Here is a 72,089-nt window from a genome sequence, read left to right as displayed (position 1 = left end):
TCCAGGGACCGGTTGGAATAGGGTCTCCTACTCCTCCGCCATCTTTTCTCTCTATATATTTTTATTTTAATTCCAGGTAGTTAAGATACAGTGTTATACGAGTTTCAGGTGTAAAATATAGTGATTTAACAATTCCATAGATCATCTTGTGCTCATCACGGCAAGTGCACTACTTAATCCCCATCACCTATTTCACCCAACCCCCATGCACCTCCCTTCTGGTTTCCATAAGTTTGTTCTCAGTGGTTAAGAGTCTCTTTCTCTCTCTTTCTCTCTCTCTCTCTCTCTCTCTCTCTCTCTCTCTCTCCCTTTTTCCCCTTTGCTCATTTATTTTGTTTCAGACTTATTTCACTTGGCATAATAGTCTCTAGATCCATCTATGTTGTCACAAACGGTAAGACCTCATTCTTTTTAATGGCTGAATAATACTCCATTGTATATATGCCACATCTTCTTTATCCATTCATCTATCGATGGACATTTGGGCTGCTTCAATAATTTGGCTAGTGTAAATAATACTGCAATAAACATAGTATTACATATATTTTTGAATTAGTATTTTCATTTCTTTCAATAAATACCCAGTAGTGGAATTACTGGATCATATGGTATTTGTATTTTTTAATTTTTTGAGGAACCTCCATACTGTTTTCCACAGTGGCTGCACCAATTTACATTCTTACCAACAGTGCACACATGTTTCCTTTTCTCCACATACTGGACAATACCTGTTATTTCTTGTCTTTTGAGAATAGCCATTTTGACAGTTGTAAGGCGATATCTTTTTGTGGTTTTGATTTGTGGTTGTTGAAATATCTTTAAATTCTTGGCACAAAACCCATTTGGTCATAATGCATGATTATTTCAATGTGTTGGTGATATCATTTTGGTAATATTTTGTTTGAAAGTTTGCATCTCTGTTCATTAGGGATTTTTTTTAAACATTTTATTTATTTATTTGACAGAGAAAGAGAGAGAGAACACAAGTAGGCAGGCAGGCAAGCAGAGGCAGAGGGAGAAGCAGGCTCCCTGCTGAGCAAGGAGTGCGATGTGGGGCTCGATCCCAGGACCCTGGGATCATGACCTGAGCCGAAGGCAGATGCTTAACTGACTGAGCCACCCAGGCGCCCCCATTAGGGATATTTTATTTGTGTTTGTGTGGTTTCCTTGTTTGATTTTGGTATTAGGGTAATGTTGGCTTCATAGAATGAGTTTGGAAAAGTTTTCTGCTTCTTTATTTTTGTAAGGGTTTGAGAAGTATTGGTATTAATCCTTCTTTAAATGTGCAGTAGACTTCACCAGTGAAGCCTGGACTTTCGTTTGTTGGGAATGTATTAATTATCTATACTATCTCTTTGCTAGTACTAGTTGATTTTTTTGTACAGTGGAAGGGTCCAATTTCATTCTTTTGCATATGGATATCCAATTTTCCCAAAACCATTTGTTGGAGAGACTTTCCAATCCCCATTTTGTATTCTTGGCACTTTCGTGGAAGATTAGTTGACCATATCCTTGGATATATTTCTGGGCTCTCTATTCTATTCCATCAGTCTGTATATTTGTCTTTGTCAGTACTATTCAATTTTATTTAATGTGGTTTTGTAATATATCTTGAAATCAAGAAGTGAAATGTCTCCAGCTTTGTTCTTTTGTTCCAAATTGTATTTGTGGTACCATATGAATTTTACGGCTTAATGTTTTTAAGTGTACAATTCAGTGGCATTAAGTATGCTCAGAGTGTTTTGCAACTATTGTCACTGTTTCCAAAACTCTTTCATCATCCCAAACAAGAACTTGTAACCATTAAGCAAGAACTCCCCAATCCAGCCTCATCTCCTGGTAACTGCTAAGCCACTTTCTGTCTCTGTTAATTTGCATGTTCTAGATATTTCACATTTATTTACTAAGTAAGATGTTGCTCATCTGTGAAGAGTGCTATTAGAAACTTGAGAGAACTGGCTACTGAGATAAGAGTTAAACCAAGGCATAGAAAATTGCCTACAATAGCTAGAATAGTAATGAAAATGAGTTCACTGACTCAGATATTATTCAAAAGATTTTTCAGGGAACTGTGAAAATCAAGAGTTGAAATATTCTAATCTAAATGTTTGTGATTTCTCAACTTTTCCAATTAAGTAATTAAACATCCAGTGCTGTCAGAAATTCTCTTTTTAAAAATAACCTGGACATCTGGACCGTCAGGTAAAATCTCCCAAATTAAGAAGTCTGCAGGCTGCAACTGGCCATCATGTCATCAAGTTACAGATTTTGTTATAAATAAAATTTTTATATTATAGCAGGAAAATCCCACAATATGTTGAGTGATGCAGATTTTCTATGAAACAGAGATGGAAGATTTGTATTTTTTTTCTACCAACTTTAAAGAACCAGGGTATAGAAATAGAAAGTGAGTAGCCAAGAATGAGGAATGGTAAGGTAGAACTGGTAGGTCAAGGAGCCACTGGATTCTAGGGCAGGAAATTATTTCTTTGTTGTTTTTTAATATAAATTTGCATTTGATAGATAATAAATATTTATTTGATGAATGAGGTAAAAGAAAAAGAAATAGAAAATATTAATTAATATAATCATATTAGACCATTCAATTTAACAGTGCCTTTGTTAATGTCATAAAAGTGTTTTTCATCTTTTAAAATTTTGGAAGAGGCATAGTTTTAGCTTTTCTGAAGTCTCCCAAGCTAACAATATTGACGATAACTCATACAGTTCTATTTTTTAGCAAGTTTTAAGGGTTTTCTCTTTTAAATGTCAGGATAATCAAACATAAAATTTAAAACACTAACTACAAAGATCCATTCTGTGATACTAGAAATAAGTGTGTTCTAGTTTTTGAAATAGTAGATATTTACTTTAACCAATTTATATAAAATTATATCAATCTCATCTGAAAATATATTCCCTGGAAAACATCTACACTCTTATTTCAGGACAGGAGCATAGACCTTCAACATGGAACACTTGGGTTTTTATTCTGTTTCAAGCAATGAATATGTTCTTATTCATTAAGGGTTTGAATATAATTGAAAATTATATCAATTCCCACAGCTCTGGCTTTATATTTTTAATTGTCCTTCTTTATGATCTGAATTCTGATGGTTCCATCTGGTGGTGAAAATTAGAATAGGTTCTGTTTAGTGTTTTTATTTTGTCTGTAAAATGTCTGAAATTAGCCTTAATGTAAAAAATCAAAATTTAGAAATACTTATTTCAAAAGTGTTTGAATATATTTTCCTTGCCCTAAAATGTTCATAGACAAGTAAAGAAGTCTCATAGGCAGATATTTCAATATAGTTTGATACTAAAGGAGAAATTTGCATAAGTGTAAGTAATGTCACAAAGATGTCTGATCCTTTTCACCTTTTAGGAAGGCCAACTAGAAAATGGTCTTGTTTGGTTCAGGACTTGGATTAGAATGTTAAACTATGGTTACATGGGGGAAAAGGCCAAATTTCACTTATTTTGGAGGTCAAATGACAAGTCCTCAAAACTGAGATCAGAGACAGGAGACTGAAGCAAGCATCAGGAGTCAAAACTGATCACTAAACAGGGATCAGATATCCAAAGATGATGTTAGAGAGGAGCAATAGAGACAGGGAAAAAGAAAGTGAAGTAGAAATTTTGTAAAGATAATAAAAAGCTGGTGGAATGGGAATGAAAAGTAGTGTAGAGAATTTAGACTTCCAATTGACATGACATTCTAAGTTTATTCTTTGAGGCACCACTCTACACCAAAAACATAATAATGTTAGGTGAAATATAAATAGTGAAAATTATTGATATAATCAGGCCAAAAAGAGAAAACATTCTTTGTTAATCCTAAATTAAAAAAGAAAAAGAAAAAGAAAAAATAACAACGAGTAAAGCTTAAAAATAAAGCCATGATCTGCTGCTCTCTGAGCCCAAACTTAGGCAATGGATCCAGGAATGCATCTCCCAAAGTTTCCTGGGAGTTTAAAGTACTTCATGTAAGTTTGAAAACTAAGGGCTGGGCTTACTGATTAAAACCAAGATCTAGGATCACATCCTCTCACTCATGAAAAAAATGAATAAAGCTGATAACTATCTCTGCTTAAGGCAGCTTATGTGAAGCAACATCCTTTGGGAGGCTCAAAAACACAGACAACCAAATCATGAGCAGAAACCATCAAGCTCCTGTAGGCTGAGTGACTGAATCTGAAATGCATCCAACATGACCATGAGAGAGCAATTCTAAACCATCAATATGTTTTACATACTAGACACTATCAGTATCCCACACCAATTTGATTTCCAAATGCCAAAAAATGAAACAAAACAAAACAAAACCAACAAACCTTCATTTCCCTGCTTGCAGGTTTTTTCTAGCATTTAAAACCTTGACACCCATGTAACAAACCAGAAGTGCCATGGAATCAATGTCCCCCAGAGTAACCCCCAACCAATGCCTGATATAAAATACTCCAGCTCCCTCGTTTATTCAGGAGGATAAATCCGAGGTGGCTCTTTTACACTAAATTCCATGATTACCCAAAAGAATAAAACTTCATTTGCCCACAATGATAATTTTCTTAATAACAAACCTTTTGGGCTACCTTCCATTTTCTACCTCACTTCTTTATTATTTTTACAGAGATTCCTTGGATCAACTCTAAATACCCTAGCTAAACTGAAATCATTGTTGTAAGTTCTGATGCTGGGATAGCCTGAAATACAACATACTGATTTTGGACTGAAGACACAAGGGAGCTGGGTAGAAATAAAAGCAAAAACAACTAGAAATAAAGAGGCTGAGAGAAAATGAGAGAGAGAAAAATGTCTCAAATTTTAAAAGCAAATAATAATAATAATAATAATAATAATAATAATAAACTTGTTATTAGACTTTAAAGAATGAGAAAATTAGAAGATAGCATTGAGGAACTCACCCATAATGCAGCATAGAGAAAAAGTTATAAAATACACGAAAGGGTATTTTTTTTAAAGATGATATACAAAAGGGTGCCAGTATACAGAAGAATAGAATAAGGGAGTGATGAAAAAGTGATATTTGAAGAATTTATTTTTCTTTTTGAGAATTGATGAGCCATGAAACCTCAGAATTAGACTTTACATACAAAGCAAAGTAAAGATAAATCTACATGCAGATGAATCAGATACATAACAGCTGAGGAAACAATCTTAAAAGCTAACACAGTAGATAAAGTAGAATTTAAGGCAAAATAGCAGTAGTACTAAGAGAGAGTGCATAAAAATTAAAGAAAAAATTAAAAAAGATAATTTTTATACAACTGATAATAGAAGCTCAAAATATGAGAAGATAAAACCAGTAGAATGAAAATTTGAAATTGATACCTTTATGACCACAGTGGAATATTTTAAAATATCTCTACCAAAAACCAGTAGGTCAAGTTGACCAAAATTAACTAGGATATAAAAGATTTGAATGTGTAAAATAACAAGTTAGATTCAATGGAAAGATCAGGTTGGAAGTCTCAGACTCCAGAATATTTCAAGAAATTTTCAGCAAAACCAAGGTAAAGTCCTTTACTTAAATTTTCCTGTTAGATGAATCCTGCATTAATTAAGAATGAATTGTCATTAGTACTTCACATTTGCCCAACATTGGCTTGGAGTAGCCAAAAGGAAGTATGGCCTAAACATTCTCACAAATGGCATAAATATTTCATATATCTTCCAAAAAGATTGTATGTTCTCTACTTGTTAGATGAAGATATTTTCAAACACAGAAAAGCTGAGCAAATTTATTAGCAAGCAACAAAAAACCTTAATGCAAATAAATGGTACATGGTCATCTGATTTATGTGGGAGTAAAAGTGACCCAAAAAGAGAATATATATGTACTTCTAAGCAATGGTCAATGTCTTACCCATCTAATTAGGGGCCTGAAAGGAAAAGGACTAGAAAGGGTGCCTGGGTGGCTCAGTCAGTTAAGCTTCTGCCTTTGGCTCAGGTCATGATCCTTGGGTCCTGGGATCAGGCCCCAAGTAGATCTCCCCACTCAGCGGGGAGTCTTCTTCTCCCTCTACCCTCCCCCGATTTGTGCTCTCTCTCACTATCTCTCTCTCTCTCAAATAAATAAATAAAATATTTTTTTTAAGAGAAGGACTGAAAGATGAAAGACAAGAAAGTATGTGATAAAGGCATGTAGATCCCTGTATGGGAGCAGGCATTAAGTAGAAAGATTTTTGCACCATATGTTAATGCCAAGCAGAAAGCATCTCCTGGAAGAAGCACTGAACAAATATGTAGACAAAATGACTTGGTAGAAAGTTGAATATTTTAGGCCTCTTCCAACCTGTAATGGTCAGCAACTTATCCTCCAAGGAGAAATCCTTATTCTTGGTATGGATTTACCTTTATCTGCCCACAAGGCCTCAGCTGGCCACACTCTTTGGGTCTAAAAGAATTTCTGATATGAGATGTGGGTGTGGGTCCATGACCACAGGATCCACTGGTTATATCATATACTACACGATCTAGGATAAGCCAGTACTGAAGGATGTTGAAATGATTTTTTTTTCATCTGTTATAGCAGGTAGCTTTATGAGTTTTGTTTTTTGTTTTTATTTTTTTTAAGATTTTATTTATTTATCTGAGAGAGAGAGCAGGGAGGAGGGGCAGAGGGAGAGAAAGAAGTAGGCTCCCCACTGAGCAGAAAGCCTGATGTGGGCCTCCATCACAGGATCCTGAGATCATGACCTGAGTCAAAGGCAGACGCTTAACTGACTGAGCCACCCAGGTGCCCCAACTTTATGTTTTTTTAAATTTTATTTTAATTACAGTATAGTTAATGTACAGTGTTATATTAGTTTCAGGTGTACAATATAGTGATTCAATTATTCCATACATCAAACAGTACTCATCATAGGAAATGCACTCCTTAATCCCCATCACTTTTAGTCAAGAGTCTGTTTCTTATTTTCCCTCTGTTTTTTTTCCCCTTTGCTTATTTGTTTTGTCTCTTAAATTCCACATATTCGTCTTTCTCTGACTGACTTATTTCACTTAACATAATACTCTCTATCTCCATCCATGTCATTGCAAATGACAAGATTTCATTCTTTTTTATGGTTGAGTAATATATATATTATATATAGGAATGTGTATAGTATACTATAATATACTATAATAGCATAAAAGTGGAATATTAATAGTATCATATTAGTATAGATATTAATATCTATATTTATATCTATATAGCTATATCTCCATATATATATCTCACTTCTTCTGCACCCATTCATCACTCCATGGACACTTGTGCTCTTTCCATAATTTGGTTATTATAGATAATGCTGCTGTAAACATCACGGTGCATGTATCCCTTTGAAATAGTATTTTTGTATTCTTTGGGTGAATACCTAGTAGTGTGATTGTTGAATGATAGGGTAGTTGTATGTTTAACTTTTTGAGGAAGCTCCATACTGTTTTCCACAGTGGCTGCTCCAGTCTGCATTCCCACCAACAGGGCAAGAAGGTTCCTTTTTTCTGCACATCCTTGACAATATTTGTTTCTTGTGTTTTTTATTTTAGCCATTCTGACAGGTGTGAAATGATATCTCATTGTAGTTTTCATTTGCATTTCCCTTATTCTGAGTGATGCTGAGCATCTTTTCATGTGTCTGCTGGCCATCTGCATGTCTTCTTTTTAGAAATGTCTGTTCATGTCTTCTGCCTGTTTTTTAATTTTATGATTCAATTTTTGGGTGTTAAACTGTATCAGTTCTTTATATATTTTGGATGCAACCCTTTATCAGATATGCCATTTGCAAATATCTTCTCCCATTCATTAGGTTGTCTTTTAGTTTTACTGATTGTTTCCTTTGTTGTACAGAAGCTTTTTTATTTTGGTGTAGTCCCAATAGATTATTTTTGCTTTTATTTCCCTTGCCTCAAGAGACAGGTCTAGAAAAATGTTGCTATGGCAGATGTTAGACACATTATTGCCTGTTTTCTTCTAGGATTTTTATGGTTTCAGTTCTCAAATTTAGATCTATAATTCATTTTTAATTTATTTTTATGTATAGTGTAAGAAAGTGGTCCAGTTTCACTGTTTGCATGTAGCTGACCAGTATTCCCAACACCATTTGTTGAAGAGACTTTTCCCATTGGGTATTTTTTCCTGCTTTGCTGAAGATTAATTGATCATATAATCATGGGTTTGTTGCTGAGTTTTGGGAATGACTAATTTAATGTACAGGTGAAGTGACTATTTGAAGGCAATACTACACAAGGATAGGATTCCATACTTTAGGACAAAGTATATGCATTAATTTGGATACCACAATGTTGTACAGTGATCCCATTAGGAATGAAACATGGTTCTGGGAACCAAGCAGTAGAAACAAAAGTGGACCCACTTACAACCATTCCAAGTGACCTACTAGAGGACTTTTGTGTTTCTGTTTCCACAACTCTGGGATCTTCAGGATTAGATGTTTGTATCCATAATGGATTTTGCCTAGCATTACAGAAATTGTCCTTCTGAACTAGAAGTAAGAAGTGCCACCTGGGTTCTTTGGGCTCCTTATGTCCAGGTACCAGCATATGAAGAGTCAACACTGTGGCAAGTGTTATTGACCCCAATCAGCCGGAGTTTGGGCTCCTTTCATAAAATGGTAGCAGAGGAAAAACAAAAGTGTGTAACTTAGGTGATACATTTGATCACCTCTTGGTACTTCATGACTATTTGGTCACCTAAAGCAACTCCAGTCTGCACAGAGAATTAAGGGTGCAGTGGCCCTAGGAATGAAATTTTGGATCACATGGCTAAGCAAGACCTATCAAGACCTCCTGAGTTTATATCTGAGATGGGAAATGAGTACCATTTGTGACCCGATACCAAACACAGTGATGAGATCAGTAGTTTGCTCCACTAATTTCCCTCTTCTATGTTTTTTTCACAGAAATTAAGACCCATAGGAACCATAGAGGAGATGCCTCATGAACGTAGGTATAGAAACATAAATGTGCAGCACAGAGGTAGAATATAATGTAGATGTGTCTCTCAGATCTCTTGCAGAAGAACAAGAAGATCATAGTTTCCACTGCTGACCTCATGAATTCTAAGATCATACTTACCCAGAACTCCTCCCAGTCAATGAAGAAGTACACGGGGGATACAAGTGCTGACCCATTCCTTCCCTTGGGGACTCCATATAGGTCTGCTAAAATTATATCATAACTTCACTGTGATCTGAGTATATTCTTGCTCAAGCCTTTCTCCTCTATTTTCTTTCACAGGTGTTCAGACTTTAATCACAATCTGAAAACTCTCTCTGCGTACTCATGTTCCCTCCCCATTATTCACAGAGGTTTCACAAATAAATTTCTTGCACATCTAACACTATCCTGATATCTGTTCCTCAGAAAATGAGAAAAGACATACAGACCATGACAATTACTCTTCTATCTATGGAAAGTAATTTTTTATCAGACTAAACCTTATGCTAAGAAATAAAAAAAAGACTAATACTTTAAAATTAATATGAAGAAATTAAAGAACTATCAGGAACATGATCCATGTTCATGCTGATTCATATCTCATGGCATTTTTTTTTCCAATTCATAAGTGATGACTAAGAGGTTGAGAAGCTGAACAGTGATTTCAGATATCTAAAGGAACTGGTGAAGCAAAAGTTATAGTTTGGGATCAAGCAAGGTGGAGAATAACATCCCAAGTTTGAGTTGGATCTTCTATGTGAATAGACTAAGAACAAAACCAGAAATAAGCAAGCTTTTACAAAGATTAAAAGTCAGATTTCACTCAGTACAATTACTGATTGGATTAAGATGGTAGATCTCCACTCTAACCACCTATCAGGATCAAAAGCTAATTTTCTTTATAAGAATATATAATAATCAAAGGCTTCAAATTATCTTTATAAATCTTCATACACAATGTACACAATTCAAATAAAGTTGTAAGATATAATGGATTTTTTAAATGACCAAAATGCAAGAGTACAATATTCAAAAGGAACAAACCCACATGAGTTACAGATATTAGAATTATGAGAAAGAAACTTAAAGAATAACTATAAAATATTGTGTTAAAAAGTGGACAAAATATAGACTTGCAGCAGACAACCAGAATCAATAAAAAAGAAACAAATGCAAATTCTAGAACTGAAGAAATAAAATTAAGAATTTACTGAATCTGTTTAACAATAGTGACTAAAAATATAATTAGTGAAATGGAAAGTAAGTCACAAAATATATCCAGACTGAGGCATGGGAGAAAAATAAAGGTGCAAAATGCAAACAGAGAGGATAAGAGATCTATATGGTATCATAGAAAGATATATATTTTCTTGGTGCCCTAAAGAGAAAGGAGGAAGTGGGACAGAAGTAATATTTTAAGAGATAATTTAAGAGATAACAGCAATTACACTACTGGGTATTTACCACAAAGATACAAATGTAGGGATCTGAAGGGGTACATGCACCCCAATGTTTACAGCAGCAATGTCCACAATAGCCAAACTATAGAAAGAGCCAAGATGTCCATCGACAGATGAATGGATAAAGAAGATGTGGTATATATACACAATAGAATATTATGCAGCCATCAAAAGGAATGAGATCTTGCCATTTGCAACGATGTGGATAGAATTGGAGGGTGTTATGCTGAGTGAAATAAGTCAATCAGAGAAAGACATGTATCATATGACCTCACTGATATGAGGAATTCTTAATCTCAGGAAACAAACTGAGGGTTGCTGGAGTGGTGGGGGGTGGGAGGGATTGGGTGGCTGGGTGATAGACATTGAGGAGGGTATGTGCTATGGTGAGCGCTGTGAATTGTGCAAGACTGTTGAATCACAGATCTGTACCTCTGAAACAAATAATGCAATATATGTTAAGAAAAAAAAAAAGAAGAAGAAGATAGCAGGAGGGGAAGAATGAAGGGGAGTAAGTCGGAGGGGGAGACGGACCATTAGAGACGATGGACTCTGAAAAACAAACTGAGGGTTCTAAAGAGGAGGGGGTGGGGGGATGGGTTAGCCTGGTGATAGGTATTAAAGAGGGCATATTCTGCATGGAGCACTGGGTGTTATGAACAAACAATGAATCATGGAACAGTACACCAAAACAAATTATGTAATATATGGTGATTAACATAACAATAAAAAATTTTTAAAAAGAGAGGATATAAACAAATGAGACTTTAAAAAAAAACTAATGATGTAATGTATGGTGATTAACATAACAATAAAAATTATTAAAAAAAGAGATAACAGTGAATAATTTCCCTACACTAAGGAAAAATGTCATACCACAGATTTGAGTACTAAAAACTGAAGCATAATTCATACAATTAAAATAACATCTAGGCATGTTCATAGCAAAAATCCTGAAAATAAAATTCAAAGAGAAAAACTTAATTGCCAGAGAGAAAAACACAGTACCTTTGAAGGAAATCAAAAGAAGCCAGAAGATAATGACATAACATTTTCAAAACACTGAAAAGACATAATTTTCAAACAAAAATTCAACAGTCATTGAACTTATTCTTTTTAAGTGGAGACAAACTAAAGATATTTCAGGCAAAGAAAAACAGAATTCATCACCAGTCAACACAAAATCTTAATTAATTGCAATAATTAATTTATTCAGGCAGAAAGAAAGTGATCCCATATTTAAAGAAAAAAAAATAAGGAAGAGAGAGGAAAGACCAACAACAAAAATATGGGGTTATCAGTGAGTAAATTAAAATGAGTATTGTCCTTACAAGTAATTATAATGATGTCTTTTGAAGTTTAAAATATTGGAAGAATTAAAAAACAGAATGGAGTGGAACAAAATACTGGAGGGAATAATGATAGTTTTCCAAAGATCTTGGATTATATGTATATTGAAAATATATTAATTTTATAATACTTTAATAATTTGAGAACTCATTGTCATCTCTAGGATAAAACAAATTAAAACAGAGGTTCTGATTCAAGACAGCAATATAGGAAAATCCTGAATTCACTTTTTTTTTCATGGACATGCCAAACCTATAGCTACATATGAAACAATTTCCCCTGGGGGCAAAAATATATTAGCTGAGCAACTCTTACACATAGGGCAAAAATTGAATACCACATTACACAGCACAATTTTTAAGACTTGCACCTTAGAGATAAGCCCCCAAAACATCTAGCTTTGAATCCAATGGGGTGTGCATCCATATGACCCACAAGGCTATAGAAAACTGAAAAGAATTCTTAAAGGGTGTGTACAGCCTCACCTGCTCCAGGGCTCAGTGCAGAGGCAGATGACAGAGAAGTGACCAGACCGTAAGTGAAAGAGTCTTATTTGCTTATCTTAAAGTATTGGCCTGAGGGACAGGCATCTTACTTAATACACATCTAGAGGCCTACTAAAATACTATTGGGGCAAAGGCCAGCTGGTGTCATCTTTGCGCTCTCCCTCTGCCTCACTCCAGCTCACCAGTAACTCTCAGAAAGGAGCTTATATCCTCATCTTACTCTCCAATTTATTCAGTTGCCACCCAGGGGACATATCTAGATTGCCTGGCTCTGATGGACAGTGGGGCTTATGCAAGAGAATCACAGAGGACTATAACAAATGGAGAAAGGGTGCTTAACTGGATACCACCCCTTGAGCACAGCAAAGAGGCAAGAGACTGAGGCACCCAGTCCTTCTGTGAAAAAGGCCTATTAGCTCATCTTCATAGCTGTGGCTTGAAAGGCACACTTTTAATTAAACATACATCTCAGGGCTGACTGTGATCCTCTCTAGAGACCTTGGAGGGTAGGTGTTATTTTATGGTCCCCCTATGCAACACTACAGGGTATAGTATCTTCTGAAGAGGAGTTTATGCACACATCTAGTGCCCCGGTTTTTATGTCTGGTTCCCCAGTTATTGTGGCTGCTGCCCAGGGTTTTCCCCTTGATTGCCTAGATATGGTGGTTAGTGGAGCTTGTGTCCCTGGTCCCATAGTTGTGTTGCAATTGAAGAGACAGTTCTTGGTCAGTTACCACCCCCAGGGCAAAGCACAGAGAGAAGACTAAAATACTAAAATACACACACAATTTTTTGTAAAGGAGGCTTATTTGTCCTGGAACTTTGGTGTGAGTGGCAAGCTTATGGTTTGACAAACATCTTACTAGGGTTCACAGCTTACTAGGATCCTACTTAGATGCTCTCGGGGAATGGATGATAGTGAATGTCATCTTTGTGCTCTTCCTCTGCCTTGCCTCAGCTTGTTGAAATGAAAATGTATTCGTTCAGAAAGGAGTTTGTACCCTTTTCTGGCACTCCAATTTTTGTGATTGCTGCTCCGAAGATACCTTTAGGTTGCCTGGCTCTGGTGGCCAGCAGGGTTTATGTTTGTAGGTTCCACTGAACTGTACACATCTGCACACTTTAAAAGCTGCTACCTGGATGTTCCAGTCCACGATGGCAATGTAGAAGACCCTAAACTCACCTTCTCCATGAACACACCAAATTACATTTATGGAGTGATTCCTCTTGAAGAAGAACTGAAGGCCGACTGAACAACTTGTGCACAACAAAAGATAGAGAGAATGACAAAAGACAACGAGAGACAGACAAGGGAACAAAAGGAAATGCCACACCTGACACTGCAAACTACAGTGGGGAGGGATAGTACTGAGGGACCAAGAACAGATTCTTCTGTCCTTGGGCACACACACACATACACATGCACAAGCTGTGGTTTAAAAGAACAACTAGCTCATAAAAGAGCCATTCTAGAATGCCACCAAAGCATGAAAGAGTTGCTGGAACTCTGAGTGGGAGAAGGCTGACTTACATTGTCTATGCTCCCCATCCACCTTGAAAGTACAGACCAGTACACAGTCCAGGCACCCTAACTGGCCTGCCATCTCAGTGAGCACTGGGACTCTAGCCCACACCAGCCCCAACCATTCCACCAAGGTAGCCCCAACCATTCCACTAAGTGGTAAATACCAGAACTCCTCTGGTTAGTACTCATTACACCTCTAGTCTTCACATCAAGGTGACACAGGTGCCATATACCATGAACACTCCAGGCCTGCACCACTTTGGCTTCAGACAGCTTATTAGGGCACCCCCAACACAGAGCACACCAGAAACACCCAGTTGATGTCTGCTTCAGTTTCTGGTGCCCTGTCAGGGTGTTCTGAGTAGAGTATCCCCAGGAATCCTTGGCCTATGTCTGCATGGTTTCAGTCACCCCAACAATACACCCCCTACATGAAGCACACTGGAACACCTCTGCCTGGTTTGGCTTTGGCTTCAGTCATCCAGTCAGTTTTTCCTGTTCTGAGCTCCCAGGGACACCCCAGATTGTAACCACTTCAGCTCCATCCATCCCGTCAGGAAGCCCTCAGTATGAAGAGCCCTGAGACAACCTGTCTTGCAACCATTTCAGCCTGAGTTGTCCTGCCAGAGCATCTTTTGTGTTGATAAGTCAAGAACCACAATAACTTTAGCTGTCCTGCCAGTGTGCCCTCCCCTGCATGGAGCACCCCAGGACCTCCCAACCTGTACCAACGTTGGCTCCAGCTGCCCCTCCAGGGGCACCCTCTCTGCAGAGTCCTGGAACACCCTGGTTTATACCTACATTAACTTTATTATCCTGCCAAGGAGACCTCAGTGTGTAGAACCTGGGTACCACTAACTTATACTCACATTAGTTTCAACTATACTGCCAGGGTACCCTCTCATGGGGAGTCCAGAGACATCCTGACTTGCACATTGCTTCAACTCCAGCCAACCCCTATAGCACCCTGTGCACAGAGGACACCAGGACACCCTAGCTCACACCCACTTCAGCTTTAGCTATCCTACCAGAGTTCTCAAATGCATAAAAGACTGGACACTCCAGCCTTACCCATTTGAGCTTTAGCAGGGAGAATAGGCACCCACTAAAAGAAATCACAAGAACCTCTGAAATCACACCCTGCCTCACCTCCAGCCACCCTTCCAAGACACCCTCTGCATGCAGATGTCTAAGACACCCCAAATAATACCAATTTCAGCTTCAACTATCTTGTCAATGTGTCCTCTGCATGTAGAGCCTCAGGATACCCCTGCCTACACCCAACATCAAGTGAATAAACATTCACATTTTAGGGGTCCTAGAAGAAAAAGAAAGAATGGGGCAGAAAACTTATTTGAAAAAATAATAGCTTAAAACTTCTCTAACCTAAGAAAGCAAATAGACATCCAGGTCCAAGAAGCACAGAGTTCCAAAAAGGATAAGGCCAAGGAGGTCCATGCCATGACACATAATAATTAAAATATCAAAGATTAAAGATAAACAGAGTTATTTAAAAGCAGAAAGACAGAAGCAAAAAGCTATGTATAAGGGAAACTCTGTAAGACTATGACCTGATGTTTCAGCAGAAACTTTGCAGGGAAAAGAAGAGTGGCATGAGGAATTCAAAGGACTGAAAAAAAAAAAAAGAATGGAAAAAACCCCTACAAACAAGAATACTTTACCAGTTAAGATTATTATTGAGATTTGAAGGAGAGATAAAGAACTTCTATAAATGTTCAAGGAGTTTATCAGCACAAACTAACTGCAAAAAAAAAAAAGTTAAAAGTACCATAGAACTGTGGGTTCATTTCTGGGTTTTCTATTCTGTTCCATTGATCTATGTGTCTATTTCTGTGCCAGTACCATACAGTCTTGATTACTATAGCTTTGTGATATAACTTGAAGTTTGAAAGTGTGATGTCTCCAGCTTCACTTTCCCATTTCAAGATTGCTTTGGCTATATGGCGTCTTTTGAGGCCCCATACAAATTTTAGGATTGTTTGTTCTACGTCTGAAAAATACTGTTGGTATTTAGATAGGGATTACATTAAATGTGTAGATTTCTTTGAATAATATAGACGTTTTAACAATATTTGTTCTTCAAATCCATGAACATGCAATGTTTTCCATTTCTTTGTGTTGTATGGAATTTCTTTCATCCGTGTTTCATAGCTTTTAGATCTTTCATAGTGAAAGATCTTTACCTCTTCAGTTAGGTTTACTACTAGGTACTTTATTGGTTTGGTGCAGTTATAAATGGGATTGATTCCTTGATTTCTCTTTCTACTGTTTTATTTTTTTGTGTATAGAAATGCAAGATTTCTGCATATTGATTTTGTATCTGTGACTTTACTGAATTCATGTATCCTATCTAGCAATGTATTGGTGCAGTATTTCAAATTTTCTATATAGAGTATCATGTCATCTGCAAAGAGTATAAATTCGACTTCTTCCTTGCTGATTTGGATGCCTTTTATTTCTTTTCGTTATCTGATTGCTGTGGCTAGGACTTGCAGTACTATGTCAAATAACAGTGTTTAGAGTCGACATCCCTGTCTTGTTCCTGATCATAGAGCTTTTCACTCTCAGTTTTTCCCCATCAAGGATGATATTAGCTGTGGGTTTTTCACATATGGCCTTTATGATGTTGAGGTATGTTCATTCTATCCCTATTTTGTTGAGGGTTTTTATCATGAATACATGTACATTGTCAAATGCTTTTTTCTGTGTCTATTGAAAGGATCATATTGTTCTTATCCTTTCTTTGATTAATGTGTTGTATCACATTGCTTGATTTGCAAATATTGAACCACCCTTGCAGCCCAGAAATAAATCCCACTTCATTGTGGTGAATGATACTTTTAAGGTACTGTTGGATTTGATTTTCTAGTATTTTGTTGAGCATTTTTGCATCCATGTTCATCAGGGATATTGGCCTGTAGTTTTCTTTTGGTGGAGTCTTTGTCTGGGTTAGTATGAGGGTAATGCTGGCCTCGTAGAATGAACTTGGAAGTTTTCCTTCCATTTCCATCTTTCAGAGTAGTTCGAGAAAAATAGGTATTAACTCTTCTTTAAATGTTTGTTAGAATTCACCTGTGAATCAATCTTTGCCTGGACTTCTGTTTTTTGGGAGATTTTTAATTACTCTCCTTGGTGGTTATCAGACTCTTCAAATTTTCTATTTCTCCCTCTTTTGGTTTGGTAGTTTACATGACTCTAGTAATTTATCCATTTATTTCAGGTTGTCCAATTTGTTGGCATATAATTTTTCATAATATTCTCTCATAATTGTTAGCATTTCTATGGTGTTGGTTGTTATTTCTCCTCTCTTGTTTGTGATTTTATATATTTTGGTCCTTTCTCTTTTTGATAATTCTGGCTAGGGGGTTATCAGTTCTTTTAATTTTTTCAAAGAACCAGCTCCTGGTACCATCAATCTTTTCTATTGTTTTTGTACTTTCTGTATCATTTATTTCTATTCTAATCTTTATTATTTCCTTCCTTATACTCTGTTTGGGTTTTGTTTGTTCCCCTTTTTCTATCTCCTTTGGGTGTAAGGTTAGGCTGTTTATTCGAGATTTTTGTTGTTTCTTGAGGTAGTCTTGTGTTGCTAAATTCTTCCCTCTTAGGACCACTTTTGCTGCATCCCAAAAGTTTTGGACCACTGTGTTTTTATTTTCATTTGTTTTCATGTAATTACTTCTCCTTTGGTTTCCTGGTGGACTCATTCATTGTTTCTTACCGTGTTGTTCAACCTCTATATATTAGTGGTCTTTCCAATTTTTTTTTATTGTGGTTGACATCAAGTTTCATAGTGTTGTGGTTGGAAAATATGCATGGTATGATCTAAATCATTTTGTATTTGTTGGGGTCTGTTTTATGGTCTAGTACATGATCTCCTCTGGACAATTTCCCATGTGCACCTGAAAAGAATGTATATTCTCCTGGTTTAGGATGGAATGCTCTAAATATAGCTGTTAAGGCAATCTGGTCCAGTGTGTCATTCAAATTAGTTTCCTTGTTGCTTTTCTGCTTATATGATCTGTCCATTGATGTAAGTGGGGTGTTAAGTTTCCCTACTATTATTATATTATCATCAAATAATTTCTTTATGTTTATACTTAATTTTATATATTTTTAAATAATTTATATATTTGGGCACTCCCATGTTGGGGCCATAAATATTTAGAGTTGTTAGATCTTCTTGTTGGATAGTAACCTTTATTATGTTATAGTGCCTTTCTTCATCTCTTGTTACAGGTTTGCTGTAAAATCTAGTCTTTCTTTTTTTCTTTTTCCTTTTTTTCTTTTTTGAGGCAGGGGAGAGGGAGAGAGAGAGGATCTTAAGCAGGTTCCATGCCCAATGCAGAGCCCAACATGGGGCTCAATCTCACAACCTTGAGATCATGACCTGAGTCAGACTCAAGAGTTGGATGCTTAACCAACTGAGCGACCCAAGTGTCCCAAGATTTTCTGTTATAAGTATCACTACTCCATCTTTTTCTTTGCTTCCATTTGCATGATAAATGTTTCTCCATCCCTTCATGTTCAACCTGAAGTATTTAGGTCTATAAGGAGTCTCCTGTAGACAGCATATAGATGGGTCTTTTTTTTAAAATCCATTCTGATACCCTATGCCTTTAATCACTTAGTCCATTTACATTCAGAGTAATTTTTGACAGACACGTATTTAGTTCCATTTTATTACTTGTTTTATTGTTGTTTCTGGAGATTTTCACTGAGCCTTTTTATTTAAGATTTTATTTATTCATTTGAGACACAAAGATAGAGAGAGAGAGAGAGAGCACGAGCAGGGGGAGAGGCAGAGGGAGAGAGAGAAGCAGGCTCCCCACTAAGCCAGGAGCCCGATGTGGGGCTCGATCTCAGGACCCTGGGATCATGACCCAAGCCAAAGGCAGACGCTTAACCACCTGAGCCACCCAGGTGCCCCTCCCTGAGCCTTCCTAATCTTTTTCACTTTTGGTCATTCCTTTCCACTGAAAGAGTCTCCATTCAGATTTGTAGCAAGTCTGGCTTAGCAGTCACAAACTCTTTTAGCTTTTCTTTGGGAAACTCTTATCTCACGTTCTATTCTGAATGACAGTTTTACTGGATACAGTATTCTTGGCTGCAGAATTTTCCGAGTCAGTACATTGAATATATCATGGCACCCCTTTCGGCTTGCCACATTTCTGTTGAGAGAGCTGCATCTAGCTCTATGTATCTTTCCTTCCAAGTTAGGGACTTCTTTTGTCTTGATACTTTTAAGATTTTTTTCTTTATTGTTATATTTTGTTAATTTAATTATAATATGTACTGGTATTGGCCTGATTTTGTTCATTTTGATGGGAGTTCTCTGTTGCTCCTAGATCTAGATGTCTCTTTCTTTCCCCATATCAGGGTAGATTTTGCTATGATTTCCTCAAATAAATTTTCTGTCCCCTCTTCTCTCTCATCTTCATCTGGGACTCAATAATACAAATGTTATTACATTTCATGGAGTCATTGAGTTCCCTAAGTTTATTCTTGTGTTCCATAATTCTTTCTGTCTTTTGTTCATCTTTATTATTTTCCATTATTTTGTCATCTATATCACTTATTTATTCCTCTGTTTCTTTCTTCCTTGTGTTCATTGCCTCAAGACTGTTCCAATTACAGTTATTGCATTTTTCATTTCTGACTTACTCTTTTTTTAACTGTTTTATCTCTGTGGTAAGGGTCTCCCTGAAGTCTTCCATTCTTTTCTCAAGCTTAGCGTGTATCCTTATGATTGTTGCTTTAAATTCTCCTTCAGGCTTATTACTTATATCTGTTTTGCTTAGATCTCTGACCATGACCTTATCTTGTTCTTTCTTTTGGGGCGAATTCCTCCATCTTGGCAATTTGTCTAAGTCTCTGTTCTGTGTCAGAAAAGCCTGTTATGTTTCTTGCTCATGAGACTAATGGATTTATGAAGAGGAGGTCATATGGTGTCCAGGGCCTGTCACTTCAGGGAATGTCTCTGGTGTGTGCTGGTGTCTGCTGTTGTGTTTTGGCTGCTGTATTCCTCAGGCTATTTGTCTGCAGAGATTCTCCTTGCCTGCAGTAGAAGTGTTTATTCCTTGCCCAGAATATGGTGAGTTTTAACTAGGTGTGCTCTGGGTCTGCTTGTTAAATAAGAGCTGATACTACTTCTAGTAGAACCAAAGCCCTGCAGAACTCTCTGGTTGTGAGATGTGGTATGTGTAAGGGTTTCTGTTTGTCTTCTGGGGAATGGGCCCACTACACTCGGACTGATGCAAACTTGACTGAGATGGGCAGTAGCACCACAGCACAAGAGTGTGGGACCCGGTGTAAGCAAGGTAGGCAGCCAATTTTGGTGCTGTGCTGTTTACAGCAAATGGCTTTGTGTTTATGCTGAGGGACAAGATATGGAAATGATGCCAGCCAGTTCCCTTGTTCCTGGAGTGGCACATCTGTGCACATTGCCCCTCATTGAAGTAGTCAGAGAAGAGCAAATAATGTCTGCCCTGTGTGTTCCAGACCTTTTTCAGACCACCTTTTCCACACTGTCTGCCTCCAGGTTGATTCCCTACCTTATCTCCAGGAGCACCAGATTGCCCTATGGGCTCCACCCCATCCAAGCCCTCTGACTTCTAAAACTCCAGGCTTTAGGGACATGATCTAGGCAGGGGCCTACACTGCTCTTCTGGGAGAGGGACCTGTTGCCCTGGGACTGAGGTAAGCTTGACTAAGAAGGGCAGTCTCCCCAGAGTGTGGGGGTGTGGGACTTGGTGTAAGCAAATTAGGCAACCAGATTTGGGGCTGAGCTGCTTTCCACAGGTAGCTCTGTGTTTTTGTTGAGGGGTAAGGCAGGGAAATCATTCTAGCTGGTTCCTATCTCCCTGGAATTGGAGTCTTTATGAATGCTATGTTTCAGGAATGGGTTCCAAGAAGAACTAGTAATTCCTCCTTGTGTGCCCCAGGCATTCTTCAGATCAAGGGCAGAATCCTCAGGGCTCTATCTCAGGCAAGCTTTCTTAACTTTAAAACTAGTCTTTAAGATGCATTGGTTGCAAGAACTCATGAAAATAAGTCCCTCCATTTTCCCAGTGAATGGCTTTGGGGAATTGTTCTCCTTGTGCATTCCCCTGTGTGCTCCAATCTCTCTCATCTTTCTCTGCTACCACAGCTTCCTCCCCTCCACAGCACCTATGATCCATTCTCCACCAAACCAAGTCTTTATACTTCCTACTTTCATGGATGTAGCTTCTCTCTTTTTAGCTTTGGAGTTTGTTCTGTCAGTCTTCAGGCTGATTTGGGGGTATTTAGAATGATTTGATAATTATCTAGTTGTGTTTGAGTGACAAGACAAGCCTAGAGTTCTTCTACTCTGCTACCATCTTAGCTCTCTCAAAATGAACTCTTTAAGTAGAAAACAAATGACCATAATTAGAAGTAAATAATTTATAAATAAAAATATATCAAAGACAAGGCAGATGTACATGTATATAAAGATATACATCAGATGTAGAGGAAGGAGTTAAAAAAAGGAAGAAGTTTTTTTTGTTTGTTTTGTTTTGTTTTAATGTGTATGAACTTAAATGAACATCACCTTAGTATAGACTGCCATATACTTAGAATGTTATATATGAACCCCAAATTGGTAACGGATACACAAGAAATAAAGAAAAAAAAAGCCAAACATGATACTACAGAAATTCATCAATCACACAGAGGGCAAGAGAAGAAGAAAGGAACAGAGGAAATACAAAAACAACCAGAAAACAATTAACAATGTGTGATATAACAATATGTGATAAATACATATCTATGTATAATTATTTTAAAAGTAAATGGCCCAAATGCTCCAATGAAAAGACAAAATGTTGCAGAATGGATAAAAAAAAGGAAAGAAAGAAAAAAAAACTCATTAATATGCTGCCTAGAGAGAATCTTCTCAAACTAAGCATACATACATACTCAAAGTGATAGGATAGGGAAAAAAAAATCTACCATGCAAATGGAAGCTAAAAAATAGTAAGTGTATTAATACTTACATCAGACAATATAAACTTCAAAACAAAGACTGTATCAAGAGACAAAGAAAGGTATTTCATGTGTTAGAGGGATTAAACAAAAAATTATATAAAAATTGTAATTATCTATACACACAACATTGGAGCACCTACATACATAAAGCAAATACTAACAGATGCAAAGAGAGAAATTGAAGGTAATACAATAATAGGAGATTTTAACACCCCACTTACGTCAATGGATAGGTCATCCATGCAGAAAATCAACAAGGAATCAGTGTCATGGAATGACATATTAGACAAGATGGACATAAATAAATATATAGGACATTCCATCAAAAAATAAAAACAGAATACACATTCTTTTCAAGTGCACTCGGAACCTCTCCAGAAAAGATCACGTTAGACCACAAAATATGCCTCAATAAATTAAAAAATGAAATTTACCATGCATTTTTTTCAAATCACAACAGTGTAAAACTAGAAATTAATCACAAGGAAAAATGAAAAAAAATGTGGAGGTTAACCAACGTGATACTAAAAAAACAATGGGACAATAAAGCATTCAAAGAATAAATTTAAAAAAAAATACACCAAAAAAATGAAAACAAAAACACAAAGGTTTCAAATTTTGGGGACTCAGTGAAAGGGGTTGTAAGAAGGAAATATATAGTGATACAGACCTACTTCAAGAAACAAGAAAAAACTCAAAAAAGTAATCTAATCTTATACCTAAAGCAACTAGAAAAATAATAATACTTAAAGCCCAAGGTGAACAGAAGAAGGGAAATAATAAATATCAGAGCAGAAATAAGTGAAATAGAGAAAAGAAAAAAAGTCAATGACACTAAGAGCAGGTTCCTTGAAAAGATAAAACTGATAAACCCTTAGCCAGACTCATCAATAAATAGGACACAGGTTTTAAAAATCAGAAATGAAAGATAAGTAACCACTGAAATCACAGTGATACAAAGAACTAATAATGATAAAATTTATATGTCAACAAACTGGAAGAACAACCTGAAAGAAATGGAGAAATTTCTAGAAACATAAAATCTTCCAAAACTGAATCAGGAAGAAACTGAAAATCAGAACACATGCATTACTAGTCATAAAATTAAATCAGTACTCAAAAAAAAATTTTTAAATAAAAGACAAGGACCAGATGACTTTGTAGGTGAATCCTACCAAATATTTAAGGGAGAGGTAGTCCTATTTCCTCAAATTATTTCAAAAAATACAAGAGGAAGAAAAGCTTCCAAAAAAATTCTATGAAGCCAGCATTACACTGACACCAAAATGAAACAAAGACACAACAACAACAAAAAAATAAAACTATAGGCTAATATTCCTGATAAACACAGATGCAAAAATCCTCTACAAAATATTAGCAAACTGCATTCAACAATACATTAAAAAAATCATTCATCATAATCAAGTGGAATTAATTTTGGTGTTGTAAGAATGGCTTAATATTCACAAATCAAAAAATGTGATACACCACATTAACAAAAAGAAAGATGAAAATCGTAAGATCATCTTAATAGATACAGAAAAAGTGTTTCACAAAACCCAACACCCATTTGTGATAAAAATTCTCAACAAAGTACATTTAGAAAAAACATAATCTCAAAATAAGAAAGGCCACATATAAAAACCCCACAGATAACATCATACTGAATACTGAAAAAGTGAGGGTTTTCCTTTCAGACCAGGAAGAAGATAAAAATATTCATTCTTGCCACTTTATTTAATGTTGTACTGGAAGTCCTAGCCCCAGGAAAAAGACAAGAAATAAACCTAACCAGAGAAAGAACTGTACTCTGAAAACAACAGATCACTTATGAAAGAAATTGAGGAAGACACAAAGAAATGGGAAAAAAAATCCATGTTCATGGATTAGAAGAAAAATATTTAAGTTGTCTATGCTACCCAAAGCAATTACACATTCAATGCAATTCCTCTCAAAATTCCATCAGTGTTTTTCACAGAGCTGGAACTAACAATCCCAAAATTTGTATGGGACAAGAAAAGACCCTGAATAGCCAATGTAATGCTGAAAAAGAAAAGCAGAGCTGGAGGCATCACAATTTCAGATTTCAAGTTGTATTACAAAGCTGTAATCATCAAGACAGTATGGTACTGGCACAAAAACAAACATATAGATCAATGGAACAGAATAGAGAACCCAAAAATGGACCCTCAATTCTATGGTCAACTAATCTTTGACAAAGCAAGAAAGAATATCCAATGGAAAAAAAAAAAACAGTCTCTTCAACAAATGGTGTTGGGGAAAATTAGCCACATGCAGAAGAATGAAACTGGACAATTTTCTTACAGCATGTACAAAAATAAATTGAAAATTAGGGCACCTGGGTGGTTCAGTCAGTTAAGTGTCTGGCTTCAGCTCAGGTCATGAGCTCGGACTGCAGAGATCAGCCCCCGCATTAGGCTCCCTCCTCAGTGGGAAGTCTGCTTCACCCTCTGCCCTTCCCCCCACTCATGCTCTCTCTCTCTCTCAAATAAATGAATAAAATATTTAAATAAATAAATTCAAAATTGATGAAAGACCTAAATGGGAGAAAGGAATCCATCAAAATCTGAGAGGAGAACATAGGCAGCAAACTCTTTCACCTTGGCTATAGCAACTTCTTGCTAGACATGTCTCCATAGGCAAGGGAACAAAAGCAAAAATGAATGATTTGGATTTCATCAGGATAAGAAATTTTTGCACAGCAAAGGAAAGCGTCCACAGAACTGAAAGGCAACCTATGGAATGGAAGAAGATAGTCACAGATGACATATCAGATACAGAGCTAGTATCCGAAATCTATAAAGAATTTACCAAACTCAACACCCAAAAAAAAAAAACAAAAAATCAAAATATCCAGTTACGATATGGGCAGAAGACATGAACATCATTTCTCCAAAGACATACAAATGGCTAAGAGATACATGAAAAAATTGTTCAACATCATTTGGCATCAGAGAAATACAAATCAAAACCACAATGAGAGGGGTGCCTGGGTGGCTCAGTCAGTTAAGCATCTGCCTTCAGCTCAGGTTATGATCCCAGGGTCCTGGGGTCAAAACTCACATCGGGCTCCTTCTTCAGTAGGGAGACTACTTCTCCCTTTCCCTCTGCCTGCTGCTTCCCCTGCTTGTGTTCTCTCTCTCTGTCAAAAAATAAATCTTAGAACACACACACACACACACACACACACACACACACACACACACACACACAATGAGATACCACCTTACACTGGTCATAATGGCTAAAATGAACAACTCAGGAAACAACAAATGTTGGTAAAAAGGCAAAGAAAGGGGAGTCCTCTTACACTGTTGGTGGGAATGCAAACTGGTGCAGCCAATCTAGGAAACAGTATGGAGGTCCTTGAAATGTTAAAAATACAACTACCCTATGACTCTGCAATTTTTCTACTAGGTATTTATCCAAAGGATACAAACATAGTGATTTGAAGGGGCACATGCACCTCAATGTTTATAGCAGCAATGTCCACAATAGCCAAAATATGGAAAGAGCCCAGATATCCATTGACTGATGAATGGATAAAGATGTGGTATATATTACTCAGCCATAAAAAAGAATGAAACCTTGCCATTTGCAAAGTAGATGGAACTAGAGTGTACTATTACTAAGTGAAATAAGCCAGTCAGAAAAAGACAAATACCATATAATTCCACTCATATGTGGAATTTAAGAAACAAAACAGATGAACATAGGGGAAGGGAAGGAAAAATAAAACAAGATATAAACAGAGAAGGAGGCAAGCCATAGAAGACTCTTAACTATAGGAAACAAACTGAGGTTTGGTGGAGGGAGATAGGTGGGGAGATGGGGTAACTGGGTGATGGACATTAAGGAGGGCACTTGATATAGCGATCACTGGGTATTATATATATGCAACTGATGAAACACTAAATTCTACTCTTTAAACTAATACTATCTTATATGTTAACTAAATTGAATTTAAATAAAAAATAAATTAAAAGTATCCATATTTGTAAAGAAAAGTTTAAGCTGTTACTATTTGCAGATGACATTTTACAATACTTAGAAGATCCTAAAGTGTCAACTAAAACAAACAAACAAACAACAACAAAAAAAAACACTAGAAGTAATAAATGAATTTAGTAAAGTTGTAGGACACAAAATTAATATCCAGAAATCAGTAGTGTCTGTATGCAGTAATAAAAAAGTAGCAGAAAGAATTATTGTAAAAAATAGTTTAATTTAGAACTGAACCAAAAAGAATAAAATACCTATGAATAAACTAGACCAAGGATATGAAAGACCTATACTACAAAAGTATAAAATAAATAAACTGATGAAATAAACTGAATAGGACACACACACACACACAAAAGGAAAGCTCTTTCATAATCATGGATTGGAAGAAAATTCTTAAAATGTCCATATTACCCAAAGCAATCCACAGATTCCAATTCAATCCCTATCAGAATACCAACATTTTTCACAAAACTAGAACAAATTATACTGATAATCTGTATAAACCCATATGAGATCCTAAATGGCCAAATCTATTTTGAGATTAAAAAAAAAATAAAGCTAGGGGGAAGAGTTAAGATGGACTTGCCTTGTCCTTCCAATACAACTAGATCAACATTCAACTATTTTGAACAACTAACCAGAGGATCAGAGGATTAAGGAAACAATCTGCACACTTGGAGCAAGTGAACTTGGAATATGTGAGGTTGGCAGCCTTGAATTGGGGGAGAGGAATGCCACGCTGCCTGGAAGAGGAAGAAACCCATTTTGTGCAGCCAAGTCAGGAAGAGAGAGAAAGTGGGAAAGAGCATGGCGGATTGCGACTGCACAATAAGCCAAGGTGAAGAGATCCCCTGGGTCATGCAGGGAGAGATTTCTCCCCTTCCCTGGAGGGAAACTGGAAGAGCATATTTTGCCTTTCCAAAGACAAAAGGCCACCCGAGGAGCCATTGAGTGGAGCTCAGCAGCAGGGTCAGAGGTGTGCTCAGAGGGCAGAAAACCTCTTAACATTTTGCTGTGAGCCACAATAGTCTTAAAACGCTGTTTGCGTCTTTTTTCCATTGGATGTCCTTTCCTGCTTTGTCAAAGATTAATTGACCATAGAATTGAGGGTCCACTTCTGGGGAGGGATGGGGTGAACAGGTGGTTGGTTTTAAGGATGGCACATGTTGGGATGAGCACTGGGTGTTATGCACAGCTCATGAATCTCATTGAACACTACAACAGGAACTTATAATGTACTATATGTTGGCTAACTGAACATAACGAAAAAAAAAACAAAAACCCTCTGTATGCTTGCTGAGCAGCCACTTTTCTGAGGCTGAACTGAGCAGAGTACAGTTACTGGAGCAGATTGTGGATTACCTGGCCACCAATTTTTGTTGTCTGCCACAATAGATTCAAGCCTCTGCAATGGCTTTTCTGGAACAAAAGGGAATAGGAGACTAGAGAGCAAACAGCTAAAAACTTGGCTCCAGCTTTTCACTGAGCATTAAAAAATATTCTAGCCTCTGCACACACACTGTGCAATGGCTTTTCCAGGACCAAAAGGTGCTGGGCATGCCCTGGGCCTCTCCACAGGGGGGACTGGAGTGGGAGTGCCCCTTACCAGGCCCTTTAAAACTTAGAGTTTTGAATCCCAGTCATCAGCAAGAGATAAAATACAGGAGACCTGTGGCTCTGGACATGCAAATGGCCCAGGCACAGACAGGTTAGGGCAGTGAACTGATGATAGCCAAGGACACAGGAGATTGTTCCCTTTTCTAAGGGGGACTCCTGAGCAGCTCCTGCCAGGAGTTCCACTCCCTAGGGACAAGAGGGTGAGGTGGCACCATATTCTACCTCCTTCACTATCTCTCCCACCTCCCACCCACCAGCACAGTAGGACTCCAGAGAGAAACACAGTACCTCCAGTAGAGGCTGGAGTCCATAACACTGAAACCCACCCCCTTGCCTGGCAGGAGCATCTTTACAAAGGTAAGTCAGCTTGTAAGCCAGTATAACAGGCCTCTCCCTCACAAGACCAATACAAGCCCTTGCATCTACCAAGTCTGCTGATTAAAAAAAGCTCCAAAACATCAGCCTCCAGGGGAAATAGGACCAAGCTTGCCTCTTTTTATTCTTCCTCTTTCCTTAACTTTTAACTTTTTTTTACATTTTTTAAATTTAAATTTTATTTTTTTACATTTTTTCATTTTTCTATATTTTTTATTCTTTATCCTTTATATATATGTAGATGTATAGTATCAGGTATATAATATTTTGTATATCAGGCATATAATCTTTTGTATATTTGTTGTTTCATTTGTTTCCTTCTCTTAGTTTTCAGATAAGCTTCGTATTTTTTAATTTTTAATTTTTTTCTCTTCTTTCCCTACTATTCTCTCCTTCTCTGTTTCTTATTTTTCAGAATCAGACCTAAAGTTTATTGTTTCTATGTTTGTATCCATTTTTGTTCCATTTCCTTTTTTCAAGTCTTGGATCAGGCTTGTTTGGTTTTGGTTTTTGTGTTTAATTTTTCTCCATTAATTTTCTAGTTTCATTTACCAGGCTTAATTTCACAAATAAATCAAATCACATCTACTTAAAGGTCCAAACACTCCCCACTACAAACAAGGAGGAACCCTGCAGAGGAAGGACCAGTGAGAAAGAGTAGCCAAACAACAGTAGAGTGCAAACAGCATACACCAGAAACACTTCCTGAAGTTGTTGTTGTCGCTGGTGCTATTATTGCTGTGTTTTTTTTTTCCTTCTTTTCTTTCTTTCCTCCTTTCTTTTCTGAACACTGACTAGAAAGAGAAATTCACTGCAAAAGAAAGAAAGAAAGAAAGAAAGAAAGAAAGAAAGAAAGAAAGAAAGAAAGAAAGAAAGAAATGAACCACACTTGATCTTAGCCAAAAGGCCGAGAAGCGATGAGAAAGAAATGAACCAGAGGTAGTACTCTCTGTCATGGATTTAATCAATATGGATATAAGATATCAGAACTAGAATTCAAAACAACTATTATAAAATACTACCTGGGGTTGAAAAACGCATAAAAGACACTACTGAATCCCTTACTGTAAAATGAAAGGACTAAAATCTAATCAGACCAAAATTAAAAAAAGCTATCACTAGAGGGTATTATGCTGAGTAAAATAAGTCAATTAGAGAAAGACAATTATCATATGGTTTCACTCATATGTAGAATTTAAGAAACAAAAGAATTATAGGGGGAAAGATGGAAAAATAAAATAAAACAAAATCAGAGAGGGAGAAAGAAACATAAGAGACTTAACTATCAGAAACAAACTGAGGGTTGCTAGAGGGGAGGTGGCTAAGGAGATCAGGTAACTGGGTGATGGGCATTAAGAAGGGCATGTGATATAATGAGCACTGGGTGTTATATGCAACTGATGAATTACTGAATTCTATATCTGAAACTAATAATACACTATATGTTAACTAATTGAATTTAAATAAAATAAGTTAATAAAAATGCTATTACTGAGAGGCAGTAAAAAAATGGAGGATCTAACTGCTAGGATAAATAAGGCAGAATAGAGTCAGTAATATAGAAAACAAAATGATGGAAAGTAAGGAGGATGAGAAAAAGAGAAAAACAACTACTGGATCATGAGGAAAAACTTTGAGACATCAGCAATACCATAAAGCACAATAATATTTGAATAATAGGGGACCAAGAAGATAAGGAAAGAGAGAGGGGGACAGAAGCTTTATTTGAACAAATTATAGCTGAGAACTTCCCAGAGGGAAACAGGTATTAAAGTCCAGGAGGCACAGAGAAAGCCCAGCAAAATCAATATGAGTAGGTCAACACTGCACATATAATACTGAAGCTTGTAAATTTCAGAGATAAAGAAAATCCTAAAAGCTGCTGGGGATAAGAGGTCCTTAACCTACAGGTGTAGAAACATTAGACTGGCAGCAGACATATCCACAGCAACCTGACAGGTCAGAAAGGACTGGCATGACATATTCAGTATGCTAAATGGGAAAAAATATGCAACTAAGAATACTATATCTGGCAAGACTGCCATTCGGAATAGGAGAGATAGAGTTTCTAGGACAAAAAATAATAATAATAAACAAAAACAAAAACTAAAGGAATTTCTGAACACTAAATCAGCACTGAAAGAAATATTAAAGGGAATTCTTTGAATAAAGAGAGAGCCCAAAAGTAACAAAACCCAGAAAGGAACAGAGTCAATTTACAGAAACAGATACTTTACAGGTAATAGAATGACACTAAATTAATATCTTTCAATAATTACTCTGTATGTAAAAGGATTAAGATGGTCCAATCAAAAGACACAGGGTATTGTATTGGATGGAAAAAAAAAAGACCCATTGATATGCTGTCTTCAAGAGACTTGTTTTATACCTAATGTCACCCACAGATTGAAGGTGAGGGGGTAGGGAAAAATTTGTCATGCTAATGGACATCTAAAGAAACCTGGAGTAGCCATACTGATATCAGACAAACTAGATTTTAAACCAAAGACTATAATAAGTGATGAAGAAGAACACTATATCATAATAAAAAGGTCTATCCAACAAGAAGATCTAAAATTGTAAATAATCATGATCCTAACTTGGGATCAATTATTTAAACCAATTAATAACAAAATTAAAGAAACACATTGAAAATAATACAATAAAATTAGGGTACTTGAACACCCAATTCACAGCAATGGACAGATCATGTAAGAAGAATAACAAGGAAACAAGGGCAATGAATGGCACATGGCCAGATAGATTTAACAGATATATTCAGAACATTTCATCCTAAAGCAGCAGAATACACCTTTTTCCCGAGTGCACATGGAACATTCTCCAGAATAGACCACATATTGGGTCACAAATCAGGTCGTAACTGGTACAAACAGATTGAGATTATACCATGCATATTTTCAGACCACAATGTTTTAAAACTTGAACTCAATCAAAAGAGAAATTTTGGAAGGAACACAAATACATCCAGGTTAAAGTGCATCCTACTAAATAATGAATGGGCCAACCAGGAAATTAAAGAATAATTGAAAAAAATACATGGAAACAAATGAAAATGAAATATGACAGTTCAGAAACTTTGGGATACCGCAAAGGCAGTCTTAATAGGGAAGTATATAACAATACATTCCTTTCTCAAGAAACAAGAAAAGTCTCAAAGACAAAACCTACCCTTATAACTAAAGGAGTTGGGAAAAGACCAGCAAATAAAGCCTAAACCCAGCAGGAGAAAAGAAACAATAAATTTTAGAGCAGGAATCAATGACGGAAATCAAAAGAACAGTAGAACACATCAATGAAACTAGGAGCTAGTTCTTTGAAAGAATTAATAAGATCAATAAACCCCTAGCCAGACTTATCAAAAAGAAAAGAAAAAGGACCCAAATAAATAAAATCATGAATGAAAGAGGAGAGATCATAACCAACACCCAAGAAATACAAGCAATTATAAGAGAATAGTATTAGAAATTATATGCCAACAAATTAGTCTGAAAGAAATGCATGCATTCCTAGAAACATAAAAATGACTGAAACTGAAACAGGAAGAAATAGAAAACCTGAACAGATGCATAACCAGTAAAGAAATTGAAGCACTAATAAAAAATCTCCCAACAAACAAGAGTCCAGGGCCAGATGGCCTCCCAGAGGAATTCTACCATTTAAAGAAAAATTAATACCTATTCTTCTGAAACCTTTTTAAAACACAGAAATTAAAGGTAAATTTTGAAACCCATTCTGAGGCCAGCATTACCTTGACCCCAAAACCAGACAAAGACCACACTAAAAAGGAGAATTAGAAACCAATATCCCATGAACATTCTCACCAAGATATTAGCTAATAGGATATAACAGTATACCAAAAGGATTATTCACCACTACCAGGTAAGATTTGTTCCTGGATTGCAAGGGTGGTTCATGTACAAAACAATCAATGTGCTAAAAAACATTAATAAAGGATAAGAACCATATGATCCAACTAATGATGTAATGTATGGTAATCAACATAACATAAAAAAAGAACCATATGATCCTTTCAATAGATGCAGAAAAAGCTTTGACAAAATACAGCATTCTTTCTTGATAAAAACCCTCTGTAGTGTAGGGATAAAAGGAACATACCTAAATATCATAAAAGCCATTTACAAAAAAAACCCAGTGAATATCCTCAATGGGGGAAAAACTGAAAACTTTCCCCTAAGGTCAGGAGCACAGCAGGGATGTCCACTCTCACCACTGTTGTTCAACATAGTAGTGGAAGTTCTAGCCTCAGCAATCAGGAAACAAAAAGAAATGAAAGGCCTTCAAATTGGCAAAAAGAAGTCAAACTCTCACTCTTTGCAGATGATATGATTCTCTATGTAGAAAACCCAAAAGACTCCACCAAAAACTTATTAGAACTGACACAGGAATTCAGAAAAGTCTCAGGATATAAGATCAATGCACAGTAGACAGTTGCATTTCTGTACACTAACAATGAGGGAGAAGAAAGAGAAATCAAAGAATCGAGCCAATTTACAAATGCACCAAAATCATACTATACCTAGGAATACACATTACCAAAGATATAAAGGATTTAAATTCTGAAAACTAGGGTGCCTGGGTGGCTCAGTTGGTTAAGCAACTGCCTTCGACTCAGGTCATGATCCTGGAGTCCCTGGATTGAGTCTTGCATCAGGCTCCCTGCTTGGCAGGGAGTCTGCTTCTCCCTCTGACCCTTTCATGTGCTCTCTCTTTCATTCTCTCATGTGCTCTCTCTTTCATTCTCTCTCTCTCAAATAAATAAATAAAATCTTTAAAAAAATAAATAAATTCTGAAAACTAGAGAACACTTATGAAATAAATTGAAGAAGACACAAAGAAATGGAAAAACATCCCATGCTCATGGGTTGGAAGAACAAATATTGTTAAAATGACTATGTTACCCAAAGCAATCTACACATTCAATACAATCCTTATCAAAATACCATCAACTTTTTTCACAGAGCTGGAACTAACAATCCTAAAATGTGTATGGAACGAGAAAAGCCCCCGAATAGCCAAAGGCATGTTGAAAAGCAAAGCAAAGCTGGAGGCATCACAATTTCAGATTTCAAGTTGTATTACAAGGCTGTAATCATCAAGACATTATGGTACTAGCACAAAAACAGGCACACAGATCAATGGACTATAATAGAGAACCAAGAAATGACCCTCAACTCTATGATCAACTAATCTTCAACAAAGCAGGATAAAATAGCTAATGGATATTCTCTTCAATTAAATGGTGTTGGGAAAATTGGACAGCCACATGCAGAAGAATGAACCTGGACCATTTTCTTACAGCATGCACAAAAATAAATTCAACATTGTTGAAAGACCTAAATGAGAAACAGGAATCTATCAAAATCTTAGAGGAGAACACAGGCAGCAACCACTTTGACCTCAGCCCCCAGCAACATCTTGCTAGATACATCTTCAAAGGCAAGGGAAGCAAAAGCAAAAATGAGCCATTGGGACTTCATCAAGATAAAACGCTTTTGCATAGCAAAGGAAACAGTCAACAAAACTAAAAGGCAACCTATGGAATTGGAGAAGATATGCTTTTGCATAGCAAAGGAAACAGTCAACAAAACTAAAAGGCAAACCATGGAATGGGAGAAGATGTTTGCAAATGTCTTATCAGGAAAAGGGCTAGTATCCAAAATCTGTAAACATTTTATCAAACTCAACACCCAAAAAAACCAAAACAAAACAAAAATCCAGTCAAAAAATGGGCAGAAGATATGAACAGATATTTCTGTAAAGAAGACATATAAATGGCCAACTGACAGATGAAAAAATGCTCAACATTACTTGGTATGAGGGAAATACAAATCAAACCCACAATGAGATACTACCTCACACTAGTCAGAATGGCTAAAATTAACAACTGAGGAAACTGTGGAAGACAGTATGGAAGTTCCTCAAAAAGTTAAAACTAGAGCTATCCTCCAAACTAGCCATTACACCAGTAGGTATTTATCTAAACAGTACAAACATAGTGATTCAAAGGGGCACATGCACTCCAGTGTTTACAACAGCAATGTCCACAATAGCCAAAATATGGAAAGAGCCCAGATGTACATAAACAGATGAATGAATAAAGAAGATGTTATATATATATACACACACATATGTGTGTGTGTGTGTGTATACACACATACATAATGGAATATTACTCAGACATCAAAAAATGAAATCTTACCATTTGCAATGACATGCATAGAACTAGAGGGTATTATGCTAAGTGAAGTAAGTCAGAGAAAATCAATTATCATATGACTTCACTCATATGTGGAAATTAAGAAACAAAACAAATGAGCTTAGGGGAAGGGAAGGAAAAATAAAACAATATATAAACAGAGAGGGAGGAAAGCCACGAGAGACTCTTATCTATAGGAAACAAACTGAGGGTTGCTGGAGAGGAGTTGTGTTGGAGGATAGGGAACTGGGTGATGGGCATTAAGGATAGAACTTAATGGAATAAGCACTGGGTGTTATATGTAACTGATGAATCACTAAATTCTACCTCTGAAACTAATAATTCAATATATGTTCATTAAATTGAATTTAATTTAAAAAATTTTAAAAAATGAAGCTAGAGGTATCACAATCCAAGATTTCACAAATTACTAGAAAGCTGTAGTAGTCAAATCAGTATGGTACTGGCACGAAAATCGAACATAATAGAGGGCCCAGAAATAAACTCATGCATATATGGTCAATTAATGAATGGCAAAGGAGGCAAGAATATTCAATGAGGAAAAGACAGTGTCTTCAATAAATGGTATTTTGGAAACTGGACAGCTACATGTAAAGTAATAAACCTGAGCCACTTCCCAACAATATTCACAAAAATAAATTCAAAATGGATTAAATAACTAAATGTGGAACCTGAAACCATAAAAACCCTAGAAGAAAGCAAAATCAGTAATTTATTTGACATCTGCCACAGCAATATGTTTTTAGATACATCTCTTCAGGCAAGTAAACAAAAGCAAAATTTAACTATTTGAACTACAGCAAAATAAAAAGGTTTGCACAATGAAGGAAAACATCAACAACAAAGAAAGCAAACCTAGTGAATGGGAAACCATATTTAGAAATGATACATTCAATAAGGAATCAATATTCAAAATACATAAAGATATTATAAAACACAGTGCTATCTTCATTATCATCATCCACATAAATATTGGGCAGAGGACCTGAATAGACATTTTTTTTTTTCCAAGAAAGACATGCAGATGGCCAAAGAACAAGATAAAACCTCAGGAAAAGATGTTAATAAAATGGAGATAAGTGATATATCTAATAAAGACTTCAAAATAATGGTCATAAATACACTCGCAGAGCTAGGAAGAAGAATGGCTGAATAAATTGAAAACTTCAACAAAGAGAACAGATAAATACCAAATGGTATTTAGAGAGCTGAAGAATACAATAAGGGAACTGAAAAATATTTTAGAGCATTTCAACAACAGAATTAATAAAGAGAAGAAAGGATCGGTGAACTAGAAGACAGGCCAAAGAAACTCACACAATCAAAGAAGCAAAAAGGAAAAGGAATGTAAAAAAGTGAGGTAGACTTGGGTGCCTGGGTGGCTCAGTCGTTAAGCGTCTGCCTTTGGCTCAGGTCATGATCCCGGGGTCCTGGTATCCAGCCCCACATCGGGCTTCCTGCTCAGCGGGAAGCCTGCTTCTCCCTCTCTCACTCCCCCTGCTTGTGTTCCCTCTCTCGCTGTGTCTCTCTCTGTCAAATAAATAAATAAATAAATAAAATCTTAAAAAAAAAAGTGAGGTAGTCTTAACGGGCTTAAGGGACATCAAGTGAATTAATACTTGCATTATAGGAGTCCCAGAAAATAAAGAAAGAGAAAGGGGGCAGAAAACATATTTCAAGAAACAATGTTCAAAACTGATTCATCATAGGGCGCCTGGGTGGCTCAGATGGTTAAGCATCTGCCTTCGGCTCAGGTCATGATCACAGGGTCCTGGGATCGAGTCCCACATCGGGCTCCCTGCTCCTTGGGAGCTCTGCTTCTCTCTCTCTCTCTCTCTCATGAATAAATAAATAAAATCTTTAAAAGAAGATTAAAAAAAACTGATTCATCATAAAAATTTTTAGCAACAGACTTCTGAGGAGATGGCAGTAAGAGCATCCTAAGCTCACCTCATCCAATGGACACCCATATATAACAGCCACATCACTGCAATTACCCCAGAAAATGACTCAAATACCGTAGAACAGACTTTCCACAGTTAATTATAGAGAGGAAGCCACATCAAAAAGAGTAGGAGGCATACAAATTCCCAGTGAGTCTAACCACAAAATGGAGAGACACCACAAGCATGGAGATGGATGAGGAAAAGACCCCACAGCAGGCACCTCAGAGACAGGGAACCTGGGCTAGGAAGATGAGTTTCCATAACATTTGGTGTTAAAAACCAGTTGAGCTTAACTTTGTGAGTATAATCAGTGGGGCTTAATTTCAGATATTATAAAACCCAGCAGGCTTAACTCTGGGAGAGCTGGAGGGTGAGAAAAATTTGAGTCCCTGTCTTTAAAAGGAAGCACAACAAACAATCCTATTAAGCTCGGCATCAGGGAAATCCAAATCAAAACCTCAATAAGATACCACCTCACACCAGTCAAAATGGCTAAAATTAACAAGACAGGAAACAACAGATGTTGGCGGGGATGCAGAGAAAGCGGAACCCTCCTACACTGTTGGTGGGAATGCAAGCTGGTGCAGCCACTCTGGAAAACAGTATGGAGGTTCCTCAAAAAGTTGAAAATAGAGCTACCATATGATCCAGCAATTGCACTACTGGGTATTTACTCCAAAGATACAAATGTAGGGATCAGAAGGGGTATGTGCACCCCGATGTTTATAGCAGCAATGTCCACAATAGCCAAACTATGGAAAGAGCCAAGATGTCCATCAACAGATGAATGGATAAAGAAGATGTGGTATATTTATACAATGGAATATTATGCAACCATCAGAAGGAATGAAATCTTGCCATTTACAATGACATGGATGGAACTGGAGGGTATTATGCTGAGCAAAATAAGTCAATCAGAGAAAGACATGTATCATATGATCTCACTGATATGAGGAATTCTTAATCTCAGGAAACAAACTGAGTGTTGCTGGAGTGGGGGGTGGGAGGGATGGGGTGGCTGGGTGATAGATACTGGCGAGCGTATGTGCTATGGTGAGTGCTGTGAATTGTGTAAGACTGTTGAATCACAGACCTATACCTCTGAAACAAATAATACATTATATGTTAAAAAAAAAAAAAGAAGAAGATAGCAGAAAAGGAAAAATGAAGGGGGAGGAAATTGGAGGGAGACATGAACCATGAGAGACTATGGACTCTGAGAAACAAACAGAGAGTTCTAGAGGGGAGGGGCGTGGGGGATGGGTTAGCCTGGTGATGGGTATTAAAGAGGGCACACACTGAATGGAGCACTGGGTGTTATATGCAAACAATGAATCATGGAACACTATATCAAAAACCAATGATGTAATGTATGGTGATTAACATAACATAATAAAATTTAAAAAACAGGTATAGCATAGAAACAGCAGTTTGAGAAGTGCCCTGGGTATTTGTGGAGATTTATTTACTAATCTGAGAATGTGTGCAGAGGAGCAGGGACCTTTAGGAGACTTTTTCAAGATAAAAAAGCTAGTGAGCACCATCTGTCTCCCCACTTTTACGCAGGCTAGATAGCTGGACACTTGTGGTAAGCAGCATGAACACCTGCCACCTACCTTGCTAACATTGTACCTTCTCCTGCAGATCCACCAAATCCAACCCACTCAACTTAGCAAGAGTCTCTAAAATTGTTCCTACCATGTTGCAACATGAAAGTAGCCCTGGCAGGGACTAGTGCCAGTTCAAATTGACTCCTGCAGTGAGGAGAGGAAAAGACACCCACATACACCAGTTCAACTGCAGAAGATGGCTTGTAGGCAGACATCTAATCTGATTGTTTGCCCTGCCCAACAAAAACCTCTCAGTGGGCAGCACAAGGAGAGAACCCTGAAATTTGGGGTCACTGCAACCACTGCAGATGGAATAAGAGCGGGCATCTGGTCTGACTGCTGGTCCCACTCACCAATAAAAGTATTTCAGGGGACAAGGAAAAGAGAGCACAGTGCAGGTTGGTGCTACTGCAGCCCTAACAGACAGACTGGGGCAGGCATCATGTTTCACTGAAAATTCTGCCCACAAATGAAAGCCTCTCAGGCAACAAGGGAGATCGTATTGCAGATTGGTGCAACCATGCTTAACAGGCTGAGGGCAGGCATTAGATCTGACTTGGAATACCACTCATCTACAAGCCCACAGTGGTCTGAGTGGTCCCTTAACAGTACATGGCAAAATCCTGCTCCCAACATTCAATGTGAGACACTACAGCCAACTGGACTAAAGCCAAAAGAAGCTGGGGTATAAAAGTAAGCTTCATGCACCCCACATAGGAGACATCCCTGAATTGCTGGGTACTGGTGAACAGGGGACATTGCACTACAGTGCACCACAGCATCACTTCTTCACAAGGCCAGTGCTTTCAGGATCAGGAGACATAGCTGAATTTTCTAATGCATAAAAACACAGAGTTAGACAAAATGGGAAGACGGAGGAATAGTCCCAAATGAAAGAGCAGGACAAAATCATAGCAAAAGAGCTAAATGAAACAGAGATAAGCAATATACCTGATAAAGAATTCAAAGTAATGGTCATAACAATACTTACTGGATTAGAGAAGAGAGTGAAGGATCTCAGTGAGACCTTAAACAAAGAGATAGGATATATAAAAAAAGAACCAGAAATGAAGAACTAAAGAACTGATATAAAAAAATACAGTAGAAGTAATCAATAGTGGACTAGAGGAGGCAAAGGAATGGATCAGCAACCTGGAAGAGAGAGTAATGGAAAATAACCAAGCAGAACAGCAAAATAATAATAATAATCATAATAAAAGAAATGAAAATAGTTTAAGGGAACTCAGGGACATCATCATGCAGAATAATATTCAAATTATAGGAATCCCAGAAGAACAAGAGAGAGAAAACTGGGGAGGGGAGGGGGCGCTTGGGTTGCTCAGTTGGTTAAGTGTCTGCCTTTGGCTCAGGTTATGATGTCAGGGTCCTGGGATTGAACTCCACATTGGGCTCCCTGCTCAGCAGGGAGTCTGCTTCTCCCCTTCCTCTGTCCCACCCCACTCATTCTCTCTCAAATATATAAAGTCTTTTAAAAAGAGAGAGAAAAGGGGCAGACTTTATTTGAAGAACTAATAGCTGAAAAGTTGCCTAATCTGGGAAAGGAAACAAACATCCAGATCCAGGAGGCACAGAGAGCCCTCAAAAAAATCCACCCAAGGAGGTCCACACCAAAACGCAAAATAATTAAAATGGGAAAAAAACATAGTGATAAAGAGATAATTTTAAAAGCAGCAAGAGGTACGCCTGGGTGGCTCAGTCAGATAAGCATCTGCCTCCAGCTCAGGTCATGATCTCAGGGTCCTGGGATCAAGTCCCACATCAGGTTCCTTGCTCAGCGGGGAGTCTGCTTCTCCTTCTGCCCCTCCACCCTACTCGTGTTCTCTCTCTCTCTGGCAAATAAATAAAAAATACAATCTTAAAAAAATTAAAAATACAAAAGGCAACAAGAGAATAAAAAAGAAGTTACATACTTTGCAAGCCAGAAGAAAATGACATGATAAATTAAAGATGCTAATAGGAAAAACCTGCAACCAAGAATACTCTACACAGCAAGTTTGTTGTTCAGAATAGAAGGAGAAATAACTGCTCACACACAAAAAGTTAAAGGAGTTCATCAGCACAGAGCCAGCTTTATAAGAAACATAAAGGTAATTTTTGAGTAAAAAGAAAAGGCCACAATTAGGGGTAAGAAAATTATGAAAGGAAAAAAATGTACATGTAAATATAAACATAACAAAAGTAGTAGATTAATCACTTATAAAACCAGTTTGGCAGTTAAATCAAAAAAGCAGTAAAATCAATTATATTAATAAAATTTAGGCAAGGCATTCACAAAATAAAAGGATGTAAAATAGGATATAATATACATAAAAAATGGGGGAGAAAAATTTAGTGCTCATAGGGTGGGTTCAATTTTAACTGACCATCAACTTAATATAGACTGCTATATGCATAAGATGTTATATATGAATCTAATGATAACCACAAATTAAATACCTATAATCGATAGGCAAAATAAATTAAGAAAAAGACATCCAAGCACATCACTAGAGAAAAGCATCATACCACAGAGAACAGAGCATGAGAAAAAGAAAGGACCAGAGAAGAAATACAAAAGCAACCACAAAACAAATAATAGAATGGTAATAAGTACATACCTATTGATAATTACTTTGAACATAAATGGACTAAGTGCCCCAATCAAAAAACATAAGGTGACTTAATGGATAAAAAAAGCAAGAACTATATATATGCTACCTACAAGAGACTCACATCAAACCTAAAGTCACATGCAGATTGAAAATGAAAGGATGGAGGGGCACCTGAGTAGTTCAGTCAGTTAAACATCTGACTCTTAGTTTTGGCTCAGGTCATGATCTCATGGGTCATGGAATCAAGCCCCATATCAGGCTCTGCACTCAGCATGGAGTCTGCTTAAAGATTCTCTCCCTCTGTCCCTCCCCCCACTCACATTCTCTCCCTAAAATAAATAAATAAATCTTTTAAAACAAGAAAATGAAAGGATGAAAAAACATTTACCATGCAAATGGAAGCAAAAAAAAAAAAGCTAGAGTAGCAATACTTATATCAGATAAAATAAAATTTAAAACAAAAAGTGTAATGAGAGACAAAGACACTACATAATGTAAAATGGAACAACCCAACAAGAGGATATAACAATTGTAAGTATTTACAACATGGGATCATCAAAATACATAAAACATCTATTAATAGACATGAAGGAAGAAATTGACAAAATTGATAGTAACACAATAAAAAAAGGGCACATTAACACCCCACTTACATGAATAGTTAGAATATCAAGATAACAAATCAGCAGAAAACAGTGACTTTGAATGAGATATTGGACAGGTGGACCTAAAATATATATTTAGAACATTCCATTCAATGACAGTGGAATGTACATTCTTTTCAAGCGCACGTGGAATATTCTCCAAGATAGATCACAAGTCGTGTCACAAAGCAAGTCTAAATAAATTTTAAAAGATTGAAGTTATATCATACAACTTTATATATCATACAACTTTATCATACAACTTTAGTGACATGAAACTAGAAATGAATCACAAGAAAATATATGGAAGCAACACAAATACATGAAAGCTAAATAACACGTTACTAACAATGTATCAAAGATGAAATAAATAAATATATGGAGGCAAATGAAAATAGAACCACAATACTACAAAATCTTTGGGATGTGGCAAAAGGTGTTCTGAGAGAGAAGATCATAGCAATTCAGGCCTACTTCAAGAAGCAAAATCTGAAATAAACAACTTAAGCTTACACAAAAATAAGATAGAAAAATAAGAACAAATAAAGCAAAACCCAATAGAAAGATAAAATATATATACATTAGACCATAAATAAATCAAATAGAGACTATAAGACAATAGAACAGATCAATGAAACCAGGAGCTGATTCTTTGAAAAGATCAATAATTTTGATAAACCTTTACTCAGACTCAACAACAAAAGAGAGAAAACAAACTCAAATAAAATCAGAACTGTAAGATAAGAAATGACAACAGAAACTACAGAAATACAAAAGATTATAAAAGAATATAATAAAAATTATATATTGAAAAATAGATAAGAAATGGATAAATTTCTAAAAAACATACAATTTTCCAAAACTGAATCAGGAAGAAACAGAAAATGTGAACAGACCGGGTACCAATCATTCAATGAAATTACATCAGTAAACAAAAATCTCTCAACAAACAAAAGTCCAGGACCAGATGGATTTGCAGGTGAGTTCTACCAACAATTAAATAATTAATACTTATTCTTTTCAAACTATTAAAAAAATAGAAGAGAATGGAAAACTTTCAAATTCATTCTATCTATAAGTCCAGCATTTCCATTGTACCAACACCAGACAAAAACACTACAAAAAAAAGGAAAAAAGAAAGAAAAAAAGAAAAGAAAACCCACAAGCTGATGTTTCCAATAAACATAGATACAAAAATCCTCAACAAAATATTAGCAAAGCAAACTTAACAATACATAAAAAAAATCATTCACCAGCATTAAGTGGGATTTATTCAAGGGATGCAAGTCTGGTTCAATACTTACATATCAATCTATGTGATACATAACATTAACAAAAACAAAAACCATATGACCATCACAATAGTTCCAGAGAACGCATTTGATAAAGTACGTTAGTTCATTATAAAAACTCAAGAAAGTAGGTTTAAAGGGAAGATACTTCAACATAAAAATGTCATACATAAAAAGCCCACAGCTAACATTATATGGTGTTAAAAAGTGAAAAAGTGAGTTTTTCTTCTAAGATCAGGAACAAAACAAGGCTGTTCCCTCACTTTTATTCAACATAGTACTAGAAGTCCTGGCCATAGCAATCAGAAAAGAAAAGAAATAAAAGGGACCCAAACTGGTAAAGAAGAAGTAAATGTTTCAGTATTTGCAAATAATGTGATAGTAAATACAAAAAAACTTAAGGACTCTACTAAAGAAAAAAAAAAAAACTACTAGAGGTGACAAATAAATTTAGTAAAGTAACAGGATGCAAATTTAATATACAGTACTATGTTGTTTTTTAAAACCCTAATAATAGGGCGCCTGGGTGGCTCAGATGGTTAAGCATCTGCCTTCGACTCAGATCATGATACCAGGGTCCTGGGATTGAGTCCCGCATCAGGTTCCCTGCTCAGAAAGGGGCCTGCTTCTTCCTCTCCTTCTGCTGCTCCCTCTGCTTGTGCTCTTTTGCTCTCTCTGTCAAATAAATAAATAAAATCTTTAAAAAAATAAATAAAAAATAAAACACTAATAATAAAATGGCAGAAAAAGAAATTAAGAAAACAATCGCATTTAAAATTGTACCAAAAATAATAAAATACCTAGGAATGAACCTAACTAAGGAGTTGAAAGACCTGTACTCTGGTAACTATAAAACACTGATGAAAGAATTGAAGATGAGACAAATAGAAAGATAGTCCATACTCATAGATCAGAACAAGTAATACTGTTACATTTCACATACTACCCAAAGCAAACTACAGATTTAATGCAATCCCTATCAAAATATTGACATTTTTCAGAGAACTAGAACAAAGAATATTAAAATTTGGATGGTACCACAAAACACCCTGCATAGTCAATGCAAACTTGAAAAAGAAAAACAATGCCAGAGGTATCACAATCCCAGATTTCAAGATATAGTACAAAGGTGTAATAATCAAAATAGTATGGTGTCGGCAGAAAAATGATACATAGATAAATGGGACAGAGTTCAGAAAAAAAAAACACAAGCTTTTATTGTAAATTTATCACATAGAAGGCAACAACATAAAATAGGGAAAAGACAGTCTCTTCAACAAATGGTGTTGGGGAAATTGGAAAGCTACATGCAAATAAATAAATAAACAAATGAAGAAACAAACAAATGAACAAACAAACCTGGACCACTTTCTGACAAAATAAAAATAAACTGGTTTAAAAACATAAATGTGAGACCTAACAACATAAAATTCCCAGCAGAAAACACAGGCAATAATTTCTTTGACATCAAATGTAGAAGCATTTTTCTAGGTATGTCTCCTCCAGAAAGGAAAACAAAGGCAAAAATAAACTATTGGGACTACATCAAAATAAAAAGATTTTGCACAGTGAAGGAAACAACCAACAAAACAAAATGGCAATCTATTGAATGGGAGAAGATATTTGCAGTTTATATATCCAGTTAGGGGTTAACATTTAAAATATATGAAGGACTTATGGAACTCAACACCAGAAAAACCCAAATAACCCAATTAAATAATGGGCAGAGGACCTGAATTAATATTTTTCCAAAAAAGACATACAGAAGGTCAACAGACACATAAAGAGATCAACATCTCTAATCATCAAGGAAATTAAAATCAAAACCACAACGGGTGGTTCATTTGGTTGAGCATCCAACTCTTGATTTTGGCTCAGGTCATGATCTCAGGGTCATGAGATCAAGCCCCATGTTGGGTTCCATGCTCAGTGGAAAGTCTGCTGGAGATTCACCCTCTCCCTCTGCCCCTCCCTCTTCCCCTCCCTCTTCCTCTCTCTCTCTCTCTCTCTCTCTCTCTCTCAAATAAATAAAAACTTAAAAAATAACAATGAGATATCACCTTACACCTGTCAGAAGGGCTAAAATCAAAAACAAAAGAAGTAACTGTTGGCAAAGATGTGAAGAAAAAAGAACCCTCATGCACTTTTGGGGTAATGCAATGTGGCACAGCCACTGTGGAAAATAATATGTACACACACAACTGAATATTCTTCAGCCATAAAAATGAGGTCTTGCTCTTTGCAACAACATGGATAGGCCTAAAGGGTATAATGCTAAATGAAATATATTAGTCAGAGAAAGACAAATACCGTATGATTTCACTTATATGTGGAATTTAAAAAACAAATAAATGAACAATAAAAAGAGAGAAACAAACAAGAAAACCTGACTCTTAAATATAGAAAACAAACTGGTCATTGTCAGAGGGAAGATGGATGTGAGATAAGTAAAATAGATGAAGGGTATTAAGAATGCACTTATCATGATGAGCACTGAGTAATGTATAGAATTATTGAATCACTATATTGCACACCTGAAACTAATATGCCACTGTATGTTAATTACCTGAATTAAAAAGAGAGAGATGAAGAATAAAACAGACTCTTAAATACATTGAACAAACTGATTGCCAGAGGGGAGGTGGTGGGGGATGGGAAAATAGATAATGGGTACATGATTGTGTGTGTGTGTGTGTGTGTGTGTGTGTGTGTGTGTGTGTGTGTATGAACCTGCAGATAAATGATTAGAATTATTAATTGAGGGGTGCCTGGGTGGTGCTGTTGGTTAAGTGTCCAACTCTTGGTTTCAGCTAAGGTCATGATCCCAAGGTCGTGAGATTGAGACCTATGTGGAGCTCCATGCTCAGTGCAGAGTCTCCTTGAGACTCTCTCTCCTTCTCCCGTCGCCCCTCCCCCATTCTCTCTCTCTCTAAATTAAATTTTAAATTTTTTAAAAAGAATTATTAATTGAATTTAGCAAGTTCATTGGATAAAAATAACAATTTGAAAATAAATTTTTAGGTTTTAAACCCAGTACCTTTTGCTATAAGTCCAAAATTTCAAATAACTAAGAACAAATGTAACAAAAGATATATGAGACTTATACACAGAAATTTACAAAATATTACTGAAAGAAAATAAAAAGGCATAAATAAATGGAAGGATATAATATGTTCATGAAAAAAAGACTCAGTATTATAAAAAATATATCAGATTACTAGATTCAGTTTACAGAGCTAAGATGCAGCTTAGTAGGAGAACCCTAGGTTTCTCTAATCTCTCAAACAGAACTAGATAAATATCAAATCATCCTAAATACCGCAGAAATAAACCTGAAGACTCACAAAACAAACCTCACAACTAAATGGAGAGAAGACATGACATTGAAGAAGGTAGAAAGTGCAGAGATGTGGTTTGAGGGAGAAACAGATTGCAGGTGCTGCAGAGGAGAGGGATCCATGGTCACAGAGAAAGTCAAAAGAGAGAGGAGCAAACAGGGGAACACACAAGGAGAACATATCCCTAAAGCCATTGGCTGGGAAAAAAAAGAGGCTCTGAATTTCATGAGCTCTTACAACCAGCAAGACTTAAAAGACTGGAGTTTTAAATGTCTGGACTTGGCTGGAATAGGGTCCTGAGGGTGCTGCTGGATTCTGGGAGAAAAGGCAGAGAGATAGCATGGACACTGAAGAATGCCTGGGGCACAAAGAGGGGAGATAATTGGCTCTTCTTGGTGCTAGTCCCAGAGAAGAGGCTTTCACAAAGATGCCTCAGGAACAATGACACACTGGTGCCATTTCCCACCCCTATCACTCAGCATAAATGCAGAGCCACTTGTGAAAAGCAGTTCAGACCTAAAACTGGCGGCCTAACTTGCTTATACCACATCCTACACCTCTGCATTCTGGTGTGACTGTCCTTTGTCAAGCTAGATTCAGTCTCAGTGCAGCAGGCCCCTACCCTGAGAGACCAGCACGTGCCCCTTTCCACACCACATCCCTAAAGCCTAGAATTTTAAAAGTCAGTAGGTTTGGGTAGGATAGAGCCCAGAGGGCACTGCTCTGCTCCTGGAAAGAAGGCAGACAAACACCCTGGAGGCAGAGAGTGTGGAAAACCTGATCAGAAAAATGCCTGGGACACACACAGGAAAGATTATTTGCTGTTCTCAGAGTGCTTCCCTGAGAGGCATCATGGATGGAGACTGCTCTCTGGAAACAAAAGAGCTGGCTGGAATCATGTCCCCTCCTTGCCCCTCAACATAAAGTCAGAGTCACCTGTGGTAAGCAGCACACTGGCTGCCTACCTTGCTTACACCAGGTCCCATACCTCTGTGCTGTGGTGGTATTGCCCTTCTTGATCAAGATTGCCTGAGTTACAGCATAACAGTCCCCTTACCCAGAAGAACAGCAGAAATCTCTTCACATACCATGTCTCCCGACTAGAGAGCTCTACAAGTCTTCAGTTCTAGTGGAAGTAGTAGCAGGTCTCATTTAACAAGCAGACAAGTTAAAATTGGCCACATTCTGCCAAGGAAAAAACACTGCCCACTGCACACAAGGAAAGCCTCTGCAGACGACTAGGCTAAGGGATAGAGCAGCCAAAACACAACAGCAGAGTGCATGTGGCACACACCAGAGACACTCCTTGAAGTGCTAGGGCATGGAAACTATATGACCTCTTCTCCACAAAGCCATTACTCTCACAAGCAAGAAACATAACTGTCTTTTCTAACACAAAGAAGAAGACAGAAACTTAGACAAAATGCCAAGATAGAGGAATTGATACCAAATGAAAGAACAAGATAAGGTCACAGGCAGAGAGCTAAACAAAACAGATATAAGTAACATGTCTATGGCGAATTTAAAGCAACAATTATAAGGATACTGAAGAGAATGGAAGATATCAGTGAGGCCCTTACTGCAGAGATACAAGAGTTAAAAAACAATCACTCAGAAATGAAAAATGCAATAACTGAGATTCCAAAATGCTTGGTGCAATAACCTCAGGATGGAGGAAGCAGAAGAACGAATAAGTGATATGGAATATAAAATAATGGAAAATAATGAACCTGACCAAAAGAGAGAAATAATTATGGGATATGAGAATAGACTCAGGGAACTCAGTGAATCCATGAAATGTAATAACTTCATATTATAAGACTCCTAGAAGAAGAAGAGAGAGAAAAGGGGGCAGAAAATTACTTTGAGGAAAACTTCCCTACTGTGGGGAAGGAAACAGAAATCCAGAACTGGGAGTCACAAAGAACTGCCATCAAACCTAACAAAGGCAAGTCAAAGCCAGACAAATTGTAATTAAACTTGTAAAATATAGTAAAAAAAAAAAAAAAAGAACAAAAACAAAAACTCTTAAAAGCAGCAAGACAAAAGAAGACCTTAATGTACAGGGGAATACCCATAAGGCTAGTCACAGATAACTCAACAGAAACTTGGCAAACCAAAAGAAAGTGGCATGATATGTTAAACATGTTGAATGGGAAAAAATCTGCAGCCAGGAATATTCTATCCAGGAAGACTCCCTTTCAGAATAGAACGAGAGATAAAGAGTTTCCCAGACAAACAAGAAATAAAAGAGTTCTTGACGACAAAACTAGCCATGCAAGAAATCATAAAGGAGACTCTTTAAGTGGAAAAGAAAGACAAAAGCGACAAAAAAAAGAGAAAGGAACAGGAAAAGCCTCAAAAAAATAATGACAAAACAAGTAATAAAATGGCAATAAATACATATCTATCAATAATTATTCTGAATGTAAATAGACTAAACACTCCAATCAAAAGACATAGAGTGTCAGAATGGATGAAAACAAAACAAAACAAACCCCAAGACCCATCTATATGCTTCCTACAAGAGACTCATTTTAGACCTAAAGTCACCTGCAGACTGAAAATGAGGGAATGGAGAAATATTTATCATCAAAGGAAGCCAGAATAGCAATACTTATATTGGATAAACAGGACTTTAAACCAAAGACTGTAACAAGAGATGAAGAAAAGCACCATTTCAAAATAAAAGGGACAATCCAATGAGACGATCTAACAATTGTAAATATTTATGCTCCCAACTTGGGAGCATCCAAATTTATAAATCAAATAACAAACATAGAGAAACTCATTGATAACAAAACAATAATAGTAAGGGTCTTTGACATCCTGCTTACATCATTGTACAGATCATGAATGTGGAAAATCAAGGAAATAATGGCTTTGAATGACACACTTGACCAGATGGACTTAACAGACATATTCAGAACAATCCCCCTCCCCCCCCGAAAAGCAGCAGAATACACATTCTTGTGATGTACACATGGGACCTTCTCCAGAAGAGATCACATACTAGGTCACAAAACAGGCCTCAACAAGTACAAAAAGACTGAGATTATACCATGCATATTTTCTGACCACAACACTATGAAACTTGAAGTCAACCATAAGAAAAAATATGGAAAGACCACAAATACATGGATGTGAAACAACATGGTACTAAACAATGAATGAGCCAATCAAGAAATTAAAGGAGAAATAATAAAATAGATGGGAACAAATGAAAATGAAAACACACTGGTCCAAAACCTTTGGGATACAGCAAAGGTGGTCCTAAGAGGGAAGTATATAACAATACAGGCTTATCTCAAGAAGCAAGAAAAATCTCAAATAAACAAGGTGACCTTACACTTAAAGGAGCTAAAAAAGAACAACAAACAAACTCTAAAGCAATCAAAAGAAATGAAATAATGATTAAAGTAGAAATGAATGATATATAAACTACAAAAACAATAGAACAGATCAATGAAACCAGCAGCTATTTCTTGAAAAAATTAGTGAAATTGATAAACCCCTAGCCAGACTCATATAAACAGAAGAGAGAAAGGAACCAAATAAAATAAAATCACAAACAAGAGTGGAGAAATAACAACCAATACCAGAAAAACAATTAGAAGAGAATATATGAAAAACTATATGAGAAGGAAATGGACCACCTGAATGAAATGGATAAATTCCTAGAATCATATAAACTACAAAAACTGAAACAAGAAAAAATAGGAAACTCGAACAGACCATAAACCAGCAAATAAATTCAATCAGCAATGAAAAATCTCCCAACAAGCAAAAGTACAGGCAAAGATGGCTTCCCAGGGGAATTCTACCAAACACTGAAAAACAGAATACATATCCTTCTCAAACTCTTCCAAAAAATAGAACTGCACTGAAAACTTCCAAATTCATTCAATGAGGCCAGCATTACCCTGATACCAAAACCAGATAAAGATTCCACCAAAAAGAAAACTACAGGCCAGTATCCTTGATGATCGCAGATAAAAAATCCTCAATAAAATACTAGCAAATCAATTCATTAAAAGGAACATTCACCACCCTGAAGTGGGATTTATTCCTGCACTGCAAGTGTGGTTCAATGTTCACAAATCAATAAATGTGATAGACGATGTTAATAAAAGAAATGATAAGAACCATATGATCCTCTCAATACATGCAGATAAAAAAAGAAAATATGTGACAAAGTACAACATTCATTCATGATAAAAACCCTCAACAAAGTAGGGATAGAGGGAACATAACTCAACATAATGAAGGCCATATAGGAAAAACCCACAGCCATTATCATCATTAATGGGGAAAAACTGAGAGCTTTCCCTCTACAGTGAGGAATAAGACAGTGATGACCACTCTCACCACTGTTATTTAACATAGTACCAAAAGTCCTAGCTACAGCAATCAGACAACAAAAAGAAATAATATGCATCCAAATCAGTAGGGAGGAAGTTAAACTTCCACTATTTGCAGATGACATGATACTCTATGTAGAAAACCTGAAAGACTCCACCAAAAAGTTGCTAGAAACGATACATGAATTCAGTAAAATTGCAGCATGAAAAAAAATTAATGTACATAAATCTGTTGCATTTCTATAAAACAATAATGAAGCAGCAAAAAAGGAACTCACGGGATCAATCCCATTTTCAATTGCACCAAAAACCATAAGATACCTAGAAATAAACCTAACCAAAGAGGTGAAAGACTTATACTGTGAAAATTACAAAATACTGATGAAAAATTAAAGATGATAGAAAGGAATGGAAAGACATCCCATGCTCATGGATTGGAAGAACATATATTAAAAAGTCTATACTAAGATATTAGAAGATGGCAGAGGAGTGGGGGATCCTAAGTATGTCTGGTCCCTGGAATTCAGCCAGATAGTTATCAAATCATTCTAAACACCTATGAAATCAACCAGAGATCTGAGAAAAGAAATGCTGCAATTCTAAAAATAGAAAAATGAACACTTTTGGGAGGTTGGAGGTGCAGAGACCTGAATCTGGGTAGATATACTGGAGGATAAGGCAGGGGGAGGGAGCCTATTTAAGGAGGCTACTGCAAAGAATTATAAGCAGCAGAGAGTAAAATTTGAACTTTTAGAAGCCTGCTGCAGTAGGGGATGTCCCTGGCTTAAAGGTGCTCAGGTGGTGAAACAGAGCAGAATTCCAGTGGGACATTGTGGTCTCAGGATCCCCGGGGTCACAAGAAGAATGGGGGTGCCTGATTGTGGCAGAGTTCCCAGAGAAACACCCCAAGCTCTAATCTCCTCTTTCACACTGCTTCCATTCTCATATATTAAATTTCCAGATATATTTTTAGTATTTAGTATTCCATTAGTATTTCAGTCTACATACAAGTCAAAGTCATTTTTATCTTAAAAAAAAATTAAGTCCAGTATAATTAACACAGTATTATATCAGTTTCAGGTTTGCAATATAGTGAGTCAACAACTCCATACATTACCAAGTGCTCATCAATGCAAGTGAATTCCTTCATACCAATCACCTATTTCACCTGTCCCTCCACTCACCTCCCATCTGGTTATCAGTTTGTTCTCTATAGTAAAGGGTCTGTTTCTTGGTGTGTCTCTCTCTTCTTTTTTTCCTTTGCTCAATTGTTTTGTTTCATATGTGAAACATATGATGAAATCATATGGTACTTGTTTTTCCCTGACTGAGCTCTTTTGCTTAACATTATACTCTCTAGCTCCAACCATATGGTTGCAAATGGCAAGATTTCATTCTTTCTTTATGGCTGAATAATACCCCATTGTATATATATACCACTTCTTTATTCATCAATCAATGAACACTTGGACTGCTTCCATATCATGGCTATTGTAAATAATGCTGCTATAAACATAGGGGTGCACATATCCCTTTGAATTAGTATTCTTGCATTCTTTCAGTAAATACCCAGGAGTGCAATTGCTGGATCATAGGGTAGTTCTATTTTTGAATTTTGAGGAAGCTCAATACTGTTTTACAGGGTGTTTGCATCAGCTTGCATTCCCACCAACATTTCAAGAGGTTTCCTTTTTCTCCACATCCTTGACAACACCTGTTGTTCCTTCTGTTGTTTATTTTAGCAAGTCTGACAGGTGTGAGGTGATATCTCATTGTAGTTTTGATTTGTATTTCCCTGATGATGAGTGATGTTGAGCATCTTTTCATGTGTCTGTTGGCCATCTGCATATCTTCTTACAAGGAATGTCTCTTCATGTATTCTATTTTATGATTTGGATTATTTGGGGGGTGTTGAGTTGTACCACTTCTTTATATATATATATATATATATATATATATATATATATATATATATATATATATGCATATATGTGTATATATATATATATATATATATATGATATTAACCCTTTATGGGATGGATAAGTCATTTGCAAATACCTTCTCCCATTCCTTAAGTTGCCTTTTAGTTTTGCTGATTGTTTCCTTCACTGTGCAAAAGCTTTTTATTTTGATGTAGTTGCAATAGTTTATTTTTGCTTTTGTTTCCCTTGTCTCAAGGGACCTGTCTAGAAGAAAGTTGCTATGGATGATGTCAAAGAAGCTACTGCCTGTGTTCTCTTCTAGAATTTCTATGGTTTCAGGTCTCACATTTAGGTCTTTCATCCATTTTGAATTTCTTTTTGTGTATTGTGTAAAAAAAATGGTACATTTTCATTTTTTTTGCTTGTTACTGTCTAGTTTTCCCAACACCATTAGTTGAAGATATTGTCGTCCCATTGGATATCCTTGCCTGCTTTGTTGAAGATTACTTGACCATGTAATTGTGGGTTAATTTATGGGATTCTTATTCTGTTCCATTTATCTATGTGTCTATTTTTGTGTCAGTACCATACTGTTTTGATTACTACAGCTTTGTAATATAACTTGAAGTACAGAATTGAGATGCCTCCAGCTTTGCTTTTCTTTTTCAAGATTGGGTTATTTTGTGGTCCTATACAAATATTTGTGCATTTGGTTCCATTCCATAAGAAATGCTGATGGTATTGTGATCAGGATTGCTAAAATCTGTATATTGCTTTGGATAATATTGGCATTTTAACAATATTTATTCTTCCAATCCATAAGCAGGGAATGTATTTCCATTTCTTTGTGTCATCTTCAATTTCTTTCATCAATGTTTTATAGTTTTCAGATTACAGGTCTTTCACCTATTAGGTTTATTCCTAAATATCTTATTGCTTTTGCTGTAATTCCAAAAGACATTGTTTTCTTAATTTCTTTTTTCTAATTCATTCTTATTGTATAGAACTGCATCAAATTTCTACAGATTGATTTGTACCTTGCAAATTTACTGAAGTCATTTATCAGTTCTAGTAGTTTTTTGGTGGAGTCATAGGCTTTTCTATACAGAGTATCATATCATCTGCAAATACTGAAAGTTTGACTTCTTCCATACAGATATGGATGTTCTATGCTATTAACTGTTTTATATATTTGGGGAGTTCCATGTTGATTGCATAAATATTTATGATTGTTATATCTTCTTTCTGGATTATTCCCTTTATATAGTGCCCTTCTTTGTCTTTTGTTGAAGTTTTTGTTTTAAAGTCCAATTTGGGGACACCTGGATGGCTCCATGGGTTTTGGATCTGACTCCTGATTTCAGCTCAGGTCATGATCTCAGGATTGTGAGATGAGTTCCTCGTTGAGCTCTGTGCGGGGTGGGGAGTCTGCTTGGGATTCTCTCTTTCCCTCTCCTTCAATCCCTCCACTCCCCCCATTTCTCTCTCCCTTTCAAAAATAATAAATAAATAAAGTCTATTTTGTCTGAAAAAAAGTCTATTTTGTCTCACAGAAGTATTGCTACTGTGACGTTCTTTAACTTCCATCTGTATGATAAATATTTCTCCATCCTCTCCCTTTCCATCTGTAGGTATCTTTTGGTCTTAAAAGTGCCTCTTTCAGGAAGCATACACACTGGTTTTGTTTTTTATCCAATCTGCCACCCTATGTCTTTTGATTGGAGCATTAATCCATTTACTTTCATTTTTTATATTTTCTTTCTTTTTTTAATTTAATTTTATTATGTTATGTTAGTCACCATACAATACATTATTAGTTATTGATGTGGTGATCCTTGATTCATTGTTTTCGTATAACACCCAGTGTTCCATGCAGTACGTGCCCTCCTTAATATCCATCACCAGGCTAATGCATCCCCCCACCAGCTGCCCTATAAAACCCTCAGTTTGATTCTCAAAGTCCATAGTCTCTCATGGTTCATCTCTCCCTCTGATTTCCCCCCCTTCATTTTTCCCTTCCTTCTCCTAATGTCCTCCATGCTAGTCCTTATATTCCACAAATAAGTGAAACCATATGATAACTGGCTTTCTCTGCTTGACTTATTTCCCTTAGCATAATCTCCTCCAGTCCCATCCATGTTGATGTAAAAGTTGGGTATTCATCCTTTCTGATGGCTGAGTCATATTCCATTGTATGTATGGACCACATCTTCTTTATCCATTCATCTGTTGAAGGGCATCTCAGCTCTTTCCACAGTTTCTCTATTGCAGACATTGCTGCTATGAACATTGGGGTGCATATGGCCCTCCTTTTCACTACATCTGTGTCTTTGGGGTAAATACCCAGTAGTACAATTGCTGGGTCATAGGGTAGCTCTATAATTAATTTTTTGAGGCACCTTGACACTGTTTTCCAAAGTGGCTGTACCAACTTGCATTCCCACCAACAGTGTAAGAGGGTTCCCCCTTCTCCACAACCTCTCCAACATTTGTTGTTTCTTACCCTGTCCATTTTTGCCATTCTAACTGGTGTAAGGTGGTATCTCAGTGTGGTTTTGATTTGAATTTCCCTGATGGCTAATGATAATGAACATTTTTTCATGTGTCTGTTAGCCATTTTTATGTCTTCTTCAGAGAAGTGTCTGTTCATGTCTTCTACCCATTTTTTGATTTGATTATTTGTTTTTTGGGTGTTGAGATTGAGAAGTTCTTTATAGATCTTGGATACCAGCCCTTTATCTGTAGTGTCATTTGCAAATATCTTCTCCCATTCTGTGGGTTGCCTCTTTGTTTTGTTGAATGTTTCCTTTGCTGTGCAGAAGCTTTTTATCTGGATAAAGTCCCAAAAGTACTTTTTTTTTTTTACGACTTTCACAAACTGTTTATTTTCCGTCAACCTTTTCCATTTCTATTTCCATTTTGTGTGCCTTTGTGGAAGACCAGCTTAAGACCACTCAGTGGTTGTTCCTACCCATTCAGTGGCCTGAGCAGTGGGAGCTGCAGACCAGTCTTCAGTGGCCGGCTGGGCGCTCCAGTCTTCAGTAGGGAACTGCTGAATAGGCACCGAGGGCACCTGCATGCCTTCAGACCAGTCTGCGACTTCAGGCTGAGTAGCAGTGAACTCAGGAGCTGGAGCTGTCCATTCACCCTGAAATTCCTCCTTGGTCACAGCCTTTTCAGCAGCGGCCTGCTCTTCCTTTTCAATCTCTTCAGGATCTCTGTAGAAGTAGAGATCAGGCATGATGTCCCATGGGTGTTCTCGGGAAATGGTGCCACGCATGCGCAGAACTTCCCTGGCCAGCATCCACCACATCAGACCCACTGAGTGAGCTCCCTTGTTGTTGCAAGGGATGGCAATGTCCACATAGCGCAAAGGAGAGTCTGTGTTACACAGAGCAATGGTAGGCAGGTTAACATAGGACGCCTCTGTAAGAGGCTGGTGGTCTGCCCTGGGATCAGTAACCACCAGAAGTCTCGGCTCCCGGAAGGCTGCCTGGATCTGGTTAGTGAAGGTTCCAGGAGTGAAGCGGCCAGCAATAGGAGTGGCTCCGGTAGCAGCAGCAAATTTCAGCACAGCTCGCTGGCCAGTATTCCTGGACGATATGACACTGACATCAGCTGGGTTTTCTTTTCTTTTTTTTTTTTAAAGATTTTATTTATTTATTGGACAGAGAGAGACAGCGAGAGCAGGAACACAAGCAGGGGGAGTGGGAGAGGGAGAAGCAGGCCTCCTGCTGAGCAGGGAGCCCGATGTGGGACTCGATCCCAGGACCCTAGGATCATGACCTGAGCCGAAGGCAGACGCTTAACGACTGAGCCACCCAGGCGCCCTCAGCTGGGTTTTCAATGGCAACAATGGCACGAGCTGCCAGCAGAAGCTTCTCCCAGGTTCTCTTCAGATTTATGATGTAGATACCATCACTTTTCCTTTTGTAGATGTACTGTTCCATTTGAAAGTCAAGGTTGGTGCCACCTAAATGGGTTCCTGCTGCAAGGAATTTGAGGACATCCTCCTCCTTCATTTGCAGGATATCAAGGGCTCCGGACATTGTGAAAGTTTCCCTTTAAGTTACGACAGGAACGCAAAACAACGCCGTATGGACCCTTCCCCGGGTAGCTCGGAAAGCCCAAAAGTACATTTTTGCTTTTGTTTCACTAGATTTTGGAGATGTGTCTTGAAAGAAGTTGCTGTGCCCAATGTCAAAGAGGTTACTGCCATGTTCTGTAGGATTTTCATAGATTACTGTCTCACATTGAGGTCTTTCATCCATTTTGAGTTTATCTTTGTGTATGGTGTTAAAGAATGGTCCAGTTTTGTTCCGCATGTGGCTGTCCAATTTTCCCAGCACCATTTATTGAAGAGACTGTCTTTTTTCCATTGCATATTTTTTTTCCTGCTTTGTCGAAGGTTATTTGACCATAAAGTTGAGGGTCCATACTGGGTTCTCTATTCGTTCCATTGGTCTTTATGTCTGTTTTTGAGCCACTACCATGCTGATTTGGTAATCAATACTTTGTAATATATCTTGAAATCGGGCAACGTGATGCCCCAGCTTCGTTTTTCTTTTTGCACATTTCCTTGGCGATTCAGGGCCCTTTCTGATTCCATACAAATTTTAGGATTGTTTGTATCAGAACTTTGAAAAATGTCATTGGACTTTTCATCAGGATAGCTTTGAAGGTACAGATTGCTCTGGGTAACATAAACATTTTAACAAGGTGTATTCTTCTGATCCATGAGCATGGAATGTTTTTTCCATCTTTTTGTGTCTTCTTCAATTTCGTTCATGAGTGTTCTGTAGATATTAGAGTATAGATCCTTTACCACTTTGCTTAGGTTTATTCCAAAGTATCTTATGGTTTTTGGTGGCATTGTAAATGGAATCGTTTCTCTAATTTCTCTTTCTACAATTGCATTGTGAGTGTGTAAGAAAGCAACTGAATTCTGTGCATTGATTTTGTATCGTGCTACATTACTGAATTGCTGTATGAGTTCTAGTAATTTGGGGGTGGAATCTTTTTGGTTGTCCACATAAAGTATCATGTTATCTGCGAAAAGAGAGAGTTTGACATCTTCTTTGCCAATGTGAATACATTTTATTGCTTTTTGTTGTCTGATGGCTGTTGCTAGGACTTCTAGTACTATGTTGAACAATAGTGGCGAGAGTGGGCATCCTTCACGTGTTCCTGATCTTAAGGGAAAGGCTCTCAGCTTTCCCCCATTGAGAATGATATTCATTGTGGTTTTTCATAGACAGATTTTATGAACTTGAGGAATGTTTCCTTTATCCCTATACTCTGAAGAATTTTATTGAGGAAAGAATGCTATATTTTGTCAAATGCTTTTTCTGCATCAATTGAGAGGACCATATCGTTCTTCTCCCTCCTCTTATTAATGTGTTCTATCACATTGATCGATTTGCGAATGTTGAACCACCTTGCATCTCGGGGATAAGTCCCACTTGGTCGTGGTGGACGATCCTTTTAATGTATTGTTGGATCCTATTAGCTAGGATTTTTTTGAGGATTTTGGAATCCATATTAATCAGGAAAATCAGTCTGAAATTCTCTTTTTTGAGGGGTCTTTGCCTGGTTTGGGGATGAAGGTAATGCTGGCTTCATAGAATGTGTCTGGAAGCTTTCTTTCTGTTTCTATTTTTTGAAAGAGGTTCAGAAGAATAGGTATTATTTGTTCTTTGAATGTTTGGTAGAATTCCCCAGGGAATCCATCAGGCCCTGGACTCTTGTTTTTTGGGAGATTTTTGATCACTGTTTCAATCACGATACTGGTTATTGGCCTACTCAGGTTGTCAATTTCTTCCTGTTTCAGTCTTGGCTGCTTATAGTTCTCAAGGAAGGCATCCATTCCATCCAGATTGCTCAGTTTATTGGTATATAGTTGTCGATAATAATTTGTAATAATTGTTTCTATTTCCTTTGTGTTAGTCATGATCTCTCCCCTTTCATTCATAATTTTATTAATTTGAGTCCTTTCACGTTTCTTTTGGATAAGTCTGGCCAGTGGTTTATCGATTTTATTAATTTTTTCGAGGAACCAGCTTCTAGTTTCATTGATCTGATCTGCTGTGTTTCTGGTTTCTAATTCATTGATCTCCTCTCAAATCTTAATTATTTCTCTTCGAATGCATGGCTTAGGCATCATTTGTTGGTTTTTCCTTAGTTATTTAAGGTGTAGAGTTAGTTGGTGAATTTGGGATTTTTGTATTTTATTGAATGGGGCTTGGAAAGTTAAGTATTTCCCCTTAGGACCGTCTTTACAGTATCCCATAGGTTTTGGACCAATGTGTTTTCATTCTCATTGGTTTCCATGAATGATTTTAGTTCTTTTATTTCCTGGTTGACCCAAACATTCTTGAGCAGAGTGGTTTTAGCTTCCAAGTGTTTGAAATTCTTGCAAATTTTTTATGTGATTGAGGTCCAGTTTTAATGCATTATGGTCTGAGGATATGCAGGGAATAATCTCAATCTTTTGGTATCAGTTCAGACCTGATTTGTCACCCAGTGTGTGGTCTATTCTGGGGAAAGATACATATGCCCTGGAGAAGAATGAGTATTATGTTGTTTTAGGATGGAATGGTCTGTATGTATATCTATGAGGTACATCTGGTCCAGTGTGTCTTTCAAAATTCTTGATTCTTTGTTGATTTTCTGCTTAGATGATCTGTCTATTCCTGACAATTGAGTATTGAGGTCTCCTACAATTAACGTAGTGTTTTCAATATGACTCTTTATTTTGGTTAGCAGTTGGCTTATGTAGATGGCTGCTCCCATGTTGGGGGCGTAGATATATATAGTTGTTAGGTCTTCTTGTTGGATAGACCCTTTAAGGATAATATAGTGTCCTTCTGTGCCTCTAACTACATTAATTAGTTAAAAATCTAATTTGTCTGATATAAGAATTGCTACCCCAGCTTTCTTTTGAGGTCCCCTGGCATGGAAGATGGATCTCCATCCCTTCACTTTCAGTCTGGATGTATCTTTAGGTTCAAAATGAGTCTTGTGCAGACAGGATATGGGTGGGTCCTGTTTTTTATCCAATCTGCATCCCTGTGTCATTTTATGGGAGCATTTAGACCGTTCACATTGAGAGTGATTATTGAAAGATATGAATTTATTTTCATCCTGTTGCCTGTGAAGACCTTGTTTTTATAGACTGTCCCTGTAAATTTCTTTTCTATATCACTCTTGGGGTCTTTCTCCTTTTATAGAACCCCCCTTCATATTTCTTGCTGGGCCAGCTTAGTGGCCATATATTCTTTCACTTTCTGCCGGTCTTGGAAGCTCTGTATCTCTCCATCCAATCTAAATGACAGCCTTGCCGGATAAAGTATTCTTGGCTGCATGTTCTTCTCGTTTAGTACCCGAATATGTCTTGCCAGGCCTTTCTAGCTTGCCAGGTCTCTGTGGATAAGTCTGACATTATTCTGATGTTCCTCCCTCTGTACATAAGGAATCTCTTCCCCCTAACTGCCCTTAAGATGGCTTCCTTGGTTCTAAGATTTGCGAGTTTTACTATTACATGCTGGGGTGTTGGCCTCTTTTCCTTGATCTTGGGAGGGGTCTTCTCTGCCTCTAGGACACGAGTGTTTGTTTCATTCCCAAGATTAGGGAAGTTCTCAACTACGATTTGCTCAAATAAATCTTCTAGTCCTCTCTCTCTCTCTCCTCCCTCCAGGATTCCAATAATTCTGACATTGGAATGCTTCATGGTGTCACTTATTTCTTTGATTCTATTTTCATGGATTCTGAGTTGTTTTTCCCTCGCCTCCTCTTTTCCCTTTTTATCTATTAAATGGTCTTCCCGTTCACTAATTCGTTCTTCTGCATAACTTACCCTAGCTGTTAAATTATCTAAATTAGATTGGATCTCACTGCTAGCATTTTTAAGTTCTGCCAATTCAGCTTTCATTTCTGCCCTTAGAGACTCTATGTTGCCATTAATTGATTTCTCCATTCTAGCTATTGTCTTCACAATTGCTAGCCTGAATTCTATCTCTGACATCTTGGTTATATCTGAATCCATTTGTAAATCTGTGGCATAAATCATAATCTCTGAGTGTTTCTTACTTTGGGGGTTCTTCCTCCTAGTCATTCTGTTGATGGGTGGTTGAGGGAATGTATAGATTCCAAATTATTGACCACAACCCAAGCAAGATGCACCTGTTTTCTAGGGACCTTAGGGTGTTGGCCTCTTGTTTTCCCAGGCTGTCTTCTAGGGAAGACAGTTACTCAGGCAACCCTGTTTGGACAGAGTTGCTCTGCCCCCCTGTGGTGGGGAATGGGCTCAGTGGGAACCAGTTTTGACAGGCCATTTTCTCTGGCGGATTTCCCTGGTGGCTTTCTGTGTCTCTTCCGAGAGTCAGAGCAGAAGAAACTGTTTCCAACTATCTGCCTCAGAGCAGAGAGATCGCAGTCTGTTCTTCAGTGAGCTCTCCAGGCCGCACTATCTCCGATTCTGTCTGTGCTGCTATAAACTGCAGTCCTGGGTTGATGCAGAAAAAGCATTTGACAAAATACAGCATCCTTTCCTGATTAAAACTCTTCATAGTATAGGAATAGAGAGATCATTCCTCAAGTTCATAAAATCCATCTATAAAACACCCACAGCGAATATCATTCACAATGGGGTAAAGTTGAGAGCCTTTCCCTTAAGATCAAGAACACTTCAAGGATGCCCACTCTTGCCACTATTGTTCAACATAGAACTAGAAGTCCTAGCAACAGCCATGATACAACAAAAAGAAATAAAAGTAAAATAAAAAGAAATAAAAATTATTCAAATTGGCAAAATGAAGTCAAACTCTCTTTTCGCAGATGACATGATACTTTATGTGGAAAACCCAAAAGACTCCAGCCCCAAATTACTAGAACTCATAGAGCAATTCAGTAATGTGGCAGGATACAAAATCAATGCACAGAAATCAGTTGCTTTCTTATACACTAACAACACAACTGTAGAAAGAGAAATTAGAGAAACGATTCCATTTACAATGGCACCAAAAACCATAAGATAGCTCAGAATAAACCTAACCAAAGAGGTAAAGGATCTATACTCTAGTATCTACAGAACACTCATGAAAGAAATTAAAGAAGACACAAAAAGATGGAAAAACATTCCATGCTCATGGATTAGAAGAATAAACTTTGTTAAAATGTCTATGCTACCCAGAGCAAACTGTACCTTCAATGCCATCTGATCAAAATTCTAAAGACATTTTTCAAAGTGCTGGAACAAACAGTCCTAAAATTTGTATGGAATCAGAAAATACCCCGAATCACCAAGGAAAGTTGGAAAAAGAAAAAACAATCTGGGGGCATCATGTTCCCCAATTTCAAGCTATATTACAAATCTGTGATCACCAAGACAGCATGGTACTGGCACAAAAACAGACATATAGACCAATGGAACAGAATAGAGAACCCAGATATGGACCCTCAACTCTATGGTCAAATAATCTTCGACAAAGCAGGAAAAAATATGCAATGGAAAAAAGACAGTCTCTTCAATAAATGGTGCTGGGAAAATTGGACAGCCACATGCGGAACGAAATTCGACCATTCTTTAACACCATACACAAAGATAAACTCAAAATGGATGAAAGACCTCAATGTGAGACAGTAATCTATGAAAATCCTACAGAATATGGGCAGTAACCTCTTTGACATTGGCCACAGCAATTTCTTTCAAGATATATCTCCAAAAGCTAGTGAAACAAAAGCAAAAATCAACTTTTGGGACTTCATCAAGATAAAAAGCTTCTGCACAGCAAAGGAAACATTCAACAAAACAAAGAGGCAACCCACAGAATGGGAGAAGATATTTGCAAGGGACACCACAGATAAAGGGTTGGTATCCAAGATCTATAAAGAACTTCTTAAACTCAACACCCAAAAAACAAATAATCAAGTCAAGAAATGGGCAGAAGATATGAAAAGGCATTTCTCTGAAGAAGACATACAAATGGCTAACAGACACATGAAAGAATGTTTATCATCATTAGCCATCAGGGGAATTCAAATCAAAACCACATTGAGATACCTTCTTCCATCAGTTAGAATGGCAAAAATTGACAAGGCAAGAAACAACAAATGTTGGAGAGGTTGTGGAGAAAGGGGAACCCTCTTACACTTTTGGTGGGAATGCAAGTTGGTACAGCCACTTTGGAAAACAGTGTGGAGGTGCCTCAAAAAATTAAATATAGAGCTACCCTATGACCCAGCAGTTGCACTACTGGGTATTTATCCCAAAGACACAGATGTAGTGAAATGAAGGGCCATATGCACCCTAGTGTTCAGAGCAGCAATATTCACAATAGCCAAACTGTGGAAAGAGCCGAGATGCTCTTCAACAGATGAATGGATAAAGATGTGGTCCGTATAGACAATGGAATATTACTCAGCCATCAGAAAGGATGAAGACCCAACGCTTGCATCAACATGGATGGGACTGGAGGAGATTATGTTAAATGAAATATTCAAGCAGAGAAAGTCAATTATCACATGGTTTCACTTATTTGTGGAACATAAGGAATAGCATGGAAACATTAGGAGAATGAAGGGAAAAATGAAGGGGGGGAAATCAGAGGGAGAGATCAACCATGAAAGACTATGGACTCTGAGAAACAAACAGGTATTAGAGGGGAAGGGGAGGGTGGATGGGTTAGCCCAGTGATGGGTATTAAGGAAGGCATGTACTGCATGGAGCACTGGGTGTTATACGAAAACAATGGATCGTGGATCACCACATCAAAAACTAATGATGTATTGTGTGGTGACTAACATAACATAATGAAATTAAAATTGGTTATTAAAAAGATATGATAGATAGGGGTACCTGTTTGGCTCAGTCATTTAAGTGTCTACTTTTGGCTCAGGTCATGATCCCAGGGTCCTGGAATCGAGCTCCACATCAGGTTCCTTGCTCAACAGAGAACTGGCTTCTCTCTCTCCCTACACCTGCAGCTCCCCCTGCTTGAGCTCTCTTTCTCACTCTCTCTCTCTATATATGTGTCAACTAAATAAATATAATCTTTTAAAACGAAAAAATACGGCAACTACATGTAATGTATGATCCTAAATCTGAAGAAAATGTGATAAAAATATTAGTGACATTTGGCAAAATTTTGAATATAGAATTCTATTAGCTAACACTATTTTGTAAATTTTAAACTTTCTAAATTTGCTAAATTTATAAATAATTGTGAGTATGTACTAGAATGTTCTTTTTTCTTAGGAAATATTAATACATGCAGAAGTATTTAGCAATGCATAATCAGATGTCTGCAATTTAGTCTCAAACGATTTAACAAATAATAGTAATATGTGCATATATAGACAGTGTGGCAAAACAAAGGGGACAGAGGTAACAATGAATAGAAGTAAAAGGTATATATGTATTCATAGAACTATCAGTGAAATTCTGTATGTATTACATTTTTTTAAATAAAAAAATGGAAAATAATATAAAATTTATTTGGTCCTATAAGTTGGTTATATAAAGCATTTTTTACCAGTTTAATATTTATTATGCAGTCATTAAAATTCATATGGTAGGAATAAATTAGTAAAAACATGAATTTCCCCCCAAATTAACTAAAAATGTCATTCATTTATAGTGAAAATCCCAACCTTTATTTTTACAACTTGAGAAATCAAATACTAAAATTTGAAGAAAAGAATGTAAAAAGTTGAGTTAGTCATGCTTATATGTAACATTCATAGGCACATGCTATTAACAAAATGTATGGGTTTTATATGTAGAACATCATTATAAGTGCTGAAAATGTATCCCAGAAAACTATGGTCCATGTTACATTGAAGTTAGAAAAAACAAAACACAATGAATGTTCTTCTCTCCTCTTTGATTAAAATTCCCAAGTTGTTTTATTATTAATAAATCTATACTACCTTGAAATTACCCTTTATATTCTCTGTAATTCAACATTTCTGTTGTTATTTTTTATTACAGCCCTCCTAGGATAAGTAACAATTCATATTCTATTTCTTTAAGAAGATAAAACCAAATGACAGAGTTTATATCTTTAAATTTCTCAAGCTCTCCTTACTTCTAATGTAGAAATGAGGCATTTCCCCTCAATTCTGGGTAACTTTTGAAAAGTATATTTGCAGTTTGACGATTAAAATCTTTAGTTTTCTTTACCCTTGATGGTATAAAAGAATCCCTGAAAACTGAAATACCTTCAAGAAAAATTTTCCAATTACATATGTGCTACATAGGTAAGCTTATAAACAATTGTCTTATAATAGCAAATAGAAAATAAACTAAACACTGGGTAATTCAGTCTAGTATTAAGAATTAGTATGACAGGAGCACCTGGGTGGCTCAGTTGGTTAAGCATCTGCCTTTGTCTCAGGTCATGATTCCACTGAGCTCTGTGTCAGGCTCCCTGCTCACTGGGGAGCCTGCTTCTCCCTCTCCTCCCCATTCATGTGCTCTCTCTCACTATCTCTCTCTCTCAAATAAATAAATAAAAATCTTAATAAAAAAATAATTAGTATGACAAGGGTAGTTGAAAGATGGCAGAAGAGTAGGGGACCTCGTTTCATCTGGTCCCTTGAATTTAGCTAGATAACTATCAAATCATTCTGAGCATCTATGAATTCAACCTGAGATGTAAGAAAAGAATTGCCGGAATTCTAAAATAGAAAAGTGACCACTTTTTGCAAGGTAGGAGGTCCAGAGAAGTGAATCTAAGGGGATATATCAGAAAATAAACAATGGAGGGAGGGAGCCTCCATAAACCAGCCACCAGAAAGTGATATACTCCAGAGTGGAAAATTAGAACTTTTAGAAATCTGCTCCAGTGAGAGATGTCCCTTCCTGAAAAGTGCTCAGGTTGTGAAATGGAGCAGAAACCTAGGTGGGACAGTGTGGTCTCAGGATCCCCAGGGTCATGGAAAGAACGGGGCGCCTGAGTAAACAAAGTTCCCAAGCATTGGAAAGGGAAACCAGCTGTGGTCAGCAAGCCCAGGAGTGGGCGCTCAGGTCCCTTTGCCATAAACTGTGAAGCATGGTATGATTGGACGACTGCTCTCCATGCAGGGACCCTGCAAGAAGTAGGCCCATAGCAACCCTCCTCCCTCCTGCAGGATTGGCATGGGTGCCCACTGCAGCAGTCTGCAGAATTTGGCACACACAAAAATGGGAATTTCTTTTCCCTGAGGGTTTACTGAAGAGAGGGGTCGGCAGTCTTTCAGCTCTGAGGCTGGAGATCAGGGCTGGCTATTTTTATTTTCATCTTCTGAAGCAGGGAAGAAAGCACTCAGGGAACAAAGGCCACAAAGAAGAAACTGAAGCAGCTTAGACTAAGCCCATGTCCCTGGCAAGGGGCAATGCAACTATGCCCAGGCAAAGAAAGCTGAAAATCAGTGCAGCAGGGCCCTCCTTCAGAAGACCAGCTGGAACAACAGGAGAATACCAAGTTTCCCAAACATACAGAACTGAAAAACTCGAGTACTAGGGGAAAACAGTATACAGAAGTCAGGGTTTCATCTCATGATTCTTTGATCTTTCAGTTTAAATGTTTCCTCTCTTTTTTTTTCTTTTATTCTCTTTCAACTAGTTTCTTATTTTATCAACTCTTTATTTTTAAGTCTTTTTTTAACTTACATTTTTACATTTACATTTTATAGATATATTCTTCATTGTTGGCTTCCTTTCACTGTATTCAAATTTATTTTTGTGTATATATAAGTTTTGCTTTCTTTACAATTTTGGGATTTAAGGTCTTCTAAAAAACAAACCAAAATACACCTAGGACAAAGTGTATCACCGTGTTTTCTCCAACTGGGAGATTATATTCTCTCTTTATTCTTTTTTTTTCTTTTTTCTTTTCTTTTTGGTTTTTGACCTCTTCACATTTGTCTAGTGTGTATTTCGCTTGGGTCGTGAATGATATTTTTGATTTGTTCTTTCATTCATCCATTCTTCTCTGAGAGAAATAACTAGAAGGAGGAATTCAAAACAAAGGAAAGAACCAGAGGTAATATTCTCTGCCAAAAACCTAATCAATATGGATATAAGTGAAATATCATCGCTGGAATTCAGGATAACAATTACAAAGTAACTAGCTGGGCTTGAAAAAAAAGTTTAAAAGACACTAGAGAATCAGTTAGTTCAGAAATAAAACCTAAGAAGCCAAAATTTAAAATGCTTTGACAGGGCGTCTGGGTGGCTCAGTTGGTTAAGTGACTGCCTTTGGCTCAGGTCATGATCCTGGAGTGCTGGGATTGAGTCCCACATTGGGCTCCCTGCTCAGCAGGGAGTCTGCTTCTCCCTCTGACCCTCTTTCCTCTCGTGCTCTCTATCTCTCATTCTCTCTCTCTCAAATAAATAAATAAAATCTTTTAAAAAATAAAATAAAATGCTCTGACATGCAGTCCAAATTGGCTGCTCTAACAGATATGGTAAATGAGGCAGAAGAGAGTAAGTGACATAGAAGATAAGTTGATGGAGAGGAAGGAAGCTGAGGAAAAAGAGAGAAAAACAATAATGGAGCATGAAGGGAGGCTTTGAGGAATCAGTGATATCATAAAGCAAAACAATATTAGAATTATTGGGTCCCAGCAGAAGAAGAAAGAGAGAGAGGGACAGAAGGTATATTTGAGCAAATCATAGCTGAGAATTTCCCTAATCTTGGGAAGGAAACAAGCATTCAAGTCCAAGAGGTAGAGAGATGGCCCCCAAAAATCAATAAAAATAGATCAACACCACAACAAATAATGAACCTTGGAAATTTCAGAGATAAAGAGAAAATCCTGAAAGTAGCTAGAGGCAACAGCTCCTTAATCTACAATGGTAGAAACATTAGACTGGCATCAGACCTATATACAGTGACCTGGCAAGCCAGAAAGGGCTGGCATGATATATTCAGGGTACTAAATGAGAAAAACATGTAGCCAAGAATACTTTATCCAGCAAGACTGTCATTCAGAATGGAAGGACGGATAGAGTGTGGGAGAGCAAGACCTCAGCGGGTAAAAGATACAATAAAAACAGGAATATGCCTACATGGCAAAAGCTGTATGCAGGTAGCAAAAGCCAACAATTCACCCATCATTCTGTTCTGAAAACAGCACTTGTTGAAAACAGCAATGATGGTGGATAAGATAGTTAGGCCTACTGAGGTCGGCTCTCCCATCTCCTGCAGCCCCCTAGTTAATGCCTCACTAGGATGCGTGCTGAAAGTCATGTACAGAGTTTCTTGATGCCTTCACGTGATTGCTTTCTTGAGTTATTTTTTCCTTGCTTCTGCATACTTTACAGTCTACAATAATAAAACCAGGAGTCCACTCAGGCTCAGGGCTTCACCTCTGTGCCTGCACTTCTTGGTGGTGCCTGGTGGTGCATCCCCTTCAGCCTCTTTTGTTGCAAGTTATTAGACTCAGAGTAATCATTTCATCTCTCAACAAATACACTATGTGCAAAAGAGCTTCCAGGAATAACAGAAACTAAAAGAATTTGTGATCCCTAAACCAGCCCTGCAAGAAATATTAAAGGGGACCCTGTAGGCAAAGAGAGAGACCAAATGTAACAGAGACCAGAAAGAAACAGAAACAATCCACAGAAACAGGATTTTACACGTAATACAATCACAATCGCACTAAATTCATATATGTCAATAAATACTCTGGGTGAAAACGGGCTAAATGTTCCAATCAAAAGTCACAGGGTATCAGATTGGATAACAAAATAAGACCCACCCATATACGTTATACAAGAGACTCATTTTGAACCTAAAGATACCTCTAGACTGAAATTGATGGGGGAGAGAACCATTTATCATGCTAATGGACCTAGAAAGAAAGCTGGGGTAGCAATCCTCATCTCAGACAAATTAGATTTAAAACCAAAGTCTGTAGTAAGGGATGAAGAGGGACACTATATCATACGTAAAGGGTCTATCCAACAAGAAGATCTAAGAATTATTAATATTTATCTTCCTAACTCATGAGGAGCCAATTATATAAAACAATTAATAACCAAATTAAAGAAACACACTAGTAATAATACAATAATAGTAGAGGACCTCAACACCCCACTCAGAGCAATGGACAGATCATCTAAGCAGAAGATCAACAAGGAAACAAGGGCTTTGAATGACACACTGGACCAGATTAACTGCACATATATATTCAGAGTATTCCATCTTAAAGCAAAAGAATACACATTCTTCTCGAGTGCACATGGAACTTCTCCAGAATAGATCACATACTGGGTCACAAATCATGTCTCAACTGATACCAAAAGACTGGGATTATTCCCTGTATATCTTCAGACCACAATGCTGTGAAACTTGAAGTCAATTACAAGAGGAAATTTGGAAGGAACTCAAACACTTGGAAGCTAAAGAGCATCCTGATAATGAATGAATGGGTCAATCAGAAAATCAAAATCAATTTAAAAAATTAATGGAAAAAATGAAAATGAAGACACAGCTGTTTAAAACCTTTGGGGTACAACCAAAGTGGTCCTAGGAAAGAAGTACATAGCAATACAATCCTTTCTCAAAAAATTAGAAAAGGCTCAAATACACAAGCTAAACTTACACTGAAAGGAACTGAAGAAAGAAAAGCAAATAAAGCCTAAAGCAAACAGGAGAGGAGAAATTATAAGGACTAGAGCAGGGACGCCGGAGTGGCTCAGTCAGTTAAGCATCTGCCTTCAGCTCAGGTCATGATCCCAGGGTCTTGGGATCGAGTCCCACATTGGGCTTCCAGATCAGCAGGGAGCCTGCTTCTTCCTCTGCCTGCTGCCCCCTCTGCTTGTGTTCTCTTTCTCTCTGACAAATAAATACATAAAAATCTATAAATAAATAAATAAATAAATAAATAAATAAATAAATAAATAAATAAATACTAGAGCAGAAATCAATGAAATAGACCAGAAGAACAGTAGAATAGATCAATGAAACTAGAAGCTTGTTCTTTGAAAGAATTAGTGAGATTGATAAATCCCTGGCCACATTTATCAAAAAGAAAAGAGAAAGGACCTAAATTAATAAAATCATGAATAAAAGAGGAGAAATCACGACCAACACCAAAGAAATACAAACAATTTCAAGAACATGTTATGAGTAAATATATGCCAGCAATTAGGCAATCTGGAAGAAATGGATGCATTCCTGGAAACACATAAACTACCAAAACTAAAACAGGAAGAAATAGAAAAGTTGAACAGACCCATAACCAGCAAGGAACTTGAAGCAGTAGTCAAAAATCATCAAACAAGCAAGAGTCCAGGACCAGATGGCTTCACAGGGGAATTCAACCAAACATTTAAAGAACTAATACTTATTCTTCTGAAGCTGTTTCAAAAAATCAAAATGGAAGGAAAACTTTCAAACTCTCAAACTCTTTCTATGAGGGCAACATTACCTTGTTCCCAAAACTAGACAAAGACCCCACCAAAAAGGAGGATTACAGACCCCTGTCCTTGATGATGGATGCCAAAATTCTCACCAAGATCCTAGCCAATAGGATCCAACATTACATTGAAAGGATTATTCACCACAACCAAGTGAGATTTATTCCTGGGCTGCAAGGTGGATCAACATCCACAAATCAATCAACGTGATACATCACATTAATAAAAGAAAGGACAAGAACAATATGATGCTCTCAATTGATGCAGAAAAAAAAAACATTTGAAAAAATACAGCATCCTTTCTTGATTGAAACTCTCCATGGTGTAGGGATAAAGGGAGCATACCTCAATATCATAAAAGCTGTGAAAAGCCCACAGCGAATATCTTTCTCAATGGGGAAAAGCTGGGGGCTTTTCCACTACAGTCAGGTGTATGACACGGATGCCCACTTTTACCACTGTTGTTCAATATAGTATTAAAAGTCCTACCCTCAGCAATCAGACAACAAAAAGAAATAAATGCATTCAAATTGGCAAAGAAGAAGACAAACTCTCACTCTTCACAGATGGCATGATAATCAATGTGGAAAACCCAAAAGACTCCACCCCCAAATTGCTAGAACTCACGCAGGAATTCAGAAAGAGGCAGGATGTAAAATCAATGCACAAAAATCAGTTGCATTTCTAAACACTAACAATGAGGCAGAAGAAAGAGAAATTAAGGAATTGATCCCATTTACAATTGCACCAAGAGCCATAAGATACCTAGGAATAAACTTAACCAAAGAGGTAAAGGATCTGTACTCTAAAAACTACAGAACACTGAAGAAAGAAATTGAGGAAGACACACACACACACACACACACACACACACACAAAGTTCCATGCTCATGAATTGAAAGAATAAATATTGTGAAAATATCTATGCTGCCCAGAGCAATTTACACATTCAATGCAACCCCTATCAAAATACCATTGATATTTTTCACAGAACTGGAACAAACAATCCTAAAATTGGTATGGAACCAGAAAAGACCCCGAATCTCCAGGAGAATGTTGAAAAAGAAAATGAAAGTTGGTAGCATTACATTGCCAGACTTCAAGCTCTATTACAATGCTATAATCATCAAGAAAGTATGGTACTGGCATAAAAACAGACACGTAGATCAATGGAACAGAATAACGAACTATGAAATTGACCCTGAACTCTGTGGTCAACTCATTTTCGACAAAGCAGGAAAGAATATCCAATGGAAAAAGATAATCTCTTCAACAAATGATGCTGGTAAAATTGGACAGCCACATGCAGAAGAATGAACCTGGAACCTTTCCTTACACCACACACAAAAATAAACTCAAAATGGATGAAAGACCTAAATGTGTGAAAGGAATGAATCAAAATCCGAGAGAAGAACACAGGCAATAGACCCTTCAACCTCAGCTGTAGCAACTTCTTCCTAGACACATCTCCAAAGGCAAGGGAAACAAAAACAAAAATGAACAATTGAGACTTCATCAAGATGAAAAGCTTTTGCACAGAGAAAGGAAACAGTCAACAAAATGAAAAGACAACCCATGGAATGGCAGAAGATATTTGCAAATGACATATCAGATAATAGGCTAGTTTCCATGATCTATAAAATCTTATCAAACTCAACACCCATAAAACAAATAATCCAGTCAAGAAATGGGCAGAAGGGGCACCTGGGTGGCTCAGTCAGTTAAACATCTACCTTTGGCTCAGTTCGTGATCCCAGGGTCCTGGGATTGAGCCCCACATTGGGCTCCCTTCTCCATGGGGACCCTGCTTCTCTTTCTCCTTCTGCCTGTTTCTCCCTCTGCTTGTACTCTCTCTCTCTGTCAAATAAATAAATAAAATCTGAAAAAAAATAAAGAAATGAGCAGAAGACATGAATAGGGATTTCTCCAAAGAAGACATACCAATGGACAACAGACACATGGAAAATACTCCACATCACTTGGCATCAGGGAAATATAAAACCACAATGAGACACCTCATACCAGTCAGAATGGGTAAAATTAACAAGACAGGAAACAACAAATATTGGCAAGGATGTGGAGAAAGGGTAACCCTCTTACACTGTTGGAGGAAATGCAGGGTGATACAGAAACTCTGGAAAACTGTATGGAGGTTCCTCAAGATGTTAAAAATAGATCTACCCTTATACCCAGCAATTGTACTACTAGGTATTTACCCCAAAGGTACAAATGTAGTGTTCAAAGGGGCACATGCACCACAATATTCATAGCAGCAATGTCCACAATAGCCAAACTGTGGAAGGAGCCAAGGTGTCCTTCCATGGATGAATGGATAAAGAAGATATGGTTCATATATACAATGGAATATTACTCAGCCATCAGAAAGGATGAATATCTACCATTTTCATCAATATGGATGGAACAGGAGGGTATTATGTTAAGTGAAACAAGTCAAGCAGAGAAAGACAATTATCATATGGTTTCACTCAAATGTGGAACATAAGAAATAGTGCAGGAGATCAAAAGGGAAGGGAGGGAAAATAGAATGGGAAGTCATCAGGGAAGGAGGAAAACCATGAGAGACTGTTAACTATAGGAAACAAACTGAGGATTGCTGGAGGGGAGGTGTGTGGGAAGATGGGGTAATTGGGTGATGGGCATTAAGGAGGACATGTGATGTGATGAGCACTCTGTGTTATATGCAACTGATGAATTATTGAACCCTGCATCTGAAACTAATGATGTACTATATGTTGGCTAATTGAATTTAAATGAAATTTTAAAAAAAAGAATTAGTATGACAAAGTAAGTAAAAACACTAAAATCGTAATTTGAAATAAA

The 72,089-nt window shown here is 37.1% G+C and overlaps 1 protein-coding gene across 1 annotated transcript; it reads right to left on the bottom strand.

Moving 5' to 3' along the window:
* Positions 1 to 54,693: 54,693 nt before the first annotated feature.
* Positions 54,694 to 55,942, bottom strand: LOC112830190 (small ribosomal subunit protein uS2-like). The gene is made up of 2 exons (XM_025879959.2): positions 55,671 to 55,942; positions 54,694 to 55,459 (listed from the first exon to the last, which is right to left on the bottom strand). Exons 1-2 carry the CDS (start codon positions 55,888 to 55,890, stop codon positions 54,786 to 54,788), a joined length of 894 nt encoding a protein of 297 aa, XP_025735744.1. The 5' UTR covers positions 55,891 to 55,942; the 3' UTR covers positions 54,694 to 54,785.
* Between the last annotated feature and the right edge of the window lie 16,147 nt (positions 55,943 to 72,089).

This window comes from Callorhinus ursinus, unplaced genomic scaffold (assembly GCF_003265705.2).
Source record: "Callorhinus ursinus isolate GAN/ISIS: 27379988/994484 unplaced genomic scaffold, GSC_fseal_2.0 scaffold40, whole genome shotgun sequence".
NCBI lineage: Eukaryota > Metazoa > Chordata > Mammalia > Carnivora > Otariidae > Callorhinus > Callorhinus ursinus.
Note: the sequence above shows the minus strand (reverse complement) of the source record. Positions and strands in the feature narration are given on the sequence as shown.

Bases quoted from the DNA above. Each gene is read 5' to 3' on its own strand.
- LOC112830190 (XM_025879959.2), bottom strand. From the start codon at position 55,890: ATGTCCGGAGCCCTTGATATCCTGCAAATGAAGGAGGAGGATGTCCTC. The intron at 55,460-55,670 runs GCGCCTGGGTGG...AAGAAAACCCAG, and splicing joins CATTGAAAACCCAGCTGAGG to CTGATGTCAGTGTCATATCG.